The 72089-nt window shown below is 38.2% G+C and overlaps 3 protein-coding genes and 1 pseudogene across 3 annotated transcripts; 3 read left to right on the forward strand and 1 right to left on the reverse strand.

The window, feature by feature from the left end:
* Positions 1-8180: 8180 nt before the first annotated feature.
* LOC114273836 (UDP-glucosyltransferase 29-like) lies at positions 8181-16393 on the reverse strand (annotated as a pseudogene).
* On the forward strand, positions 10865-11965 carry LOC145791916 (uncharacterized). Its single transcript, XM_082872373.1, has 2 exons — positions 10865-11794; positions 11902-11965. The coding sequence occupies exons 1-2, from the start codon at positions 10996-10998 to the stop codon at positions 11928-11930; spliced, it is 828 nt and encodes a 275-aa protein (XP_082728499.1). The 5' UTR covers positions 10865-10995; the 3' UTR covers positions 11931-11965.
* A 13702-nt stretch (positions 16394-30095) lies between the features above and the next one.
* LOC145821263 (uncharacterized) lies at positions 30096-39016 on the forward strand. The gene is made up of 6 exons (XM_082917781.1): positions 30096-30613; positions 37211-37887; positions 37999-38095; positions 38181-38486; positions 38614-38701; positions 38807-39016. Exons 1-6 carry the CDS (start codon positions 30096-30098, stop codon positions 39014-39016), a joined length of 1896 nt encoding a protein of 631 aa, XP_082773907.1.
* A 5513-nt stretch (positions 39017-44529) lies between these two features.
* LOC114273847 (uncharacterized) lies at positions 44530-52757 on the forward strand. Its single transcript, XM_028215658.2, has 4 exons — positions 44530-44736; positions 45634-45780; positions 49632-49780; positions 52155-52757. The coding sequence occupies exons 1-4, from the start codon at positions 44530-44532 to the stop codon at positions 52645-52647; spliced, it is 996 nt and encodes a 331-aa protein (XP_028071459.2). The 3' UTR covers positions 52648-52757.
* Positions 52758-72089: the final 19332 nt, after the last annotated feature.

Consider the following 72089-nt stretch of genomic DNA (forward strand, 5'->3'; position numbering starts at 1 on the left):
ACAAGAAACATTGGCACACGTGCGGTGTGTAGGCCCGCACGTGCGGATAATAGGGGAGGTGCTGGGAGCATTCTGCATAAAAAGCACCTGGTGGCGCACATGTGGCACACGTGCGGAGAGGGTCCCGCATGTGCGGCCAAGGGGCTCCGCACGTATGGCTGTTTAGCAGCCTCGGTTTCACTTTTTTGCTTCGTTTACCCCACTCTCGAGCCTCTATTAGTGTGATTTACATCCGTAATTGGCATCCATTTGTACTGCATGAGCATTAAATAAGAATGAAAACCATTGAGACCATTCAATTCTGTCATAATGAAATTTAATTAGTGTGCTACGCTTATATCTGTCTATGTAGGTCAAACACCACGTTCCAGTCACCTGCATCACGAATCCAACTATGAGTAACACTATTATAAAGATATGTTTAATTTAAAGTACTTATTTTCAGCTTTAAAATTATGTTTTGCTCTGATATGTTTTCCTGCATTGAATGATGATTCTACTTCTGCCTACACTATTTATCGTGGCATCCTTCATCTGTGTATGTGATTACAGAGATCTCTGTTAGTTCCAATTCACGGAACTCCTGTTTACCATAGTGATGGCCATCACATATGATCTTCGGTCTTTGTGACTGCATGTTCAGTCTTTTAGATCGCTTGTATTTATTACTTTTGGATGTACCACGTATTACGTTATGCTTTCTATCTATAGTAAGAACTTGCTCAGTATGTAATTTGCTTTACATTATGATCATCATTCCGAACCCCTTTACACAGTTCTTATTTACTAGGCTTTAGCTCACGTTATATATATATATAGGTAATCCAGTTCAAGAGGGGACATAGCAATGATAATCTTGCCTCTGTTTTGGTCAAGGTACCTTTTGCGCCTCTCGTTGAGGTTTCCATTTGTCAGAGCACTGGCTGACACCCAGTGATTACCCGTTTGGCACTCCCACACATGTTATGGTCGGTTGTCATTGGTATTATAATTGTTGTTGATGGGAATGACTTATCTCTTTTGGTTGTGTTGTAATTATGAGAAACTTGTAATACCTAGGTGTACATGTGTATTTATATATAGCTATGTTTTTGTCTCATATAAGGTCACAGCTCGTTAGACGTCTTCCTTTCTCATGCATTAGCTTCCGCTAGCCCCGTTTTTTTGATTTGTTCAGTTAGGCCTTTGGTAATCGCCGATTACTGGCCGGTTACGATACTAAAACTTATAGGGGCGGGTGTGGGTCGTGACATTGCTAGTCGGCCACAGGTGTGGATGGCCGCATACATGAAAGATAGGATATCAAATAGTGATTCAATTATGGTATATGATACTACTTTATTGGACTTTTAATACGATTTATATTGGATGCTAATTATTGAATTCAAAACTGCAGACTTAGATGAATGAGCTAATGGAGCACATAGAGGGATCTTTTAATGACCCTGCTGCATTAAATATTTCACATAAGTTATGGCGCCGGAGCGACCTGGTCGTGTTCGGACTTTTAGATTGGGACCATCCCCCACTGATGTTTTTGGAAGTAGATATAGACAGTCACAAGAGCAGAATCGTATCTTCCAAACTCGAGTTCAAGAACAAGTTGAAGAGAAACTTCAATGGTACCAAATGTAGTTAGAGTTGAAGATGAATGACGTAATGGAGAAACATATTCGGACTATACGCTGTAACGCCCCCAAATTATTATGGTGAATCCAGTCCTTAAAGTAGAAGAATAATAGAAATAATATGCTTTTATTCATCATTGTTCTTTTATAAAAGTTAACACATGCGATATACATTCACAAATGTTCATCCTAAATCTACAGCATGTGTTTCAATACTAAGAGAATCAAAACTAAACATATAGTCATATGTCTTATAGGCTTACATCTTTCCAAGTCATTGCTTGGTTTTGCAAAAGTGAGCCTAGCTCAATACAATTTAAGCCCTTGGCTATACAAAAGAATATAACAAAATAAAGAAACTCTTACTCCCAAAAATCCTACCAAGCTATTGCCTTGGCGGAGGCATGTCATCAACACCTGAAAATGATTTTCCTAAGTAGGATGAGCCAAAGCCCAATAGGAACAATCTAACACAATATATGAAATTTAACAAAGATATAAGTACAATGTGCATATACAATGCTGGTAACAAAACATCCACATTTTTATATAACCGTAAAGTACCAAAGTTCATATTTCAATTCATTTCCTTCAATTCATTTCAAATTCATTTATTCTTCTCAATTCATGAGTTAATTTCATTATCTTTCAACAACTCAACTGAGACTACGACTCAGTGGTTTTCCAATTCAATACACTACCACACAAACACTTCAAATCTGCCATTTTACGGAAATTTCATCCACTGGATCGGCACCCATGTATACACGCAATTTCGGGACTTTCACATTGGACACTTCGGCCAACTTAATTTCAATGGAGTCCATCTCCCATCTCCTCCCAAACAATGGAGTACATCTCTTTTCTCCTTCCAAACATCATACATATACAATGTATTTAAAACATAGTCATATTCAATGACAACCAACCTTAGATTAGTTTCAATTTACCTAATCCTCATGTATTTTCTACAACAATCATAGCTATCATCCACTGATAGCCCAATACAGATATTTCTAAACAGATATACAATCTTCTCAATAGATAAATTATTCAAATTTCCATAGGCGAGAGACAAAATGTGTCCAACTTCGCCATTTATATCAATAATCCTCCAATTTCACATTACCAATATCAATTTTAGTTATTTATACAAAATAACAATTCAACTTGTTTAGGGCAAAACTCCATTTTCCCATATATCAACCAAAGTGTCAAAATTAACTATTTTAACACAACGTAATCTTATATTCAAACCCCATAGTCATTTATTTCACACTCAATTAGAAATCCCTCTTTTCATTCCACACCCAAACCCTAGGTTTGTTCAAACCACTCCAAAACCCCACCATTGTTACGTAACGACAAATAATTAAGCTAAAAACCATATGAAGGTGTAGAAAGTCCCTACCTTAAAGGGAGAAAATGAGCCAAGCAAGAGTGAAACTTCAAAGATATCGAAATCCAACTTTATTCAGATCAAAATGGAGATATTGAGATGATCTACCTTTTTATCAAAGGGATTAGGGTGAAGAGATCACTAGAACTAGGTGAAAATGTAGAGAGAGAGAGAGAGAGAGAGAGAGTATTTTAGAGAGAGAGGGTCTCAACTTTAGGTTTTAAGGAGAAAAGATTTGAAAAAGTGATGTAAAAAGTCATTTTTGCGATGTGATATATGCACAGTCCGCTCAAGCGCAACAGTTGACGCTCGAGCGTCAAACACAATAAGTTGTTTCGCTCGAGCGCAAGAAGTGGCGCTCAAGCGTCAAGACACAATGAAAAAGACGCTCACTGCTCGAGCGCAAGAAGTGACACTCGAGCGTAGAAAACACACATCCAGTAGTTTTGCAGACAACAGACTAACGCTCGAGCGCAAGAAAGGTCGCTCGAGCGCCCATCCGCTCGAGCGAAGGAAACACCGCTCGGGCATAGAAATCACTCTTCTAGTAGTTTTGCAAACCTACAAAAGTACTGAGAGTTTGCAAAACCCACACGAGCGCAGGAAGTGCCACTCGAGTGAAGGACCAAAATCCTGGGCCACACAAGGTTTGAAAAACAAGCGACCAACTTGCCCAAACACAACCACAATAACCCAAAAGCCAATTTCAAAGAGATAAAAGGGAAGCAAGAGGTAAACAACAATATGAAAGCATTAAACTCGAGTCCAGAATACCACAAAAGCCGGGTCAAAACCGGGATCGCTATATACGCTCAAATTTTCGGTCACGAATTGAGTTTTTGGAATCTCAATTGCAAACTGCGGGTGTGCCCGTTGCACTAGCTGTTGCACCCTCGAACCCATTACATAGGCAGCAGGTATTTTAATTATTTTTACTAGTTATTACTTTAAATTGCCCAGAGCTACTATACAATTTAAGCCTCTTATTGAAGGATGGGTTGTTGATTCACTTAATAGTCATCCTACTGTTTGGCCAATGCCATATCAACATCAATTTCATACATTTTCATCCCAAGAGGTGAGCAATTATTTAATTAAAGCCTTTTTTTACAATACAAGACTTTATTAATTAAAATACTTGTTCTTATTAAATGTAGGTTCACCTTTCAAACAAAGAGAAGAAGAAGAGCTAACAAGGTAAAAGTACCATTGGGGGAAAAAAAAAAACAAAAAAAGGACAATAAGGACAATTTATATCCAAGTTTGTGATCTAGGAATTTGATTGTTTTAACATTTGCTTCTTTTTAATTTTTAAATATTTTTTTCATAGTAGTTAAGAGACTTGTATCTCCATTGAAAAGGACAATTGAAAGTAGCCTTCATTAAATACCTAACAAGTTGTATATATCCAAGTTTGTGATCTAGGAACCTGGTTTGCTTTCACTCCCTCTGTAATGCCTTCAATTGTCAACAATAATAGGTATGGTTATAATGTTGGTGGTTGGTGACAGGGCTGCAATGATGGGGGAGTTGGTTGAGGATAGAAGATAAGGGGAGGACTTGTGAGGAAATCTATCAACACATAAAAAAAAAACTCAAAATTTATCATCTTGACCTTAGATCATATATTCTGAATAATTTTCTAATTTCTTTTTCTGTGTATCTATCTAGACACGCTCTTCACAACATCTTGATAATGTATGAATTTTTTATGTATTACCTCATTCATCGATGACACTGAATTTTAACACTCTTAGATGTTAATAAAATCTCAAAAATTAATTGCTACAATTATTATTTTGGTTGTCTTGAAATCTTGATTTTTACTTCTACAATGTTGGACGACTTGATTGTTGAACTATTCTATGTATATATTCATTACTGTGTTTATTTCAAAATTTGATTGTTTTAAATATTACAAGTGATGATTTCCCTTGGTTTGGTTTGCTTACCTCTAGATGATGTGTAACTGTGCAGGGATATACAATTTATACAAGAAATCATTTGAATTTTTTTTTTTTTTTTTTTTTTTTAGAGGGAAGCTGTGAGCTGCAAGTATAATGCTTTTTGGTTTATGCTCACAGGGATATTATTTTTTCCTTTGGTTTATGCTCTCAGATTTGGATTACCCTTATCATACTATGGATTTTTTGCATTGATTTTTTCTGTAGAATCTAGGTTGATGCATCTTGCATTAATTTTTCTTGCGGTCCTTGATATTTTCAGGATAGATATTGATGATCTGGGGTTCTACACGAGTCTTGCATACTCTAATTGGTAGGCACTCATGAAGGTTGTAATTGTTGAAATAGCTTATGAGGTTCTATGCAATTTTTTTTTTTGGCAAATCACCTCTTTTAAATGTTGTTCATCTCAAACCGATGAGAGCTACTCTTAAAGTTTAAGTAATTTGACTTCTTGACCATTTTGATTTCAACTGATGTATTTTAAGTCTGAACATGAATTGTTTCTATTCTTGGATATGCAATGCATTGTTTTTTATTTTTAATTTTGTTTGCACTTAGTTTATTTATTATTTTAATAAATATCAATTATTAGTTCTTAATAATTGTTTATGATAGGTATTTTTTTAATTCAACCATATAAAATTATCACAATTTAAAAAAGAAAAAATAAAAAAAAAACAAAAACAAAACAAAAGGCTATAACGGCATTTGTTAAACACCACTATATCTCAACGGCTAGATTTTTAAAATATACAAATGTCTATGACATCGTTTTCAAATATCGCTAAAATATCATGTGACGTCATCTTACTGTTATGTAAAACATTTATATAACGACGTTTCTAAAGCACCATACGGTTATTGCAATGGCCGCGTCTTCAACGTTTGGTGCTAAACGTCACAAAAGGAAATAGCGGCGTTTTTGAGACCTATAATGGCGTTTTTTAAACGCCTCTAAAACCCGCATTTCCAGCGGTGATACCCAACAAAATTGAGATGGATTGGGAGGCCATTGCTGGTGTGGTAATGAGGAGGAAGCTCAGGCAAGGATGGAGAGAGAGTACTTCTCAGTGATCCTCTTCTTGATGGATTTGAGATTGATTGGTGTAGAATAGAAATATATGTGGAATTTTTGGGTGAGAGTTTCTTGGCAAGCTCTAGGAAGGGAGTGATGTGACCATGGCCAAAAATGGTAGCATTAGAACATTCATTTTGCTCTGTTTTGAATCCATGATCCGTGTCTCTGTAGTGAGGCTTTTTGTTTTGGTGATGGGAGATCAAGACAAGAATATTGATGCACTCAATGATATATAAGACAAGAATGTTGATCCACTCAGTGATGTATACGCATTTATATAACACGATGTTGATGCAGGAAGAAACAGATCAAACATGACGCGTATAATATATTATAAACTCTACGGCCATGATTGTTTAACAGTTTTTGAGTGGTCGGATTAGACTATTATAGTTGTGGGTCCTACTCACAGTATGTTTGGTAGTGAAATGAGAGGGTAGATTGATAGTCTGAGAGGCTTAGTAATTTCTCTCAATAGAGGGATTAACTTGGCTAAATTTTTGGTAGGATTAGAAAAATAGTGAACAGAGAGTCTATTTTATATAATTTATTTATTTATTTATTAATTTTTAGTTAGTGCACCTGTTTATTTTAATAATTGTTTTTGTTTTTTTAATATAAAAATAATTTATTTATTTATTTTATATAAAAATAATTTAACAATCTCATCACTAACCATCTCTTATACTATCATTAAAACAAATATAAATTTGTTTAATCTCCTCACTAACAACCTCATCCAACCTAATCTACCAAACAAACGTGGCTTATGAGTAGAGAAAGAGAAGGCCTTGTGATGATGCAAGAACATTATAAATTTTCTATAAATCTGTTACATTATAAGATTATACAAAAAAATTCAGGATTTTTTTTTTATGAAATTATATTGTTCATATTGAAGAGTCATACTGTTCACATTAATAAAGATGAAACGTAAAATTTTCAAATCAAAAATTAATTGGAAAACAATTAAAATTAAAATGGGCAAATTATATATACCCCTCGAGATTTGGCTAAATTACAAATACCCCCTGAGGTTTGAGAAATTACAAATTTCTCCCTGAATGCTATATTTGCCTAACAAATTAGGGAGTAATTTGTTATGAAATTTAAACCTCAGGGACAAATTGTTATGAAAATATAAATCTTAGGGGACGGGATGTAATTTCTAAAATCTTAGGGGTATCTGTAATTTAGCCAAACCTCAAGGGAGGTATATGTAATTTGCCCAAATAAAATATATAATTCTTAAAAGTTCATCTGTATCACTGTAGTGTCAGTGCTTATATTTGAGTCTCAAAATTTAAAATATGAATAAAAAATACGAGTTATATAAAATAAAATATTTTTATATAATGTGATTGTCAATGAGTCATTTTCTATATAATTTTGGACACAAATTAATTTTTAGAATAAATTGAGAAAAATTTAAAAATCCAAAATGAAAAAAAAAAAAAAAATTAAGAGTCAAAGTAAAAAAATAACTAAAAATAAAAGAAGCAAAGTGTAATTTATCCTTTTTTCTTTTACAAATACGGTAAATCACACTCCCTTGGCTTTTGAACAAATACAACGAGATGTATAATTTTAATATAATTATATATCTATCTTTTTTAGTCAAATAAAAATACCAAAAGTAATATAGATAGTGTCTAACTATAAAAGATAAATAATATAAAAGAGATTACAATATTATTTTTTCACTTATATGGCTAAATAGTTTTTGATGAAAAGGACACTAAGTTATGTTAATTACAATTTTGATGCAGTCTAACATAATTATGTCAAATTTATAAGCTTATTATATATTTTTTAAAAATTTAAAGCGATGTCAATGTAGAAATTGTTTGAAACTCACAATGATATAGTACAATAACTATCATTTTTTGATTTGTTATCTAATCATATAACCTAACTCTCTTACCATATTATTATGAGTGAATTTGTATATAAAATTGTGAATTTCTAACATTTATCTTTTCTTTTCTTTTCTTTTCTTTGTTTATTAGAGTAATGCTTCACTTAACAATTTTTATACCATCAATACTACATTAAAGAGATGAAACAACTACACCAATGATAGTGAAGTGGTAAATGTGGATAAAAAAAGAGCAGCAATGCTAGGTGTCATGAAAAACCTTTCATGAAAATAATCATGAAAGCATTGTGACCCTTGGATTACACTTAGAATAAAGCACCACACACTAATCAAGGTAATCCAAGGATCATAAATCTTTCGTGATTATTTTCATGAAAATTTTTTCGTGATCCCTAACTTTTCTCAAAAAAGAGCAACCAAGTCCAATACAAGCACCATGAACGAAAACAATGTTAATTATGTGGATAAAAAAAGAGCAATCAGGTCCAATATAAGCACCACATGAACGAAAACAATATTTATTGATCTTCTACTCGTATACAACCGAATCAAGGATCAGTTGGTATACCATACGACAAAAAAAAAAAAAAAAAAAAAAAAAACTGCTTTTCAATCCACGTAAATATTTCAATAAAGTTCCACTACTAATTTTTGAGCAACTTCACATCCTTACAAAGCTGCAGCAACACTTCTAATGCCTCTTCTATCTCTTCATCTCCTTTCATTCTTATCTTCTCCCCAAAATTTTTTGCTTTAATCCTTATGTCCTCTCCACTTTTCTCCACCATAACCTTCCTTATTACCTGTGCTATCTCTTCTCTGTTGAGTCTTCCATTGATGTCTCTGTTGACCTCCACAGCCACACCAACCTCCTCCACCAGTTTAGCAGTCAATGGCTGCTCAAACTGCATGGGTATGGCTACAATTGGAACCCCAAACTTTAGGCTTTCCAATACTGAATTCCATCCACAGTGACTCAGAAATCCACCAGTGCTTGAATGGGTTAGAATTCTTGCCTGTGGAGCCCAACCCTCCACAACCAGTCCTCTCTCTCCTAGTCTGTCAACAAACCCCTTAGGAAGTGCTTCTTCAAGCTCAACTTTCTCTGCATTAGGAAACCTAACAACCCATATGAAATTAACCATGCTAAGCTCTAACCCATGAGCTATCTCTTCAATCTCTTCCTTAGACATAAAATACTCACTCCCAAAAGAAACAAACAAAGTGGAGTACTCACCCTTGTTGTCAAGCCATTGTATGATCTCAGAGTGCTCATTTTCATCATCAACAATGCCTTGAACAAGTGGACCAACAGGGACAACCTTCTCCTCACCTATAACCGTTAGATAATCGATGTATTTACGTTCAAGCTCTCTACAAGTGTTGTACAACATAAAGTTGCAAGATGGTTGATCATTATTTACAAGGGCAACTTGTTTGTCAAATATTGTATTCTTTTACAACAGTCTCAACAAAATGGGAAACTGCGTTTCATGGAATCCCGTAAGCTTAATTGCCGGAAACGGGAATGCAACACTGCCATGGTGCTTAATTATATGTTGGACAAAAGAAACCATCGTGGCTCCGGTAGTCATGAGCTGGACGCCAGGAATATTAAACGACAAGGCAGTGGATTGTGTGTTAGATAGTGTCTCAATGGGACCACATAATTAAATGTGGTGTTATCATTTATAAGAAGTCTACAATTTAAGTGATTCAATTTAGTTAATAGACTTAAGGGTATATGTGTTATGGACTTAATGTGTAGATACTAGTTGTATAATTTCTATTTCTATGAGGGGCAGAAATAGAAATTAAAACATATTGGTTAAAGTTGGTTTTCATTCCTTTTGAACTTCCACAACCTTTCAGTTTTGAAAACCAATTACAACCTTTAAAAGGTTATGGTCCCTATTCCTTCCCAAGTAAAAATAAGAACACTGCCATTTTTTTTTTCTAAATCCTCTCAAGGAGAAACATAAGGCACCAAAGGGGAAAGGATTAGAAGGCAATAACATAATCAATAACAAAGAGTTCGTTGATAATCACGCTTCCGTTTAACCGTTCATCAATGGATTCAGGTATGTCATTTTGCCTTGATTTCTTGATAATACACATGGTATATGATCCAAAGTGTAAGGTTTATGTTCTAAAATTTATGTTGACAATTGGTATCAGAGCATGCATATCATGTGTCTTATCAGAATTGATATGCTTTATTCATTCTATTTAGTTTCCTGGAATCAGATTCTGAATTTTCTTATGGATGTAAATTCTATTTTTTCCTGTTTTGTTCTGTGAAAATGGCAATCTGTTTTCTGGAATTGTAAAATGATTCGGTGGGCAGTTTTTTTTTTTTCTCTCAAATGGATGAACATCATGTATTTATATATATATAGATATATCTTGCGATTTGATCGGTTTAATTTTGAACATCATAAAAAAAAAACTATTTGTTTTTGGACCCGTCAATTCTATTTATATATGTATATATATAATTGGAATTGCTGCAGATTATATAACATATACGGGGTCACAAATTTAGAAATCTTTAAATTTAATGTAATTTCATACAACGTCTACAGAAATTTAATTTTCTAACATTCTCAATATAAGTCAATTCAAACAAGATGTCACAAAAGTGATCTCTCTTGTCTAGATTGTTTTATATGGAATGTTTTGAAGTTCATGTCTGTGAATCTCATGCGGGTATTTATCGGTCCAAAGACATGATTAAGACTTGGCAGAATTACACACACATTTTGTGGTGATAAACATGTGCCAATTGTTAAGAAAACCTAATGTGAATAATAAATCCATCAAAAGATAGATTTGTTATTTGACATAACTTATTGTCAATGTTTGATCATTACAACAAGAATACCACTTACAGTTAATATCACTATCCAAAGGCTTGGTATTAATGTTGTGCTAGGTATCTTGAGATGTTGTCATTAAATTAATTTATTTAGAGATTATCTGTTTGGTAACTTAATGTGAGCATAATTGTTTATTCCTTTTATTTTCTTTTCTATTCAGCTTTAATGTCGACTACTTCAATCTCTGCCAACATGAACAATGTTCCAATGTTAAATGGAACAAACTTTAAGGACTGGAAAGAGAACATATTGATTGTTCTCGGCTGCATGGACATAGACTTGGCATTAAGGATGCCAAAACCGAATGCTCTCACTGCACAAAGTACTCCTGAGGAAACTGTGTACTTTGAAAAGTGGGATCGTTCTAACAGGCTAAGTCTTATGATCATGAAGCGTGGGATTCTAGAAGTTTTTCGGGATGCAATAACAGAGGATGTTACCGTTGCCGGTGAATTTCTTTCAGAAATTCAAAAGCGTTTTGCTAAAAATGATAAGGCTGAAACAAGCACGCTTTTAGCAAGCTTGATTTCAATAAAGTATAAAGGCAAGGGTAACGTTCGCGAGTACATCATGGAAATGTCTCATCTTGCTTCAAAACTTAAGGCACTAAAGCTCGACCTATCTGATGATTTGCTCGTGCATTTAGTTCTCATCTCTCTTCCTGCACAATTTAACCAATTTAAGGTCAGTTATAACTGCCAGAAGGAGAAATGGACTCTCAATGAGCTCATTTCATTTTGTGTGCAAGAGGAAGAGAGATTGAAGCAAGAAAGGACTGAAAGTGCTCATCTGGCAAGCACCTCCAAGCATACGGGCAAAAGAAAGCATAAGGGAAAGGAAGTTGCTATTCCTCAGGGTCCGGAACCAAAGAAACAGAAAGTGCAGGATGGTTGTTTCTTTTGTGGCAAGCCCGGACACAGAAAGAAGGATTGTGCCAAATACGTCGCCTGGCGTGTAAAGAAAGGTACATTTCATGTTTTGGTCTGTTCTGAAATAAATTTAGCTTCAGTACCAAGAAACACTTGGTGGGTAGATTCTGGTGCTACTACTCACATATGTGTTTCTATGCAGGGTTGCCTGAACTACCGAAAGCCAACTGATGCTGAAAGAGACATCTTTGTGGGTGATGGCAAGCCAATAGAAGTCCAGGCAATAGCGCACTTTAGATTATTACTGAAAACTGGTTATTATTTGGATTTATTAGACACTTTTGTTGTACTGTCCTTTAGACGAAATTTAATTTCTATTTCTGTATTGGACAAATTGGGATATTATTGTTCTTTTGGAAATATGAAGTTTAGTATGTCTATTAATTCCAATGTTGTTGGTACTGGTTTACTTAATGTGTTTGATAATCTATATTTGCTCGAAACTATTGCATCTTATAATGCAACCTTGCACGTGGAATCACGAGGTACAAAGCGTAAATTAACTAAGGAAAATTCAGCCTCATTATGGCACAAACGCTTAGGTCACATCTCTAAATCTAGAGTTGAGCGCCTTGTGTCTGATGGAATTTTGGACTCTTTTGATTTTTCAGATTTTGATGTCTGTGTTGAGTGTATCAAGGGAAAACAGACAAAAATAAAGAAATATGGTGCCCATAGGACTACAGATGTCTTAGAATTAATTCATACGGACATTTGTGGCCCATTCCCTATGGCGTCTTGGAATGGTCAACAATATTTTATCACATTCATAGACGACTATTCCAGATATGGGTATCTATTTCTTATCCATGAGAAATCACAGTCTTTGGACATATTCAAAAAATTTAAGGCCGAAGTTGAGTTACAACTCAACAAACGGATTAAAAGTGTCAGGTCTGACCGTGGTGGTGAATACTATGGCAGATATGATGGATCAGGTGAACAACGTCCAGGATCGTTTGCAAAATACCTGGAGGGATGTGGAATCGTCCCACAATACACCATGCCCGGATCACCTTGCATGAATGGTGTATCTGAGAGACGAAACGGGACTCTTAAGGATATGGTAAGAAGTATGATCAGTTATTCTACTTTACCAGAGTCCCTCTGGGGTGAGGCTCTAAAGACAGCAACTTATATCTTAAATCGGGTGCCAACTAAAGCAGTTGTAAAAACACCTTATGAGCCTTGGGTTGGGCGAAAGCCTAGTCTAAAACATTTGCATGTGTGGGGGTGTCCTGCTGAGGCGAGGCCTTATAAACCTCATGAACGAAAATTGGACTCTAAAACCATTAGCAGCTACTTTATTGGCTATGTCGAACGATCACGGGGTTACAAGTTTTATGATCCCACAAATAGGTCAATATTTGAGACGGGAATTGCAACATTTTTTGAGGATGTTGAGTTTGGGGGGAGAAATCCAGTTAGAGACATTGTCTTTGAGGAGGAAGCAGGAGTAATCACACTTCCTACTACTACTTTTGACCAATCACAGGTTCCTATACCTGTCATTGCTCGAGAAGTAATTTCGGATCCTTAACCAGACAATGTTGTTCAAGATAATATAGTTCAAACCCCCATTCAAGATGAGGTAATTGTTCCTGAGGAACAAACTCTACAACCTCAATCTCAAGAATCTGTGCCATTAAGGCGATCCACCAGAGAAAGGAGATTTGCATTTTCAGATGATTATATTGTATATCTCCAGGAGCATGAGGTAGAAAATGGAATGTCGAAAGATGATCCAATCAACTTTCGTCAAGCCATGGAAAGTTCCAACTCTCATAAGTGGATAGAAGCCATGAATGAAGAATATAAGTCTATGCAAGACAATAAAGTTTGGGAACTTGTCTCATTACCAGTTGGTGCGAAGCCCGTAGGTTGTAAATGGATATTTAAAACCAAAAGGGATTCAAATGGTAATGTGGAGAGGTATAAGGCATGTCTTGTAGCCAAAGGCTTTACTCAAAAAGAAGGAATTGACTTTAAAGAAACATTCTCTCCAGTTTCTTCGAAAGATTCTTTTAGGACAATTATGGCGCTTGTTGCATATTTTGATCTTGAGTTGCATCAGATGGATGTCAAAACAGCTTTTCTTAATGGTGACATTAAAGAAACAATTTATATGGTGCAGCCAGAAAACTTTGTGTCAGGAGACCCAAAGAATATGGTTTGCAAATTGACTAAATCCATCTATGGACTCAAACAAGCTTCTCATCAATGGTACTTCAAATTTCATCAAATTCTCACTTCGTATGGTTTTGAAACTAATGTTGTTGATGAATGTGAGTATCACAAGTTCAGTGGGAGTAAACACATATTTTTGATTTTATATGTTGACGACATATTGCTTGCCACAAACGATATAAACTTGACACCAAGAGATTTCTATCTAAGAATTTTGAAATGAAAGATCTTGGAGATGCTTCTTTTGTATTAGGAATCGAAATACTCCGAGATCGTTCTCGGGGTATTCTGGGATTATCACAAAGGAGCTATATCGAAAAAGTACTCAATAGATTTGGCATGCAAAATTGTAAATCAGGTGAAACCCCGGTTGCTAAGGGAGACAAGTTTAGTCTCAGCCAATGCCCGAAGAACAGTCTTGAAATTCAAGAAATGCAGAAGATTCCTTATGCCTCGGCTGTAGGGAGTCTAATGTATGCTCAAGTATGTACGCGTCCGGATATTGCGTTTATAGTTGGTATGTTAGGCAGATATATAAGTAATCCTGGCATGGATCATTGGAAAGCAGTCAAGCGTGTTATGCGATATTTACAGAGAACAAAGGAATATATGCTCACATATAGGAGATCGGATAAGTTAGAGGCCATTGGATATTCCGACTCCGATTTTGCTGGATGCCAAGACAGTAGGAAATCCACATCAGGCTATATTTATCTGTTAACTGGCGGAGCAATTTCTTGGAGGTCTACAAAGCAGACGCTCATAGCTTCATCCACCATGGCCGCAAAATTTGTAGCATGTTATGAGGCATCAAACCAAGGGATATGGCTGCGGAATTTTGTCACTGGGTTGCGTATTTTGGAAGGCACTGCAAGACCACTTAAGTTATATTGTGACAATAAGTCTGCAGTTTTATGTTCCAATAACAACAGGAGCTCGACAAAATCAAAGCATATTGATATCAAGTTCCTAGTTGTAAAAGAAAGCGTGCAGAGTGGACAGATTTCCATAGAGCACATTGGGACAAACTCCATGATAGCGGATCCACTTACGAAGGGACTACCACCCAAGGTCTTTCATGAGCACACTGCTCAGATGGGTGTTGTTCTATTTGAGAACATTCTGGTTTAGTGGGAGTTTGTATTTATATTACTGCTTTATGTCAGCCTTGAGTTTTATCTATGTAATTAGATTAATTTCTGCAGAAATGAAATATTCAGTTTATTACGCTCTGTTACGTATTGTGAAGTATTGATCTCAATAAAGTTAAGTAGGACCAGTTAGAAATAGGCATGTATGGATCACATCACATGTACTTTCCATGCTACGCATCCATGATTGATCTATGTCATTTAGCTGTATTAGTATACGTGACCATTGGTGGGTCGAGTTACGATTGATGTAACGAAGACCGCTTTGATCCTATATTAATATAGTTAATGGACAAGATTGTTTGGATACCCTCAAGTTATGATAACAAATTTCTGAGCTCACTAAAGTTAAGCACATTTTTCAGGATACATATGTGGTCCAGTGGGAGATTGTTAGATAATGTCTCAATGGAACCACATAATTAAATGTGGTGTTATCATTTATAAGAAGCCTACAATTTAAGTGATTCAATTTAGTTAATAGGCTTAAGGGTATATGTGTTATGGACCTAATGTGTAGATACTAGTTGTATAATTTCTATTTCTATGAGGGGCAGAAATAGAAATTAAAACATATTGGTTAAAGTTGGTTTTCATTCATTTTGAACTTCCACAACCTTTCAGTTTTGAAAACCAATTACAACCTTTAAAAGGTTATGGTCCCTATTCCTTCCCAAGTAAAAATAAGAACACTGCCATTTTTTTTTCTAAATCCTCTCAAGGAGAAACATAAGGCACCAAAGGGGAAAGGATTAGAAGGCAACAACATAATCAATAACAAAGAGTTCATTGATAATCACGCTTCCGTTTAACCGTTCATCAATGGATTCAGGTATGTCATTTTGTCTTGATTTCTTGATAATACACATGGTAAATGATCCAAAGTGTAAGGTTTATGTTCTAAAATTTATGTTGACATTGTGCCCATGGGGGGCCGACGTCATAAATTACAAGATCTGGGCTTAGTGTGTTGAGGATGGTGGAGAAGCTTGTGCTTGCCATCTCAAAGGCTGTTCTGAGGGTGGAATTGAGATGGATTGGGAGGCTATTGGTGGCATGGTAGTGAGGACGGAGCTCAGGCAAGGATGGAATGTGGATTTCTACAAGTTCAATGGAGAGAGAGTACTTGTCTGTGATTCTTTTCTTGATGGATTTTAGATTGATTGGTGTTGAACACAGATATATGTGAAAGTTTCTCTCTAAAAGTTTCTTGGCTAGCTCTAGGAAGGGAGAGATATGACCATGGGCCAACCATGGTAACATTAGGACATTGGTTTTGCTCTGTTTTGTATCCATCATCTCTCTCTCTCTCTCTCTCTCTTTGTTATTGTGAATTGCTGATCAATACAATGATGTTGATGCACTCAATGGTATATATGCATTTATATAACATGCTGTATTTTGATTTTATGTAATTTTTATTGACAACGCATGTGCTGGAGAAAAAAAGGCTGCAGCTCGCAGGCTTCATTTGCGTAATTCTTTGACAGCTTCGTGTTGTGTTTGCCTAATTCTTTGACGGCGCTCTACCTCTGGTTGATATTTTGCGTATTTCGTGGTGGTTGTTACGTGCATCACAAATTTGTTGCTTCATAGTATGTATTTTATTAGGGTCTGGTATCCCTCCCATCCGAGATACTGTTAGATCGGTGGGGTCCTCAACGGGTCTCCTTTTAATAATCTAAATTGTTCAATGTGTAAAACTCATCGAGTAATATATGTCTATAAAAAATTATGTTGATTGGATATTGATAGCTACGTAATCAAATCAGTTTTGAATAAAAAAATAGACAGTGAAAAAATAAACGGTTGATAGAAATCTGATCCGATGAGATAGCTATCAATATCCGATTAATGTGATTTTTTACAGGAATATAGTACTCGACGAGTTTTACATATTGAACGGTTCGGATTATCAAAACGGGATTCGTGGTGAGCCCCATAAATTTAACAGTACTCTCCAGTCTAATCACATACTGGAGGGAAGCCTAGCCCTTTTATTATTATTAGAGGACATCAATGCTTCAAATGAGACCACACAATTTATGGACCGGAGGGCACTCTTCGAGCCTGTGACACTTAGCACAGGTCCTATTTTAATAATTTGAATAATTTATTATGTCGTTGACTTTGTATATTTTATCCACATGAAAAATTATGTCGATCTAGTAATCTTAACTTATTCAATTGTGTCGTTGACTTTTTTTTTTTTTTGCAAGTGAAATACACAAAGTATTCAATAAAATGAACAGTTTAGATCATTGAAATAAGACCCGTGATGAGTCTCACGAGTCCAATAGCGCTAAGCTACCTCTTTAAAATAATAGTTAAAAATGTAAAAATAAAAAGTTGGCATTCTTTTTTTAATTCAAATCTTAACTTTTTGAATTTGATCGTTATGTTCATGCGGTCGACTAAAGTAAAGCAAATAAATTTATTCGTTTTCTGTTTATAGACCATAAAACAATAAGCAAGAGGCTTTTTATTTCCAGCACCTTGTTCAAGGGCGGACCTAGGACTGGGCATAAGTAGCTGCAATTCAGCTCAAAATTTAAAAAATTTGTAGAAAATTTTTTTTCCCAACCCAGCCCAGGCTCCCAACCTCTTCCAGCCCAGCCCTTATTTCCCCCAAATAAGGGCTAATAGTGTTTTTGTTTATTTTTTAGATAAACAGCCTAATACTTACCCAAAAATAAAAATAAAAATAGATAGGTTTGTATTTAAAGAATAAATCTTCCAAAACAATCTTCACATCTTCCAATAGACAGGCACTGGCTCTCTCTGTCGTCTACAGTAGCTTGCAGCTGCTCCACTTTCCTAACATTTTTGGTAAGTGTAATTAACCAATTATTTTATTTCATTAGTTAAGAATGGATTTGATTAACAGTGGTTTTGAAATTTTGTCTTTAAACAACAAATATTATATTACTCTTATTTTTTTATGATGCTACCTTATTCAATGTTATATATTGCTCTTAGTTTTTGAACTTTGAAGGAGTTTTTTGGGACATATATAAAAATAAGGGGAAAGCACCAATAAATCCCAAATTTGGAAAGGTTAACCCATTTAGTCCCGAAGGTTTTTTGTTGGACTAATAGGTCCTATTTCCCAAGAAGCTTACTATAGGCCTTTTTATGATTTCCCTTCTTTTCAAACATCAAACATTATTCATTCAACATCAAACATTACCAATGCCAGGATTATTCATCAAACATCAACCATTAAACATTAAGATTATTCATCAAACATCAAACACAGATTCTGAACCATTAAACATTAAGATTATTCATCAAACATCAAATATTATCCATCAAACATCAGATTTATGAGTAACATTATCGAAACAACATCAAACATCATCATCAAAATAACATCAAACATCATCATAAAATAACATCAAAAATAACGATTAAATAATTTTTTAAATAACGATCAAACATCAAAATAAGGAGCAAAATGAGGCTTCCAATCTAGGATTCAGATCCAAATATCAATATCCCCTAGTTTCTGAATCAAACACAGATCAAACATCAAACATCATCATACATCATCATCTCTCTCTAACAATCACGGCGATGGTGGCGAGGAGACACTGCTCTTCTTCTCTGTGGTTCTTTCCTCTCTCCTCTCTCTTCCTCCCCAGTTCGATCATGGACCCCCTGATCAAAACCCCTTTTCAGCCGATTCGGATATACCTTCCAAACCCTCAACGAGTTCGTTTGAGTACTGGGACGAAGAAGAATTCGAAGGCCTCCCTGTACAACACCAACCTCTAGAAATCGTGAGCACTTGGAGAGTTAGATTTGAGGGGTTTGATCGGGTTAGAGAGTGGATTTCGATGGCGGAGGAGTTGGAATCGGAGTCGAATACGGCGAGGACGACGAATGGAGGGCATCGATGTATTTAGAGAGTGGGAGTCTGTGGACTTGGAGGGTCTCTGGTGTCTCGTTCACCGCCATGGCTAGGGTTTGTAAGGTTTTTGGACAGTGTTTGGAGTGTTCTGACGTTGATGTTCAATGTAGTTAATGCTTTTGATGATCAATGTAGTTAATGTCTTGGTGTTACATTATATTAATGAATCTGATGTTTGAATCTGATGTTTACCATTTTGGATTGGTGTTACATTATATTAATGAATTTGATGTTTGAAATCTGATGTTTAAATGAATCTGATTTTTGGTGTTTATGTTTAAATGAATCTGATGTTAATTTTTCACGATGTTTGTTACGATGTTGTTTTTGATGATGTTGTGATGTTTTAGGATGTTTTGATGATGTTTTACGATGTAGTTGATGTTTTTGTGATGTTTTTTAGTGATGTTGGTGATGTAGTTGATGTTTGTTGATGGTGATGATGTAGTTGATGTTCGGAAAGGAGGGAAATCATAAAAAGGACTAAATGGTTTAATAAAAAACATTCAAGACTAATTAGAGCAACATTTATCAAAATGGGATTTATGAGTAATTTCTCCTAAAAATAATGAAAGCTTAAATAAAAATTATTGAGGATGTATATAAAAGCCCTAATATTTAAAATTATTACGAATATACTCTGGTTTAATATTAAATATGGTTAATTTTTTTTAAAATTTTTTTTTAGGTTATAAATAATGGAACCTCTACACTTAAAAAAGGAAAAACCCTTTTCTCATTCTATCAATCAAAACAGAAGGCTAGTAGTACAACATCCAATGTTGTTAAAACCTCATTTTCTAATGTGCAACCGGCTTTCATACCTCAAGCAAATAAACCAAGTGAATTTGATTCAACTGTTATTGAATGAGATCCTGGCTTATGCTTACAAATTTGTGAATATCCGGTTAATCAACGGGATGAGGTTAGATGAGCTTATGTGAACTTGGGACCTTATCAACCTAAACGTGAGTATCCTAGGTCCTCATTTGGAAAGCAAAATCGCTGCTTTCAACATATTTGGTTTAAACAATTTTATTAGTTAGAGTATTCTCCTTTAAAGGATAAATCATATTGTTTTTCATGGTTTTTGAAAATGGATCTAGATTTTGTAATCGATGAATTCGAATTTTTAAAGACTTGTCGAGCACAACGCAGTTAGATTGTTTCTAATCAATAAATTTAGATATTAATCTAGATTATATTATTAAATTCTCTTTTTTCTTATGTGGTTATACTGAAAATATATTGTATAATTTTACCTTAATATTAGCCCACCCCATCGACGAATCCTAGGTCCACCCTTGATCTTGTTACACTGTTTGGTTCATAAATTTGAGTAGAAATTTTAAAATAAATAAATAAATATAATTGAAATATAATTACATTTCACACACCTTTCATTTTTTTCTTTCCAAATCCATCAATGTAACTTGGCCTTAGTGGCACTGGTTGAGAGAAGTAAACAAAGTTTTTGTGCTGCTTCTATTTACAACAAAAGTAACCTATGGTGACGAAAACTAGTGAAGAAAATAAAATTCGTCACTAAATAAAAATAATTCGTGAGGAATTTATAAATTTTGTCTATATAATTAAAAAAATAAAAATGATAGGTGACAAAATTTATTTTCGTCAATAAATACTTCATTTTAAGTGAGGAAAAATTAAGTTTCGTCACCAAAAATTTTCTCACTATTTTTTTTGGGTGGCGCCAAAATTTTGGGACTTTTGGTGAGAAAAAAATTTGTTACTAATTATAAAATTATTTGTGAGGAATATATTTTCGTCACCAAAACGTTTTACTCCCTCCGTCCCAAAATAATGGTCCCTTTTCGGGAATCCAACTTTTTTTGGTAGTACAATTATTGCATTTGAAAAAAGTTGATTTTCTAAAATTATCCTTTTGATAGTGAATATAAATGTCATAATTGTACTTTTTATGTTGTTTATTAATTTAAAAGAAGGACAAAATAGGAAATTTATATTATTTTTGTACTTGATTTTTGAAGAGAGACTAATATTTTGGGACAATGAAAAATGGAATAAGGGACTAATATTTTGGGACGGAGGGAGTAATATTTTTGATATCTTTTGGGAAGGAAATAATATTGTCACCATTTTTGGTGGGAAATTTTTGATATATTGAGAGGCAATAAAAAGAAAATAGGGTATTAATTTTTTTTACCCTTTTTCTGTTTGTCATCTCTCTCTCTCTCTCTCTCTCTCTCTCTCAAAAAAAAAAAAAAAAGAAGGTTATTAATTTGTCTTACCTCTTGCTCCTCCATCAGGCCGATCGCCATCGCCGCCACTAGTAGCCTTGCCGATCGTCGCCACCACTAGTTGCCTTGCCGGTAACCGCCACATATTTTTCTCTTGGTGATTTGGTACGTGATTTCTCTTTACTCTTTTTCTAGTGTCTCTTTCTCTTATTCTCTGTTTTGGTATGGTGACGAAAATTAGTGAAGAAAACAAATTTCGTCACTAAATAAGAATAATCCATGAGGAATTATAAATTTTGTCACGTATAACAAAAAAATAAAAATAATAGGTGACAGGATTTATTTTCGTCAATAAATACTTACTTTTAGGTGACCAAAAAAATAAGTTTCGTCACCTAAATTTTTCCCACTAATTTTTTTTGATGGTGCCAAAATTTGAAACTTTTGGTGAGAATTTTTTTTTTCAACAATTAAAAAGTTATTAATTAGGAATATATTTGCGTCACCAATAATCTAATTTTTTTTTTTGTTGAAAAACTTGATTTTAAATATTTTAAGACCATTTGGTGAGAAATATATTTTCGTCACTAATAATTTTTAATATTTGTAGGCCTTTTAGTGAGAAAATTATTTTGTCACTAATTTTGAAAGAAGAATTTTGACATATTAAGCGGTAATGAAAAAAATAGTCTACTATTTTTCCCTTTTTGTTTTTTTGGGATAAGTTTTCCTAGATTATTTTTCCCTCTTATATATATATATATATATTAGTTTTCTTGGATTATTTTTCCCTTCCTTTTTTTTTTGTTTTTGTTTTGGATCAGTCTTCGCATCAGTCTCTATCTCTATCTGTCTCTCCCTTTCAAAACAAAACACAACGAATCAGTTTTCCTATCAATCTCTATCTCTCCTCCTCTCCCTCTCCCTCTCAAAACACAAGTGCTGTGTGTTCTTCTCCAGTGCCCCTTCAGTGTGTTCTTCTCCAACGTCATTCATATTTTCCTCCTTCAGTGTCGCCACAGACGTCGTATCTCCTTTACTACTGTGTGTTCTCTCCGATCAGGTATGGGTCCTCTCTCTCTCTCTCTCTCTCTCTCTCTCACACTCAATTTCTCTATTTTTCTATCTCTGTTTTCCATAATTTTCAAAATTAATGTTTTCCCTAATTTTCAAAATTAATTTTCAGAATTAATGCTGTATTTTATTCTTTCCAGCAAGGTTTCTCTTCAATAAATTGTGAATGTGTAAATTGTAAACTTGGCCATCCTTAATGTCTTTTGCTTGTTTCTGCTATAAACTTGAGAATGAATGTCCTATTGATTATAATTAACAGTTTGAATTTAGTAGAAGCCCTTGACTAAATGTGAATATTTTATATGATTTGGATTGTTACCTATTGCAAGAACCCTTTCATCTTCGGCCAACACACACCTCCCAAGTAGTTAAATGATTTTTCTTCCCTTCTTAATAATAATAATAATAATAATAATAATTAAAAAAAAATAAAGAAAGACGGAAAAAAAAAAAACGTACACAGTAATAAAACCCTTCGAATTATTTCTTCTTCTTTCTGTTTCTTTTTGGTGGAATTTAAGTTAGTTCAGACTAGCACAAGGAGACTCAGCTCAAGTTTATACCTTCTACGAATATTGCAAGCAGTCATGAACACGGGAAGGACTTGCATTGATTTATTGGAGAAAATATAATCTGAAATGCGCAGTGCACAATGTGAAGAATGTGATACCATGCATGAATTGTTCTGTCTTCAGATTACTGTTGCAAGGATTAAGATTTAGTCAATAAATTATATTGAAAACAAATGAAATTATGAATTAGGTGGCTGTTTAAAAGTTTATCTGCGAACTTGATTAATTGAATTATAGTTGACGACAAGCAGATCAATGAAGATCTTCAATTTGGAACCCCCCTCTTGATTGAATAGTGCATTCAGTTTTGCATATCAGGCTTTGATTGCATATTTCATGTATTGTAGTAGTTGAGAGTAGTTCATTTCCACAACCGTTTGAAATACATTTTTGGAAGCAGTGGGACATGAGATTCTTTGACCGTCTATGAGTAACACTGATCCTTCCTTAGCCGTCTTGTTGACAAGTATGGTTTTAGGTATACCAAATATGAATAAGCATATTCTTGGTGTTTGATATAGATGGCGACTATCAAATATTTGATTTATGATTGTAATTATCAATTAAATATGTAGTCTTTTGAGTTTGTTAAGAATAAAAAATGCAAAAATGGTGTGGCAAGCGTGTACTGAAAAGCTTATGTTATGTCGGTTTTCATCCCAGTATGACTCATAAATAACTGTAGCACATGCACATGTATGGTGCCTGCCCAATAAACATAAATTTGGACTCTCTCTCTGTGATAATGTTTATAGGAGGAGAGGCAGGTTATTATCTTAGTATTCATTGTTGGCTTTTACCATTTCTGTGTTACTATTGTTACCATACTGGTTAGTATAATAAGCCTTACTAGTTTTTGGTGTTTGGTGTTACTCTTGTAAGTATTATGCATCAAGAACACCATAGCCTATTTAAAAGGGATTAAATTAAAATTAGAGGTGGAGCTTTATGCTAATCAATTTATTGAACAACCTATAGCTAGATCCATAAGTGGCTTGCTATGCTAGTGTTGTTGCTCTCTATGAAATTTGTTAACCTTTTATTTTTTTATTTTATTTTTATTTTATTTTTTATAACTAATATACTGAAGTGCCTCTGGGAAAGAGGTGGGAGTCCAAATTGGGTTCAATTTACCACTAAGTTACAAGTCTCATTTGTGAACAAGACTAGGAGACCTAATAAACAAGAGTATATTCCGTAATTATTATATACTATATGTTGAAAACCCACCCCAGCCCACCCCAATTACTAAAAGTCATGTTGGCTTGGTTTGACCTGGCTCCTGTTAGTCATTTTCCTTCAGATAAAAATAAAACTACATTTTCATAGAACTTAAAAAAAGAAAAAGAAAAATAAAAGAAGCATACTCTGCTGGACTTCCATGAAAGAAATGTCAAAAGGTTTTGTGGGCACAAGGGAGGGTGCAATCACAGCACCTGCTGTGACGGCCCGTTGAGATTTGTATCAATTTTATTTTAATGATCGAAATCGTTTGTATCGTAGGATTCTTCATGTATATCATTCATATAAAATATAAAATAAATCGGACATGCATAGTTCATGTTTGGATCATAATTATTTTTAAAAAAAATTATCAAAACTATACTAAACATTTATTTTTTCGAACATAAATGTAGACATGTTATAAGTTACAAATATCTAATTAACTTGATTTTTTTCATGGATGATCTAATTGACAAACTTTACAATATGAATAATTCGAATTATCAAAAAAACATTTGAAAAATACTCTCAAGGCCATGTAATGTTAGCACAATTTGAGCTCTTGTTATATATCATTAGAGAGTTGGTTGCAAATGTGGGATTCTAGCTTTAATTGTAGCAGAATTCTTCATTGGAAGCAGAATGTTAGCCCTTGTCATATAATCATTAGAGAGTTGGTGTTTAAGGTGAGGTCCAGGATGGGTTTGCTGAATCATAAATGCATTTCTACAAGCTGACATGATGAAGAAACTGTATGTACAAAGTCAAAGTATTGTGTTATCATGTCCAAGAAAGTATCAAACATTCTGGACCCAGATAATGGATTTCTTTATCATGAATCGGTTATCTTCTTGTGTCAGATTCTTCATCATGGCCCATTGACCGAGTCTTCAAAACCAGGGGTTAGTATGTTTGGTTTTACTATTATGTCAACTATTTCTTGTCTTTGAAATGTACCAGTAATTGGTCTGCTGTGCATGCTATTTATGATATGATAATTCATTGTCAAAGCCCAATGCCCAGTATTATCTGTATTGCTAAAGTCAAACTCATGTTTGTCAACTTGGTCATGGTTTGCCATCTACTCCCAAGTTTTCAAAGGGGTTGCGGCTAAAAGGAAGAAAGAGCATATTCCAAATTGTTTCTATTATTTATTCCATTCTGGCATACGTCGTAGTGCATACAATGATAAGGCCTTATCACGAGTAGCCAGGGTATCTTATTCTACTACCATTATGCCCTATCAAGGACTATAATTTCAATTAGATAAGATTTTATCGTTGTAGTTGAAGTTAAACCTATGTAGTATGTATTTGAAAACAATTATATTGAAGAATGGCTTCTGAAAATCGCCACAATGGCTAGTTGCCTAAAATAAGGGACTCAATTGAAGGTTGAAGGTGTAAATACTATTCTTTGTCAAATGAATTTCTCTATAGAATTTCAAATGGCTCTTTTGTATTTATCCTACAATTGTGTAATGTACAGAGTTGAAAAAATAGAAATAAAACGTGAGCTTGTGAGATGACTCACCTCTGCCTTCCTGATATAGCTTTCATCATGATTATCTAAATGTCAAATTGAGATCAGCTAAGTTTTGGAATATCAGCATGATTCTAAAAATTTCAAATATTTGACTTTTGTTTCTTGGGATATGTAATACTTTTTTTTTCCCATTTGTGTACTTGTTTTTCTTGCTATTGATCTCAGACCTAGTTAGTTTTTCATCTTTTACCAGCCTTATCCTTCTACTCCAAACTTGTAGTAGAGCTCAATTATGCTTCAAAATGTCATGTGATCATGCCTTCTATGAACCATGAAGTAAAACTGGTATCCTATATGTACCTGTAACACCCTCAAAATAATACATAAAACCCATAATTTTAGACATGCAATGATATAAGAGAAATCAACACCTTTCTATTCATCAGAGTAGTTCTTACAACAATATTACATGTTAACAACAAAAGCAAATGCCCTACGGGCTTACAGCTTTCCAAGTCAACACTTGGTTACAAAAAGAAGAGTACTAACTCTATACAAAATAAGCCCTTGGCTTGATATACATATAATACAAACAAAATAATCAAAAAGAGTCTTCAACTCCCATAACCATCCAAGCTATGTCCTTGGAGGTGGCATGCTACCTGTACCTGAAAATGATGTCCCATATAGGGTGAGCCAACGCCCAGTAGAGATACGCTAAACATAATATGGGCAGTGACTAAGACATTAGCAATTGATAAATGTTTAACTCACATAAACCAATTTATATACCACTTTCATTACATGACCACAGTGTCCATGTTTCATTTCATTTTTCATTTCTTATCAAATTCACAATTCACAACAACGGCTCAGAACCTGGCCAACAATTTACATGAGATAGTGACTCATATTAAACATTTCCCATTTCACATTAGATAAGCATACTAGCAATATCAACACTTTGATAGATAAGTATATAAGCTATATCAACATCTCAACAGATAAGCATACAAGCTGTATCCACACTTCCACAGATAAGCATACGAGCTATATCAACACTTCCATAGATAAGCATATCAGCTATATCAACACATTAACTGATAAGCATATGAGCTGTATCAACGGAGTCCATCCCCTATCTCCTCCCAAACAATATCTGATTTAGAGGTCCATCCCCTATCTTCCCTAAACCATGGAGTACATCCCCTATCTCCTTCCACACACACAACGTATATACACAAGGTCATATACATAATCAATCAATACATACAGTTAATGTATTCTGTCAACCGTCATACTCTATGACACATCCAATTGATTAGTTTTAGTTTGCCTAATCATCATGCATTGTCTACAACAATCATAACTACCCTCCACCGGTAGCCCAAAGCAATTATTTCTAAACAGATAATAAAAGCACCAACAGATAAAATATCCATATTTCCAAAAAAATGAGCGATTAATAAATCCAACTTCACTAATCCATCTCATAATGAGCCAATTTCATTATATTCAACTCAATTCCATATTTTCTCAACAAATGCCATTAATTACATTAGTGACCCAAATATACCCAAACATGGCATAATTTCCCTTATTCTCAATATTGACTCCAAGAATCCATATATTACCAACAACATCAATCTACTCATTTTGAAACCCAAATACATATTTATGGTCCAAAGTAAACAAAACCCTCTTTTCAAAATTATACATTTGAAACCCTAGTTTCCAAAACCCAAAACCATTTATACAAAATACTCAATATCTAGGTCAAAACCCATAAAAGTGAGTAGGAATCCCTACCTCAAATTCAGAGCCCAAGGGAAGAAGATGAAGAAATTGAAGATGCTCCAAATCCCAAAATTTTCGGATCAAAAGATAGCCCTCGACAATCAACACAACTTTTACAAAGGCCCAAGGTGAGGAAATAACTCCTGCTAGATCAAATCTAAGAGAGAAGGTGAGGTTTTAGAGAGAGGTGGTCTCCAATGGAGTTTTGGAAAAGTAAGAGAGAGAAAGAGTGTTGAAAAAGTGATCCAAAAAGTGAAATCCCGAAGTGATATACTAGTCGCCCCGCTCGAGCGTGGAAACCCCCGCTCGAGCGTCACTCACAGACTCCCGCTCGAGCGTTAACACTCCCGCTCGAGCGGTGGATACATACTTCCAGAACTTTGACAGACCAGGTCGCTGCTCGAGCGTCACACACAAACTCCCGCTCGAGCGTCCAAACGCCTGCTCGAGCGTCCAACACTACAGAGGAAATACTGGAAGATGGATTTTCCCACTCGAGCGCCAAAACCCCCGCTCGAGCGGAGAAGAAAAACAAAGGCCCGCTCGAGCGTGCAGGCCAAAATCTGGGCAACTACTGTTGGTTTCTAAGCTCAACCAACCTGTTTCAAACCTGCCCAACACAACCCAAGACTCAAATACAAGGAGTAAAGGATGTAAACAACATATACACAACAACCAACTCCATGGAACCTAAGTCCGGATACAACAATTTAAAGAAAGGGAAACCGGGATCACTATAGTACCTCAAGAGAAGATTATTGCCAATATGTCGCTATTACTATATCATCTACTGCATGTGATTTCCATTTTCCAATTAAATCCCCCCCGTAAAAAAATAAAATAAAATAAAAATAAAATAATAATAATAATAATAAAAAAAAAATTGGTCCACCTAAAACTCTCAAGGAATTCATCTTGACTCATTAACTTTGCTCCTGACATCCTATACCTTGTGTGAACAAGAAGAGCTTTTGTACTTCTTTTATAATGACTGATTCATATCTATAGATAGGAAATTAATGCTCAGATGTGTGCACTTAGAAAACAATTTTGAGAAGTCCCCTAGTAGGTCATAAATTAAGGAAGCACAATCACCTGGTGATTCATCCCAGTAGTCATTTCTCCAATTTATCTTTCATTTATGTTTCACTTTGATGCATTTCTCCATGGATTTTCTTATTGATGTATCTGTATATTGTACGCTCTCTTTGTATGCCTGCAATTTTCATCAAGAAACTTTTCTTTTGTTGATTTTTTTTTATTTAAAAAAAGTCAATATATTTATAAAATTTAGGGGAGTTTGAGTCTATATGTTTGGGATGATAGATTTTGGCTAAAATAGTCAATAAAAAAAAATTAAAATAATCAATAAGATAAAATATTATATATTACATATTAATTAATTATTTTTTCTCTCACAACTCTCGATTTAATGAAAATTGGAATATTACACCCTTAAATTAGCATATCTTGCTTTAACTTCTCTGGACTTCGTATATAATTGAGTAAAGAGAAAATCAAACAGAGTACTAACTGCAGTAACATGCCATAAGTACTAAATTATAGTCTTAGGGCATTCATTGGAATTGTCGCATGTGGCTATCAATTCTATTGGCATCGTTCATTTCTTATATGCATAGCTCCTTAAGTACATTATTAAGTTCCACTGCATAATTTTATCACATTTTGTTTACCGAGTGAAATGTGAGCCAGAATAGTTATTGTTTCCCAATGTATTATTTTTTCAATATCCCAATTTAGTTGATAGATGTGTCAATTCTGGTATTCGGGGCATATATATATTTTTCACGTGCAGTTCAATCATAACATTTTGCATTTGGATATTTGAGTACTTAAATTGACAACTTTAGAAACTCAATGTGGCATATTGTGGGTTTTCTTTCTGTGTCATGTTATCTGCTTTTTACTCTCAACTCAATGCTTTATTAGTTAAATTTTCTCTGAATTATGATATTTGTCTTCTTATTGATGGTTATTTTGCTGTGGTTTATGTTTTGGTTATGAATACTTCTTCTGTTTACGCTAAATTGCTTTGGCTATTTTCTCACGTGATTTATGTGTGGTTGTAATTTATATAACTCAGTATAATCATTGGACTTGAACTTTTTTTAATTAAAAAATATATATTTTTTTCTATATGAAATTTGCCCTATTCACCTAACTTTAATTAACTCGACATAGTCAGAGATGGACAAGAGTTAGATTGCATTAGGTAGCACAGTTGATAGAAGGATAAGTCGGGCATATAATGATGGGGTAATATCATTTCTTCGTTTTGCAATGGCGGTTATCGATCGAGATGGTAAAATTTTGTGCCCTTGTCAAAAGTGTGTGAATGTCGTTCGTCAAAATTTTCAAATTGTTCAAATTCATTTGCTGCAACATGGGATTATTCCAATTTACACTATCTGGCACGTGCATGGGGAACCCCGTGAATCAATGAGGCTTATCATCATGATATACCCGTTGAGGGCAATGAGGTTTTGGGAGGTATTGATGCCTTAGTGGAAGATCGAATAAGAGGGGAATCAACTAATACAACTCAAGAGGAGGAGGTTCACACTTTTGATAAATTATTGAATGATGCCAAATGTGAGGTGTACCCAGGTTGCACAAATTACACTTTGTTAAAATTTGTCATCGAGATACTTAATGTGAAGGTAACAAACCATTGGAGTAATAAGTCAGTTGACATGATGCTAGAGTTTTTAACAAAACTTTTACTGAAGGATAATTTGGTTCCAAAGTCAACTTATGAAGCTAAAAAAATACTACGTGAATTGGGTTTGTCATACGAGCTCATTGATGCTTGTGTAAACTATTGTGTGCTCTTTTGGAAGGGGAATGCAACACTAGATAAATGTCCAAATTGTAAGGCTTCTAGATACAAGACAAATCATGGTAGAGGTAAGAAGATCTCTCATAAGGTTCTTCGATACTTTCTGTTAACACCGAGATTGAAAAGGTTGTACATGTCCAGGAAGAGAGCCGAGGATATGAAATGGTTCAAGGAAAAACGTCTAGATGACGATGTATTGAGGCATCCTGCAGATAGTGATGAGTGGAAGGAATTCGATACACAACATCCTAAATTTGCCTTGGAGCCTCGGAATGTGAGGCTAGGGTTGGCTACTGATGGTTTCAACCCTTTCAGAAATATGAATAACTCATATAGTTTATGGCCTGTTGTACTCATTCCATACAACTTGCTGTAACAAGCCCGCGGGGGACCTCGCTACAGCTCGGACTCGACTTTGTGTCAGTCACGGTTCTAAGTCTGAACCAAAGAGTCCAAATCCGGCAAATCGTTTTGAGAAAATAGATTTTTGAAAGAAGTGCCAAACATGGATTGCTTTGCCAGATACAGAGTCGCCACCTAAATATTTTATTTTGGGAAATTTAGGAAACCCCGACTCGGTGCCAAAAGGCCATGTGTCCGTCATCACCAAAGTTGCCTCGGCTCGGGAACTTGGGTACGATTGGGGAAGGTCACTTCGTGAGCACCCCCGCTCGCCCGGTCATAGACCGGCCTCTACTAACCATGATATCAATTTTTGAAAACATTGTGAGTCCTTATTCCGGTTTATTAGCCTAGGTTTACTATATGATGCGCACAGCATACAAGTATAGACCGGGTCGCCTGAATTGGAACAAAACATTTCATGTTTGTTTTTTTTGAAAGATGGTTTGCTACTCGCAAGTAGGCTTAAAATGCAAATTTTGCCACCCGCAGGTGGGCTTGGAAAAGATGGTTTTGCCACTATCTAATGGGCTTAAAACAAATAGTTGATGATTTATTCCAATTCAAATAACCCACCCTTCACCCACAGGCATTCAGGCAGTTATATCATATAAGCACATAGCCTCATGGTAAACATGCTATTCATGGCATTCACTCACACGCATGCAAGGATGTTGAAGCATAAAGCTTACCAAGTACTCCAAGCCAAAATAGAAACTACATTAGAAATCATGCATGATCCTAAGTATACCAAAATGCCTAATGCAACACATTCAAAATGCAACTATAGCAGGCTCGGCTATTCTAAGATGGCATATGAAATGCTACAACTATCATGTATTCAACTTTGGAATTGAAAATACAATGCAGTTAGTATGATGCGCCGAGCCCGGTGCATGCAATACAGATGAATGAATGCAAACATGCTGTCATACTGTATGCTAATTTAAATATGCCCTAATCTAACCATCATAAGCGGATAAATAAAAGGGAGAAAGACGTGGGGTTGGAAGACATACATCACACTCACACACACTTATTACAGTTGTGCCCTCGCAGAGAGGGTCCGAATAAATATACAGTCCAAAATATTACAAAATTTTAATTAATGAATTAACTAAGAAAGCAAGTAAAGCTGGCGTGCAAGCCAGGGACTGCCTTGCTTCTGATGGATGATGCATGTCCGGGTCGTCTTGCGCGGAAATCCACCGGAATGACCCAATTAGCCTCTGTTTACACCTGTCCTTGAAATGCGTGCCAATTCCCAAAAAGTTACTGATTCCTGATTTTGCTGCAACAGGGAGCAGGAAAGGGGCATAGCAATGTATTTGCACAGATATATGCATGTCTCGATCCTCGTGCCACCAATCACGCATACCGAGGCATGATGGCCGAGGAGTCGAAATGCACAACTCAATATAGGATGAATGCACACGAAACTACAGCTAAAACCTAACTCCATCATGGATAATCCGGAGTGTTGGTGACTGGGGAATTGAGGCACATTCCGTCACTCGGGGTACGAAATGTACCTCGTTTCCCGTGCCCGAGCTAACTCCTATCCCGAACATAATGCAATATGCATGATATGCATGAAATGCAACTAAGATGCAATTCTAACATGCACAGAATGCTATGAAAATGATCTGCCTCGAAATGCGTGCACTCGGGCACGCAAACCGAGGCGACGGTATGCGCAATGCAAATGAGATGCCTCGAAATGCGTGCACACGGGCACGCAAACCGAGGCGATGGTAAAATGCAATGAAATGAGATGCCTCGAAGTGCGTGCACACGGGCACGCAAACCGAGGCGATGTCAAAATACAATGAAAAGAGATGCCTCGAAGTACGTACACACGGGCACGTAAACCGAGGCGATGTCAAAATGTAATGAAATAAGATGCCTCGAAGTGCGTGAGACGGGTACGAAAACCGAGGCGATGACAGAATACAATGAAAAGAGATGCCTCGAAGTACGTGCACACGGGCACGCAAACCGAGGCGATGACAGAATGCGATGAAAATGAGGTGCCTCGAAGTGCATGCACACGGGCACGCAAACCGAGGCGATGATAAAATGACAATGAAAATGAGCTGCCTCGAAGTGCATGCACACGGGCAAGCAAACCGAGGCGATGATAAAATGACAATGAAAATGAGGTGCCTCGAAGTGCGTGCACACGGGCACGCAAACCGAGGCGATGGCAGAATGTGATGTAAATGGAAAATGGGCTTATACCAACATGAGTGAGCCTTAGCCACACTCACATCGGAAGCCGGCGGATAAAAATAGAGTGCCTCGAAATGCGTGCACACGGGCACGCAAACCGAGGCAATGGCAAAATGTGATGAAATGACATGGAAATGACAAATGGGCTTATACCAACATGAGTGAGCCTCAGCCACACTCACATAGGATGCCGGCGGATAAAAAATGGAGTGCCTCGAAATGCGTGCACACGGGCACGCAAACCGAGGCGGTGGCAAGATGTGATGAAATGACATGGAAATGACAAATGAGCTTATACCAACATGAGTGAGCCTCAGCCACACTCACATCGGATGCCGGCGGATAAAAATAGAGTGCCTCGAAATGCGTGCACACGGGCACGCAAACCGAGGCAATGGCAAAATGTGATGAAATGACATGGAAATGACAAACGGGCTTATACCAACATGAGTGAGCCTCAGCCACACTCACATAGGATGCCGGCGGATAAAAAATGGAGTGCCTCGAAATGCGTGCACACGGCCACGCAAACCGAGGCGGTGGCAAGATGTGATGAAATGACATGGAAATGACAAATGGGCTTATACCAACATGAGTGAGCCTCAGCCACACTCACATAGGATGCCGGCGGATAAAAAATGGAGTGCCTCGAAATGCGTGCACACGGGCACGCAAACCGAGGCGGTGGCAAGATGTGATGAAATGACATGGAAATGACAAATGGGCTTATACCAACATGAGTGAGCCTCAGCCACACTCACATCGGATGCCGACGGATAAAAATAGAGTGCCTCAAAATGCGTGCACACGGGCACGCAAACCGAGGCAATGGCAAAATGTGATGAAATGACATGGAAATGACAAACGGGCTTATACCAACATGAGTGAGCCTCAGCCACACTCACATCGGATGCCGGCGGATAAAAATAGAGTGCCTCGAAATGCGTGCACACGGGCACGCAAACCGAGGCAGTGATGAAATGTGATGTAATGACATGGAAATGACAAATGGGCTTATACCAACATGAGTGAGCCTCAGCCACACTCACATAGGATGCCGTCGGATAAAAATGAAGTGCCTCGAAATGCGTGCACACGGGCACGCAAACCGAGGCAATGGCAAAATGCGATGAAATGACATGGAAATGACAAATGGGCTTATACCAACATGAGTGAGCCTCAGCCACACTCACATAGGATGCCGGTGGCAGAAAATGAGGTGCCTCGAAATGCGTGCACACGGGCACACAAACCGAGGCGATGCAAAAGCGATGCAAATGACATGAAAATGCAAAGCAATCATTCTAATGGAATTTCAGCACTAAAATATGGGGGAAAACAGCCCCGAAATGAGGCGAAAACACACCCGATGCATGAAAAAGTCCCGAAACACGGATTTAGGCACCCGAAATGGCCTATAGCTATGCCAAACATGCACAATATGGACATGTAATGCAAATACAGAAGCTGGGCAGTCCCAAAAAAGGCACTTTCACAGTTATAAATATGGCCAAACAGCAACCATAGGTATGGCAAAAATGGCATGCAAGAATAGGGGCCAAGAGAGGGGTAATGAAGCAAGTGATATAAGCAAAATCCAAACTGAAAAATTTCCTTCTACAACATTGAAGAGAGACCAAAAATATGAATGTTTACAGTATATGGAAAGCCTCGAATCAATATACAAACATGCTAAAAAAAAGGCACAAGATTGAGGCTCAAAAGGTGCTATAACATGAAGTATACAAAATAATCATCAAACAGAAAAAAAATGTTAATGAAACATGAAGTATAGGCCAAAATAAGGCCACTTTCAGTTCGGACCAAGGTCCAAAAGCAGAAGCAAAGGGGGTTGCCAATTTATGCAAAAATGGAGCCAAATAAGGGATATAACTACAAGTGACACATGGAGGCACCAAATGGTGAGGGGCCCTTCAACAATGTTGAAGAGGAGCCCAAAATAAGCACATTCACAGATTACATCATGCTCAAAAACAGATTACTCATGGGCCAAAAATAGCATGCAAGATTATGACATATAAGAGGATCAATGAAGCAAGTGCATCATGGAGGGCTCAAACAGGGTTGACCCCTTAATGAAAAGTGAAAATGAGCTCAAAAGAGGGCCACTTTAAGTTAGGGCCGGAGCTTGAATTAATAAGCATGTATGGCTTAGAGATGGTGCAAAAATGAGCTAGAAAAGAGGGAAATTGGATTTACCTTTGAAGACCAACACTTTTGTTGCTTCTTGGACCAGATTTGGTGACTCTAAGCTGCTGGAATTCTTCCCCTTGCTGCTGGAATGGAAGGGTGGTGGTAGAGCTTGAAGATGATGAAGAAATGGAACCCAAAACTTGAAGGAAATGGGGTGCTATCTATGTATCTCCTCCAAGCAAGCCTTGTAACCCCTTTTCTTGAGTTGGGAGGCCAGCAAAATTCAAGAGAGAGAGAGAGAAGAGCCTCTCCAAAGGTGTAGAGAAAAATGAGCCTCTTTCTTCTTTCAAAAGGGTCCCCGGATGTAGATATTTTTTGGGGGAAAACCAAGGCACAGCTGGAATGCACTCAACCTGAAGAAGCAGGCCGGCCAGGTACTTTTGCTGCAGGTGGCCGGCCGGCCACTTAACATAGCCGGCCGGCTAGGTCAAAGAAAAAAACGGCCGGCCGGCCAGAAAAAGTGGCCGGCCACCCCCTAGGATGAAGCCCCAGAAGTTAGCTTTCCAATGGCGCAAACCTTGCATTAAAATTCCTCCTGTAGAAAAAGTTATGCCCTTTTCCGTGAAGCCGCGCAGATTCAGTCCAAGCGGACTTCAACCAACCACATCTCTCCCCCCCGGACTTGGACTTGGGAGATTCTTGAGTGCAAAATGAAGTCCCGGAAGTAAGCTTTCCAATGGTGGTGGCCTCATATCTTAATTCCTCTTGTGCAAAGAGTTACGCCCGTTTCGGTGAAGCCGCGCAGATTTTTCTCCTTCCCGGATTCATGCTGAACCACTTTTGACCAAAAAGAAGTTGGCTTTTCAGCAAAATTACTAGCCTCCCACCAACTTTTGGTGTCCTCTCATGTGTGTAGATCACATATATGTGGTTGAAAGTTGGCAATACAGGCTCCAGGGTGTTCAACATTGCATGTGAAGAAAGGGGTAAAAAAGTAATTTTACAATTACTGGCCGGCCATGGGTTTTTAGGGGCCTCCCAGGTGTGTAGATCACAGATATGTGGTCGAAAGTTGGCAACACTAACTCCAAGGTGTTCAACATTGGCCCGGAAGAGGAGGGGCAAAAATGGAAAGAAAAATTAATGGCCGGCCATAAACTTTTAGGAGCCTCCCAAGTGTGTAGATCACAGATATGTGGTCGAAAGTTGGCAACACTAACTCCAAGGTGTTCAACATTGGCCCGGAAGTTGGAAAAACGGGCGCCGGGGGAATCCGGAGGAGAGATAACTGGTTGCTGTAACAATTACTAGCCTCCCACCCTTCAGTGACCTTCCTGGTGATAAAACAGAGGTACCTGCCAAAAATGAGCAAAAACCGATGCAAAACGAATGCTCGGGGGCCAAAACACGCAGTTCGGAGTCCCGAAAATGGGCTGTTAAGCACCGAAAATGGCAATCGGCCACGAAGTGGGTTTCTCAGACCCCAGTGTCCCTCAAAAGGGAGCAAATAAGAATTATGCCGAAAATCAGAGCAAACGGAGGTGGTTAGGCGGTCCCGAACCGAGGCACACGGCCTGACGGCTCCGAAAACCGAGAACCGGGCTCCGAAATGGGCAAAATGGCCTACGGCCACCAAATGTAGCTCACGGCCATTGAGAGATGGTCTACGGGACCTCTCCCTCCCCTCAGGAAAAGAAACAGAGAAAACCGAGTCTGGTTCGCAAACCGAGGCAAGGCACAGAAGAGGGTTCGGAAGCCCGGAGGCAGGGCTCGCAGCCGCGACTCTGAGACTTCTGAACAAGCACAACATGCAATATCACCGAGTGCTCAACTGGTGATGTCTGAGTCTTAAGGTCGGTCAAAAATGGGGTGTCTACACTTGCCACCATGGTTGGCTATGAAGGACCCATTTTTTCATACTGTCATTACTTATTCCTGGTGAATCACAACCAGGAATTGATATTGATGTTTACATGAGACCTTTAGTGGAAGAATTGAATGAATTATGGAAAAATGGTAAATTAACCTATGTTGCCTTGATTGGTGAGACTTTCTGCATGCGTGCAGCTTTGCTGTGGACGATACATGATTGGCCTCATTTGGTGACATTTTTGGATGGAGAACAAAGGGTCATTACTCTTGTTACACTTGCAATGATGAACCATATTTTGAATCTTTAAGAAGTAAGACTGCGTACAGTAACCATCGATGCTACTTGCCTGATGACCACCCAGAAAGGCGAAAGAGTAGAGCATATAATGACAAGCATGAAAAACGGAAGAGATCTTTGGTGATACCGATAGCAAAGATTGAAGAACAATTAGGCAGCGTGACGGGTGTCACATATGGAAAACATCCAAGCAACAGGAAAAGACCTCGTCAGAACCCAAATTGGACAAAGGTAAGCATCTTGTATGGGCTACCGTATTGGAAGAAAAGGAGGCTTCAACACAACATTGATGTCATGCATGTGGAGAAGAATTTTAGTGAAAATGTTTTTGAAACGATGTTAGAAATTGATGGGAAGAACAAAGATATAGATAAGGCACGAATGGATTTAGAAGATATGAATATAAGGAAAGAATTGTGGCTGACAACAAATCCCGATGGATCATATGTGAAACCTCGAGCTAGTTTCTCACTAACCTCTAAAGAGAGAGAGGGTTTCTTTGAATTCTTGAAATCAGTCAAGTATCCAGATGGGTACACGGCAAACATTTCGAGATCAGTGAATGCAAAAAATGGTAGGTTAACAGGATTGAAAAGCCACGACTGCCATGTACTTATACAACGGATTCTTCCTATTGGGATGCGTGGTTACGTAGATAAAGAGATCAGTACGGCACTTTTTGAGTTAGGTAGCTTCTTCCAAGATCTATGCTCAAGGACACTGAAATGAAGTGAAATGGAGAAATTAGAGGAACGTATAGTACTCATACTATGTAAGTTTGAAAAGATCTTTCCTCTAGCCTTCTTCGATGTGATCGTTCATTTGGCCATTCACTTGCCACGTGAGACTATTCTCAGAGGACCTGTGCAATATCGGTGGATGTATCCTATTGAAAGGTAATTTCTAAAATGGTACTTTCAAATGAAAGGTATAGATTATGTTGTGTGCCTAACCATACTCGTAATTGGTTATCTCTTCAAGGTTTCTCGGAGCTTTGAAAAAGTTTGTCACCAATCGAGCTCGACCAGAAGGTTCTATTGCAGAGGCTTACATTGTCAAGGAGTGCATTACTTTTTGCTCAATGTATCTTGAAGGGATTGAAACCGTGCATAATCGAGATGCACAAAATGAAGATTATGGAGTCCGTCGTGAAGGTTTGATAATATTCACCGAAACTGCTCGTTCTATTGGCCAAATCAGAAAGCATGTTAAGATGTCACATGAACTTCGTGATATTGCTCATTGGTTCTTATTATACAATAGCCCTGAGATAGAGAAGTATCTTCAGTACGTGTTTCTTATAATTATATATATATATATATATATATATATATATATATATTTTAACAATTTTCATGTTATTAGTCATTCATAATAGTGGTATTTCACTCATTAACCAAAACTATTTGAGTAGGGAACACAAGAATTTGTTACAAATTCCCACTGGACAAGATATAACTCAGATACAACAGAAGGAATTTCCGAAGTGGTTCAAAGAATATGTAAGTCATTTTTAATATTCACAATTGCCCAAACAATATAGGGCTTGCATAAAATACAAACATTACTAACATAATTCAAGTGTTGCACATTGCATGTGGATGTAGATAAATAGATTGAGAGTTGATGAGGCACCAGAAGCAACCGAAGAATTGTGGTCATTAGCGAATGGTCCTAATTTGCTAGTGAAAGAGTACTCGGGTTATATAATCAATGGTGTAAGATTCCATATGAAGGAATTAGACAATCGTCGTAAGAGTCAAAACAGTGGTGTGCTTACCAAAGGGGACTACAAGGGAGAGATGCACGAATTCTAAGGTCACTTGTGCAATATTTGGGAATTTGGGTACATGTGTCAAAATAAAGTTTTGTTTCAATGTGAATGGTACAACACCGGTAACACTGGTAGAAGTAGAACAGTACGAGCTGACACATATTGTACAAGCATCGATGTCACAAGCCGATGGTATCAATTTGACCCTTTTATCTTGCCTAGTCAAGTTAAACTAGTGTTCTACCTGAATGACACGAAATGGGGGCAACCTTGGCAAGTCGTGCAACAGGTCCAACATAGTTTGATGTGCCAGAGGTTGGTGATGGAGAACCACCAGATCAACCAGAATTTAATGATGCATTCCAACAAGAAAACATTAACTCAGTTGTCCCGATCAACATTGAAGATTGTAGACACCCCATTTTTGACCGACCTTAAGACTCAGACGTCACCGATTGAGCGCTTGGTGATGTCGCATATTGTGCTCGTTCTGAGGTTGCGGAGTCTCGGCTGCGAGCCTTGCCTCTGGACTTCCGGACTCTTTTGTACCTTGCCTCGGTTTGTGAACCAGGTCCCATTTTCTCTATTTTCTCTTCCCAAAGGGAGGAAGAGGTCTCGTAGATCATCTCTCAGTGGCCGTAGGCTACGTTTTGTGGTCGTAGGCCATTTTTCCCATTTGGAGCCCGATTTCTAGTTTTTCGGAGCCGTCGGCCATGTGCCTCGGTTCGGGACCGCTTAACCACCACCGTTTGCTCCGGTTTTTGGCATACACCTTATTTCCTCCCTTTTGAGGGACACTGTGGTCCGAGAGACCAACTTCGTGGTCGAACACCACTTCCGGTGCCTAACAGCCTGTTTTCGGGGCCCTGAACTGCGTGTTTCGGCCCCCGAACCTCCGTTTTGCATCCGTCTTGGTTCATTTTTGGTGGAGACCTTATTTTCATTGTTAGAAAGGTTTTAGGAGAGTGGGAGGCTAGCAATTTTTCTGAAAAATCAGCTTTTTTTGGTCAAAAGTGATTCAGCATGAATCCGGGAAGGAGGAAAACATCTGCGCGGCTTCACCAAAATGGGCATAACTCTTTGCACAGGAGGAATTAAGATATGGGGCCACCACCGTTGGAAAGATTACTTCCGGGGATTCATTTTACACTCAAGAATATCCTAAGGAAAAGTCCGAACGGGGGAGATATGGTTGGTTGAAGTAGGGTATCAATCCGGTTGGACCGAATCTGCACGGCTTCACGGAAACTGGCATAACTTTTTCCACAGGAGGAATTTTAATGCAAGGTTTGCAGCATTGGAAAGCTAACTTCAAGGGCTACATGGCCGACCAGTTTAGGGCTTGAACCTTTTGACCCCTGGTCGGCCGTCCACATAGACTGGTCGGTCTACCACCTTGCCTGGTCGGTTGACCACTTTGGCCCTTTTGAGCTGGCCAGCCATTCTTGCCCCTGTGAGTGTATTCCAGCTGTGCCAGCTATTCTGCATTTGACCCACTGTCCGAGGGGCTTCCCTTTTTGGGGAAAATTTGAATTGTTTTTCCCCCCCTTTTCCCTTGGCCTCTCTCCCTCTATAAAACCAACACTTGAGCTTCATTTCTAGGGGTTAGAGATTTTTGCTAAGGCACACAACCATCTTCCTCCATAGCTCTCCCTTCCAAGCTCTAAAGTCCATTATCCTTGGCCATTTACACACCAACTCATATCCTACCACCTCCCTCATCCATTCCAGCCCCTTGAAGCTGATTTTCAGAGGTTGAGAGCTCACATTCTTGGACCAAAAGCTGCTGGAGGTTGGCTCTACAAGGGTAAATCACTATCTCCCTCTTTTGGCCTTATCTTGTATCATATCTTAGTCTTATTTGCAGGCATTTTTGGGCTCCGACCTGAACTGTAAATAGTCATATTTTGAGCTCCTCTTCATATTTGATCAAGGACTTTTTGCTGTTTGAGGCCTTCTCCTCACCCTTTGTGTTTAATCTCTCTTTTAGGCCTATTTTTGCATGGTATTTTAGCCTTATTTTTGAGCTGTTTTGGACTTGGTCATAAACTGTAAAATGTCTTTTTTTGAGCCCCTCTTCAACTTTGTTGAATGGCTCTCCTCTGTTTGAGGCCAGCTGCTACCACTTGTCTCTTTATCCCTCTCTTAGGCCATTTTCTTGCATGTTGTTTTAGCCTCACTTGTGTTTATTTTAGAGACTTGATATAAACTGTAAAGTGCCTTTTTTTGAGCCCCTATTAAACTTTGTTGAAGGGCTCTTTGCTATTTGGGGCCAGCTTCTGTCCCTTGTCTCTAATCTCTCTTTTAGGGCCATTTTTGCATAATAGATTAGCCCTATTTGTGTTCACTTTTGAGATTTTATACAAACTGGAAAAAGTCTCATTTTGACATCATCTTCATGTTTTATTAAGGTCATTTTCTTGTTTGAGGTCATATGCTTCCTTGTATGCTTGATTGTCCCTTATTTTGAGCCTTACACCTAAGCTCTTGTTGCATGCTTGGTTTGGCATTCTAGCCACTAAAATCCAGTAGATTTTCAGTGGCTAGAACACTACTTTGAGCCTCCAAATCAGAGGGGGGTGACCCCCTCTCACCTTGACTTGTTTGGTGGTCATTTTGGCCTTCCAAAGAGGCCCTATCTTGCATGCTTTGTTGATTGATTTCAGGGACAATTTGGTGAGTTTTAGGGCTACCATATTTTATTTCCAGAGTTTTTTATGCCATGCTAAGTGTCCACCTTGTATGTGCTTAATAACCCCTTGTATGCCCTTCCAAAGGAGCCCCTCGTTTGTGCATGTGTTGGCTACATTTCCATGGTTATTTGGGCATATTTTCACATGTTTTATTCACTGATTTTTTCTGGTTTGATAAAATTCCATGTGCATCCTATACTTGCCATATAACTCATGTTTGCTAGCCAATCCTGCATGCTATTTTAGTCCATCTTGCTAGCACTTTTTGGCCATGCTTTGAACTAGAAATGTTCATGTTTTGGGACTGCCTTGGCTCTGTCTTTATACTTCATAATCAAATAATGCATTCTTTGTATAGCTATAAGTCATTCCATGTGCCTAGTTTTGAGTTTCGGGGTTCATCTCATGCATCGGGTGCCATTTTTCCATGTTTCGGGGCTGTTTAGCATCATATTTCAGTGCCGGAATTTATGAGTTTGTATGCCATCTTGCATCCCTTGCCATGCCTTGTTAGAGTTGCATGTTATGCCTAGGATCGGTCCTCGGTTTGCGTGCATGTGTGCACGCATTTCGATAGTCTCATTCTCACCTAATGGCTACTGATGTGAGTGTGGCTGAGGTCCACTCATATTGGTGTAAGTCCATTGTGCATTGTGTATGTCATTTCATTTCGTACGCTGGGTTGTATGTTAGAGCATTGTGTATGCCTCGTTACATCGTGCATTGTGTATGCCATTTCATAGCATTGTGTATGCTAGGTTGCATGTTAGGAATGCATTCATGCATGTCATGCATATTGCATAGTGCTTGGGATAGGAGTTAGCCCAAGCACGGGAAACGAGGTACGTTTCGTACTCCGAGTGACGGAACGTGTCTCAATTCCTGGTCGCCGACACTCCGGATTATCCATGATGGAGTCTAGGTCTTGTTGTGTTTATATGTGCATTCATTTCATATTGAGTCGTGCAATTCGACTCCTCGGCCATCATGCATTGAGATGCGTGATTGGTGGCACGAGGATCGAGGACTACACTCCCTAAAGAGTAGTCATGCATACATATGTGAAAATACTTTGCCATGCCTCTTTGTTGCTCTCTGTTGCAGCAAATCAGAAATCAGCAGCCTTTCGGAGCTTGGCACGCATTCCAAGAACAATTGCAAACAGAGGCAAACCGGGGCATCACAAGAGATTTTCCGACAAATGCAACCCGAGCATGCATCATTCATCATTCGGAACAAAGCTGAGGCGGTCCACAGATTTACGTGCCAATTTATTGCTTTCCTAGTTTAATTTGTTAATTAATTAGGGTTTTGTAATTATTTGGACTGTAATTATTCATTTGGGACTGTATATTATTTATTCGGACCCTCCGAGCGAGGGCACAACTGTAATAAGTGTGCGTGTATATGATGTATGTCTTCCAACCTAACGTTTTTCTCCCTTTTATTTACCAGCTTATGATGGTTAGATTAGGGCATGTTTCAATTAGCATACAGTATGATAGCATGTTTGCATTCATTCATCTGTTTTGCATGCACCGGGCTCGGCGCATCATACTAACTGCATTGTATTTCAATTCCGAGTTGAATACTTGTTGGTTGTAGCATTTCGCATGCCATCTTTAGAATAGCCAAGCCTATCTTAGTTGCATCTTGCATGTGTTGCATTAGGTATTTCTGAATAGTTAGGATCATGCATGGATTTCTAATTAGCTTCTGTTTTGGCTTGGAGTACTCGGTAAGTTTTATGCTTTAGCATCCTTGCATGCGTGTGAGTGACTGCCATGATAGCATGCTTACCATGAGGCTATAGGCTTATGTGATATAACTGCCTGAATGCCTGTGGGTGAAGGTTGGGTTATTTGAGTTGGAGCAATTCGTTAAAATGTGTGTTTTAAGCCCACTAGATGGTGGCAAAATCATGTTTTTTTTCTAAGCCCACCCGAGGGTGGCAAATCCATGTCTTAGCCTACTTGCGAGTAGCACCATCAAACCATTTTCAAATAAACAAACATGAAATGTTTTGTTCCAATTCAGGCGACCCAGTCTATACTTGTATGTTGTGCACATCACATAGTAAATCTAGGCTAATAACCGGAATAAGAACACATAATGTTTTCAAAACTAGATATCATGGTTAGTAGAGGCCGATCTTTGATCGGGCGAGCGGGGGTGCTCACGAAGTGACCTTTCCCAATCGTACCCAAGTTCCCGAGCCGAGGCAACTTTGGTGATCACGGACACGTGGCCTTAGGCAACGAGTCAGGGTTTCCTAAATTTCCCTAAAATAAAACATTTAGGTGGCGACTCTGTATCTGGCAAAGTAGTCCATGTTTGGCACTTCTTTACAAAAAATCTGTTTTCAAAAACGATTTGCCAGATTTGGACTCTTTGGTTCAGATTGAGAACCGTGACAATTTGAGAGTCTGAACTGTAGTGAGCCCAAAACGAACAGAACGGGACTCATCCTCCCGGGGCGTTCGGGGACGTCTACAAAGATATTATTCGATTTCATAGGGATGATATTGAAGCTGAGGTTATTCCAAATAAAACAAAGAGAGATAGTAGAGATGACGAAGAAGATGAAGAACTTGGCATACTTGATAATGATATGGATCTTGATATGGAACCTGATATGGATTATGATATGTAGTTTTTGTTTTTTTTTAGATTTCTATATGGACATATGTTTTAATGCATTACATGGTTATGCTATATTTTGTTGCGTCTCTTCAAGTAAAATTATGCTTTATATTTTATGTTTTATATCAATTTATGCTTTTTAGTTACCAAAATGGCCAAAGGGGAGAAACAATGGATCAAACCAAGTTTTCTAGCGAAACAGAAGTGAACAGAGTACGAAATGGAAAGATATAAGACAATCAAGAAGAATAATAAGAAAATGGATGCTCTACAATTGAAGCGTATAGCAGCTTCTTTGATGGGTTCTACTCAGCCAAATTGTGTTAATCAGAAGGGAAAGAACATTAGGGTAGATGATGATGACTACATACCGTTAGATCATGAGGATGACACTGATGCTGAGTCCTTTGAAAGTGTTGACGATGAGGTGCTATATGTATGGCCATTGATTTTTTTTATTATGTCATCGATAGCTATATATTTGTTAATGATGCTTTGTTAATACTATCTTTATATTTCCGTATACTTTATTGGAAGAATAAGTCATAAAATAAAACTGGAAAATATACATCCTACATACAACAATATGCATGCCAAAACAAATCGTAGGAGTAAGTTAGCTGGAACACAAATGTATAATGAAATAAGACATAATTTGACCATGTTAGAAACACCAATACTAGCATTAGCGCATGTGTGCAGCCTGACCCTCATAATATCAGTAATACACATGCCAAACTGATTGATCACCAACTTCACCACAGCATGAACTACCTGCCAGAGGGATTCAGCAAGTCTAGGACTGTTGCTGGAACTGGCGCGAGATGCAGCCTGGTCTACTAGACAACCTCCATAACATCAACTTCAGTGTTCAAACTAGGACTATCCAATAGGGAATTCCATGGAGAATGGCCCCTAGCTGTAGCCAGATTCTCCAGGTTGCCTCCAGGTTGCCTCTCCCTCAAACTATTTATATGCTCACAGATACTCAACCCACTTTCCATAAGAAGAGGCCAGATTGACAACTTGCAAAGCACATAATTAGGAAAAACCAATTAAAAGATTAGAATTACTGGTAGCTCACAACCACTCAACCGCTCAACCACTCAACTTGCCTACAGATTTTTGAGTGACAACACCCTTTACCTGACCATTTTAAAAATATTCAAAGCAACCACTTGTCAGGACCAGTCTTGGGAAGAAAAGGAGTGGACTGGATCAGATTACAAATATCAACAGTGGCCTTGGTGAGTTTCCATATACATATCTTTACTTATCCATTTTTATGTATTTATTGTTTATGCTTTTATATTATGTTTTTTAGGGCTTACCAATGCCACCAAAACGATTGACGCAGTCATCTCTTCAACCTTCGCACGAGGCAATTGTTGTTCCAAATGGGGATTTACATGACAATGTGGATACCAAACACTCACAGCCACTTGATGTCGATATGGAGGCACCGAGGGAGGTAGCCCCCCAATCTAGTGTCGGTAAGATACTGAATTTTACTAAGCTAAAGAAATCCTCTGTTTTAATATAATTCTATGGTGCAAAAAATTTCAAGCAATTTGTTTCATGGGGTTTGATTTTTTATTTTTATTTTTAGCTGTAAAAAGTGCTGGGGTATACCCTAGTTTAACTCTTGTAAGTTTTGTTTTGTTCATACATACATACATACATACATATTACCTTCTGTCAAAATGTCTACTTATTCACTTGTGCTACAGTTCATGATTAACAATTATTTAATTTTTTAAACTATCAAGACTGTTCAATTTTAAACTAAAATATCATTTCTAGGTTCTTATATAGTTGCTTTTAAAGATGTTTTGACATTATTTTGGATGGCATCTCACATTTGTTTTGACAGCCTTTTAAATTTGAATTGTAAACATTTTTTCAAGATTGTCTGATTTGAAAAATTTCAGAGACTTCATGGTTGTGCTTTTCCTTTCTCACGTTGTTTTCTCGTTCTCACAGTTATATTTGTTCTTCCGTTTTCTTGTTTCTTTAATCTTTCCTACCCCTATACTTAGCCTTTTTGAGCTTCCAAAACTAAAAATTTGAAAAAGTGAAAACCAAACACCTATACTTTTTCAAAATACAACTTCTTAAGCACTTGAATTTAAATTTTAAGCTAAATAAATGCAAATAAGTAAAAACAAGGTTAGTTTTCAAGCATTCCTAGTTCTTTGAACAAAAACAATGAATAAGGAAAAATTATTGAATACAATAAGGGTATGCCCAACATTGTCACGTGGTAGTACTCTTCACCAATTATTAATTGCCACAGTGGACACACTAATGAGTGTATTAGTGTTAGATGCCAAAAATTAGCTAATTATGATTAGTGTTAGTGATACTGTTAAGAACAAATTTTGATGTCAAATGTTACAAGACTTGTTAACTATGGCGAGGCCACTAACAAATGAGAGAGGGAGAGAGAAAAAGAGGGGAATAGCAGAGGAGCACACTTTTTATATTATATTATTTATTTATTTTATCTATTATATATATATATATATATATATATATCCTTAACACATCCATTGCACCATCATTCACTATCTAAATTAACAACACACATGTTTTGGTCTCACTTTTAATTTTTTGTCATATAACACACAAAGTTAACATCTCTATTGGAGATGCTCTTAGTTTTCAAGCATTCCTAGTTCTTTGAACAAAAACATTGAAGAAAGAGAAATTATTGGGTATAGAAAAGGGTATAGCATGACATTGTTATGTGATAGTACTCGTCACCAATCATTAATTGCCACCTTTCATGCTATTAGACAAACCATTAATGTAAATGGGATAAGCGATAAGCCCTATCCTGTAAACCAAACTTAATCAAAGAAGGCACCATGTGACAATACTTTGGTACCCAATAATTGCACGTGAGAAAAATCAAAGAATTGACGTGGTAGATGAAACTCTCTCTTACCCTATGTGATACCCAGATTTGAGTATTATGACTAAGCTGGGTAGTTGCTTCTTTCTCTATTTGGTTCCTACAAATTTGAAAAAACAACAAAAACAAAAATAAAAACAAAAACAAAAAAAATAACAGTGGTAGAGGATTGAAAGCAACAGATTATGGCTAGGAGTGGTAGAAGTCCTTCCGGACGTTCTAGAAACTCAAAGTAGGTTGTGATAAAGATGTGGCATCTGATCCATTGCCATTGTTGTTGCCATTGCAGGTTATGTTTAATGAAATAGATTGTCATCTACTTTTGCTGAAAGTGCAAGAATTTGTTGAACTAGGGAAAAATAAAATGATAAAAACACTTCATATTTGCTTCAAGTGTTGTTATGGGGAGGCTGACATTTTGGAGTTTCTGTTTTCTCACACAAACAAAAGCTTTACGTGGTTTCATGTTAAACATGATTTAATTAGAATTATGTCAATAAAAAGAAAATGATTTAATCAGAATTTGTGGGTAAAGGCCAGTAGTGATGAAGTGTTTTTTTTTTTTAATTATTATTAAGGATTTTCTTTGTTTGGTAGCTGAGAAAATGTGAGAAAGAGGGGAAATAGAAAAGAAATAAAATGTTGTCCTTTTGTGCCATCTTGCTACTGCAGTTTCTAAGAGAGTGAAAACCTTTCCAATAGTTTCCATTGTGCTTAATTGGATGAAAATATCTGTCTGCTTCTGTCTATGAAGTTGTGGAATTAGTTATTGAAGAATCTGAAGACCAAAATTTTGATTTCATTTCTTTGCTCATATTGAATTTTTTTCAGGAGAAATTGTTGGGCTTTTTACGTGAATTGCTTGTTGGGTTGCTTCGTTTGTGATGAGGATTTACTGGGTGGTAATGACTTAATGCACTTGAGGATTTTGCTAACTGAAGAACTGGACCTCGAAATTTTCCGGACTTTAATCTTTAATTGTTGCCTTGCCTTTGTTGTACTACACTATAATACATTTTTCCAAGTTGTAGTTTTTGTTTAAATGCTTAAATTTAGAACACTATTGTGATATGCTCAAATTTCATATTTGCTATGTTGGATCCCAGATGGGAGTAGGCTTGTAAAATATGGGTTATGTGAAATCTTAGGTTAAATTGTGTAGCCAAGCTTGCGATATTGGTTTAACAGCATAAAGGCTAGGGTATACCCCAGCATAAAGGTCCTCACTAGGGTAATCACAGCCAACCTTGAGCCCAAAAAATTATGCAATTTGTGGGTAAAGAACACTTCATCACCACTGATGGAAGCACCCAAGGTACTGAAATTGTGGTGAGAGTAGCTGAACTACTTACCAAAACAGAGAAGGATACTAGTGCTCTATATGAGAAACAGAGAAGGAGACTAGTGAATAGAAAGCAATAGCAGTACAGAAAAGAATCAGCACCTGCAGCAACTGCAGAACAAAACAGCAGCTATATAGGAGAGACTGAATAGAAACAAAGAGTAGGGAAGAAATTGGCAGTAACAGAGAAGAACGAAAAAGCTGCAGATGTAGGAAAGAGTGAAGAAACAAGAAAATGGAATAGCAAATATAACTGTGAAAAAGAGAAAACAACTTGAGAAATGAAAAGCATCAACTTGAGAGTAGGGAAGAAAGCTGCAACTGTACCTGTGTGGCTGCTGCTAGTGCTGTTTGTGTAGGGCTTTTCTTGGGTTTATTTTCTAGTTTTGCTTGCTTTTTCTCTCTTGAGGGTTGTGCAAGTGTATTTTGTGTTGTTTTTGGCTAGTCTATTGAATGTTCATAGCCTTTTTTTCCTCATGTGGCAAATGAACATTCTTTTGTGTGGTGTATTTTAGGATGATTCTCTTTATAGTTTATTTAGTTTAGTTTATCTGTTTGGTTTTGTTTCTCTTTTATAGCTCTAGTTTTTTTTGTTTGGTGTTGTAAGGCCTGGGGAATGCCCCTTGTATGTCTCTATATGTTACCATTTTATTTTATGACTTACTAAAAAAAAAAAAGTTACTTATATTGCTTTTATGATTTCGCTTTAATTAATTACTAACCAGTCAATGTTATGTCTTTAAAACAGTGCCTAGTAGACACCCTCGTGGCTTGGCATGTGGGTTGAAGGTTCAAGCAATGGTTCAAAAAGATGGAAAGCTCAAAGTTCCCATACCACAGGAGTATCGTGCGCCAGTGGGGGATCATGCCTCTTAATTAATCTCCAAAATTGGTGTTGAGGTCCGAACACACTTGCCAGATTTTAGCATTCGCAGGTGGAAACATGTCAACGAAGAAGTTACGGCACCTATGTTTCAGCGTCTAACTGTAAAAGTTTTACATAAGTGATTGAAGTAATGTAATATAATTAATTATGACTTACAAGATTTGTGGTTGTTGCTAGGATCAATTTGACATGGAAGGCGACTCCACAAATGTTAGCAAAGCGATGGCAACAAAGTGTGGACGGAGCTTGAGCAGCCACAACTACAGACTACGAAAAAAATACCTGAACCTTAAAAGTGCTAAGGGAGAGGAGTATGCTAGAAGCCAGCCACCGCCTGAATGTGACCTCGAGAAATGGAAAAACTTGATTGACAAGAAGTGGAATGATACCAATTGGCTGGCAAACTTTTCTTATGTTTATTTATTGTTGACAATTACCTTGTCTTCCTAATATATATATTTTTCTATTGGAACTTACTCCTTGTAGAAGCACTCAAATGCTAACATTGACAATAGAAATCAATTGAAGACGAAGCATAGGTGTGCGTCAAAATCTCTCCCAGTTAGGGTACACGAGGCGGTGGGTCTTCTTTAATTTTTTTTTCCGTTTTTTGTTTTTTTTTTTTAAAGATGATTCTACTACCATCCTTCTTATTTAACTTACTAGTTGAACAAAAAAAATTAGACAATTGCAAATTGGGGCCAACTATCAGAGTTGCCATGTGTTTACAAATCTACACACTTTAATGATGTCACAAAGTAGTGGATTTCTCCGAAATGCGAAGAGAATTATGTATGTATATTTACCTTTTGTATTAGGATGATTGCAATTTTAATTGTATCTTTATTCATTTTTCTATTTTTTTTAAATGACAGGATAATATGATAAAGATCCAAATTGAACATTGCTCCCAACCTGGTGTGGTTCCAATTACTCCGGAGGAGCTATCTGTGAAGGTGCTGAAGCCAAGGTCGGGATATGTTAAAGGACTTGGGTTGAGGTGTTCCTTCTCTGTCAGGACTACCAGTGCTTCGACTAACAGTGACTATGTGAGGCGTCTAGAGATGGAAATACAAGAGCAAAAGGAGGAAATTCAGTCACAAAAAGAGAAAATTACAGCACAAAAACATGAAATTCAAGTACAAAAAGAGGAAATTCAAGCACACAATAAAGAGATAGGGAAGATGAATGGGTCGATTGACGAGCATTTTGAGATCACATCAAGCATCATGGAGTTTCTTAAGAAGCAAGGTTTCAAAGGACAATTTAGAGGAGGAGGTATCCCATGAACTCCTACATCGCCTTTTTGGTAAGTCTCACTTGTTTTATCATTTTATTTTTCTCATGTTGGTTAGTATATACTAGTTAAAGTACAGCAGTTTGACTACTTATTAACTAAGATTTAACAAGTTTGAAGATGTATTTAATGAAAATAGATTCATTATCAAAATTCTTACTTAGCATGACCCTAGTTAATACACACTAACCAAAGTAGAGACAAAACTATGTGTTTACTTTTTTGCGTATTTTTGCTAGGCAGTGTTGGGAGTTGCTCTAAGTTAGTGATGTGATTAATAATGGGTGTGTCTTTGATTGAGTTTTTCATAGTAGAAGAAATGAATGAACATTTATTGAGTCTCAGACAGTGGGTTAGTCAGGTTTGTATATCACTTTATGATTGCTGCTGTTTTTTATTTGCTTTAATTTTTCTTTTGGATTGTATTGCTTTTTTGAACACCATGAAACAGCACTTGAACTTATTAAAAACACGTAACCAGATGTACTCTTTCTATATTCAATATCTCCGGCATAGTCGCTATCTGTAAACGCCAACAACTCACCATCTCCTCCTTTCTTATAATGAATTCCATAGTTCACAGTCCCTTTTAATTATCAAAGTGCTCTCTTAGCTTCCTATAGATGAATTTCCATTGGTTTTGCCATATATCTACTTATGAGACAAGTAACAAACATCATGTCCGGTCTCGTGGTAGTGAGATACATTAAACTACCCACCAGCTGCTTGTAATACGTCTCATCAACTAAGTCTCCATTTCCGTCTGCTTATTTTGAAACCTGGAACTATTGGACTGCCCACCGAATTACTTTCCATCATACCAAACCTTCTCAAAACCTCCAATGCGTATTTCCTTTGGTGTATATAAATACCATCCGAATTTTGTAGCACCTCGATCCCAAGAAAAAACCGCATCTTCCCCAAGTCAGACATATCAAACTCTCTTAACATAGAGCTTTTAAATTTAGACATCATAACTTCATCATTACGAGTAAAAATTAAATCATCAACATAAACACTTATAATGATAATTTTTCCTTCTCTGCTTCTCTTTGTGAATAATGTCTGCTCACTATCGCACCTCCGAAACCCTTCACCAATGAAATGTGCTTCGATTCGACTAAAACAAGCTCGTGTAGCTTGTCTTAATCCATACAGGGCTTTGTGTAACTTGTAAACTAGATGCTCACTGCCCTTTTTTTTTCATATCCTCTTGGCTACTCCACATAAACATCTTCACTCAACTCACCATGGAGAAAAGCCGACTTGACATCCAGTTGAAAAATCGTCCAATTCTTCTGTGCAGCTAGAGCAATAATCATCCTTACTGTATCTATCCTTGCCACTGGTGCAAAAACTTCTGTATGGTCCACTCCATACTTCTGAGAGTACCCTTTATCAAGGGAAAAAATTCGACAAAAATTGGAAGAAGACAAGGCAGAAAGAAGACGGAAGCTTGGATTGCCACCAGAAGATCTTGATACTGCAATGCTTTCTGCACCTGTTGTGGAGGAAAAGAAGAGCTCATTGCCAGTCAGGCCTGCCACAAAGGCAGAACAAATGAGAGAGTGTCTACGATCTCTCAAGAAGAACCATAAGGATGACGAGGCCAAAGTAAAGACGACATTTAATACGCTTTTAACTTATGTGAAGAATGTTGCGACAAATCCCAATGAGGACAAATTCCGTAAAATTAGACTCACTAATGCCACCATTCAAGGTAGAGTTGGTGCACTGCAACGTGGAATTGAGTTTATTGAGCTGTGTGGGTTTGAGAAAATTGAAGGAGGTGAGTTCTTGTTTCTACCCAGAGATAAAGTTGATAGAGCAGTGCTGAACTCAGCTGGGACCGAGTTGAATAATGCGATAAGTAATCCTTTCTTTGGGGTTCTCTAATCCCAACTTTTTGTTGAAAATGCATACACTGTAAACATGAGGTTTGTTTTTCATATTTCATATAAGTTTTAGTTGAAATACATCCATCATTGTCAACTTTGTTGTGCTGACTAGGACTGAGGGGTTTGTTTTACTTTATACATGGATGCAAATTAGCATAAATAAGAAGGCATTGAGGGGGCTTCAATGGTACAACCCAAAAGTCTTACAAGGTTCTTGTGTTGAATTCCACCGATCAAATTTACCTCATTGAAAAAGTCATCGGCCCATTGTCGTGAATCAAATGTACCTTAATGCTACGTTATATTTTGGAGGTATTATATATATTCTGCCATTAGTGATAGTGATATATGGTATTCTTGAGATCTTTTGTCATCTTATGTTATCCGTGTTGCTTTATCATCAAGGATCACGTCAAATCTTTGAAGTTTTGAATTGTTAAATGCATTTCTACTAAATTGGTTTATAAAATAAAATTATTTATATATGAGTTTAGATGTAATTGATAATATATTAATGTTTGCCTTGTTTATTTTTTTTGCAGATTGGTTTTGATGACGTTCGGAAGCATACTTGCAAATAAAGATCAACTGTTGAATTTTTTTTCCTAAATTGATGCTTAGTTGTAGTTGCAAATCAAGATTGAGTGTTGATTTATTTATTTATTTTTTTTTGTGGACTCCATGTTAGTTCATTTTGAAATTTGTTTTGATGGTTTTTTTTTTGTGATACTTAATGGATTATTATTAAAGTTGTTTGATGGATATATTTTGATTTATAATATAAATTGTTTAGTGAATTTTTTTGTGGAGTGATGTAGAATGGCTAGTGGATTTCTTAGTACAATTAAAAGGCTATTGGAATATGAGTAGGGATATTTGTGAAATAATAATTTAAATTGAATATAAAATATGGAACAAGTTTAGTGACGAATTTGTTTCGTCATTTGTATTTGTTATTATGACAAAGTGATTATTCGTCACTAATAAACTTTTTTTGTGACAAAATTTACTGCAGTTTATATACGAAAGTTTTTATTTATTTTGTTGTTTGGTGACTAAAAATTTCGTCATGTATATATACATATTTGCGACGAAATATATTTTGTCACCCATGTATGACTTTTGAAGACGAAAAAGTTCGTCACCTTTATATCTTATTGTGACGAAATTATTTCCTCATCAATGATCAACATGCATGACAAATTTATTCGTCAACTAAAGTTATAAATATGGTACTGAATAACTATTTGGTGACGAAAATGAGAATTTTTGGCAACAAAATGTTGTTTTATTGGTGACAAAAAATTATGACTTTTGAAGACGAAAAATTTCGTCACCTTTACATCTTATTGTGACGAAATTATTTCCTCATCAATGATCAACATGCGTGAAAAATTTATTCGTCAACTAAAGTTATAAATATGGTACCGAATAACTATTTAGTGACGAAAATGAGAATTTTTGGCGACAAAATATTGTTTTATTGGTGACAAAAAATTTCGTCACTGAAGTAATTTCATTAGTGACAAAATTATTTTCGTTACGGTGGTTTTTAGTGACAAATATTCAATGACGAAACTGGTGACAAAAATATTTCCTTACAAATATCTATAGTGACGAAATTAGCTCTTTGGAGACAAAAAAATTTTGTCATTCAAGACCCAAAGTTTTTGTGCTGCTTCTATTTGCCTTGAATCCTTGATATAAACTCTTTCCGTCCAAATTTGTTAGTCTCTTTTAGAGATTCTAACTTTTTTAAGGGACTTGCAATCATTACATTTAAATTTAAATTTCAAAATATTTTTTCATTATTGCCCCTATCTTTTCAATTTTTTAATATATTTATAATTACTCAATAAAATAGTAGACCAACAAAATGGGACAAGGGAAATACTATATATATATTAGTATATATGAGGCCCGTGCAAGGCACGGGCAACTTGCACTTATATATATATATATATTTTTTTTTTTTTCATTTTGTTTTTTGATTTTAAGGTTTTTTTTAATGGTAGTGTGTAGACACCCCATTTTTGACCGACCTTAAGACTCAAACGTCATCGATTGAGCGCTCAGTGATGGTGCATGTTGCGCTCGTTCTGAGGTTTTGGAGTTTTGGCTGAGAGCCTTGCCTCCGGGCCTCTGAACTCTTTTGTGCTTTGGCTCGGTTTGCGAACCAAGTCTTGTTTTCCCTTCCCGGAGGGAGGGAGTGGTCTTGTAGACCATCTCTCTGTGGTCGTAGACTACTTTTCGTGGTCGTAGGCCACTTTTCCCGTTTGGAGACTAGTTTACAGTTTTTGGAGCCTTTGGCCGCACGCCTTGTCTCGGGACCGCTTAACATTCTCCGTTTGGCGTGGTTTTTGAACCACACCTTGTTGCTTCTGCCTAGAGGAACACTGTGATCTGGGAGACCACTTTTGTGGTTGCATACCACTTTTGATGCTCGTCAGCTAGTTTTCAGGGCTTTTGGCCACGTGTTTCACCTCTCGATTTCTCGTCTTGCATCCGCTTTGGTTTGTTTTTGGTACAAACCTTACTTTCCTTGTTTGGAAGGTGGTACAAGAGTGGGAGACTAGTATTTCTCCTTGGAGACCACTTTTCCTTTTTCCAGCTAGTTTTCTTATCAGATAACTGGCTTTCTTGGTTTTTGGACCATCTTTTTTGGTCGGCCACCATACCACCACCTTGCATTTAGTGTGTTGACCTCTCCCACCTATGGCCGACCAGTTTTTGCTCTGGTTGACCACCTAAAGTGGTCGGCCGACCACTTAAACTAGCAGGCCGACCACTTCAAGTGGTCAGCTGCTTTTTGGCACATTTTTGGAGATATTTTAGGATAGCTGGCTCAGCTGGAGAGCATTTGAGCCATCCTCCATAGTTTCTCCAAGAAGCTTTGGCTTTCCTCTTCTATAAGAGGGAGGCTCCTCCTCGCTCCTCCAGGTTCGGAAAATTGCCATTAGAAGGATAGATATAGCATTGTCTCTATATTGCCTTGTTTCTCCATTTTTGTGCATCAAAAGTGTAGTATTGTCTTGGTTTAACACACAAACACACAGTCAAACACCATCCTTTTGCTACTGACATGCTTAGGAGCTGATTTTGGTGTTCTTGGGTTGTCTTGAGTTCAAAAAGGCTACTGGAGTTGCAGTTATAAAGAGGATCTTCAAGGGTGAGCTTTTGACCTTTAAATCCTCTTTTCTTGCTTAAGCTTTTAGCCTATCTTGCATACTGTTTTAAGCTTAACTTATAACTAATAAAAGTTTTATTTTTACATGATTTTGATCTTTGTTTAAGATCACTTTTGTGTTTGGGGTTGTTTACCCCCTCTTAGGCCTTGTTTGGCCTTGCTTTTGAGCCTTTTTTGTGAGCTTTGGGACCACCTTGTATTGGCCTTCTCACCACTAAAATCCAAAGGGATTTTAGTGGTGGGGATGGTGTTTTAAGGTCCTAAGAAGGGGAGGGCCATCCCCTTCCCTTGCATCTTCAATACATGCCTTAATAAGCCTCATGTTTGAGCATCTTTACTAAGTGTTTGTTGGCCATATCTTAGCTTGTATTTGTGGTTATTTTGCTGTGGCATACCACTATTTTTGCTTAGTTTGGTCACTCCATGCATGGTTAATACACTTGTAGTGTAAATCACACAATTTAGTCTTGTATGCCTCATGTTTGAGCATGTGTTTCTAGCTTGTTTTGGGGCCATATCAGTAGGTTTTTAATGTTGTTTTAGCATTCCTTAGATCTATTTTGGGTTGGTTTGGTTGGCTTTTGCATGCCTAATACACTTGTAGTGTAAATCACACACACTAGCTTTGTATGCTTCATGAAGTAGCATGTCATTCTAGCCTATGTTGTGTCCCTTTCAGCATGTTTTGGGCTTTTTTTACCATGTCATACCTCTATTTAGGTTTGGTTTGGTTAGCCTTTGCATGCTCCTTACACTTGTAGTGCAATCCCATGAAATAGCCTAACATGCATCATGTTGTAACATGTCATTTTAGCATGCTTTTGGCTTAGCTCTGAAAAGAATTTGTTCATGTTTTATCATGTTTATGGTCTAATTTTGGTTGTTTTGGTCATCCATGACTTGCTTTGTATAGCCTTAGTTCAATCTAGCTTGTTAGCTTTGTGTATTGAGTCCACTAGCATGCATTGCTTGGCCTATTTCAATGATTTGGCATCACTTGTTATGTGATTTCAGTCCATGTTTCATGGCCATACACTCACATTTGTTACTTATTCAATGCGTTGGAGGGTTTGCCCCTTTATGTCCTAACATGAACCATTGCATATGCCTTCATGCCTTTGCTTGCAAGCCACCATTTTAGTGTTTATTTGGGGTTATTATGCCATGACATGACTCTGATTTTAGTGTTTATTTGGGGTTATTATGCCATGACATGACTCTGATTATTGTAGTGTAACCCACCTTATTTGCCTTGTATGAACCATGCTTCATGCCCTTCATGCTAGCATGTTTTGGCTTCTTTCCATGCATGTTTTAGACTTATTTTAACATGTTCTAAGACAGTTTTGGGTTGCCTTGGTCACATGCTTCATGATTTGTATACTTGTAGTACAAATGCTCTTGCTTGCCCCCAAGCTTTGGGCACCATTGCATGCTTCATTTGTGTTGTGTACATGATTTGGCATCACTTAACATGACATTTTAGAGCATTTAGCATTGCCATGTTCCTACTTCATTCATGCTTTGAATGCCTTTGAGTATTGTCCATGTTTGCCTAGCTTATGGCTTAGCTCGTATGCTTGCATGCCTAGGCGTTTGGGCCCTTATCTCAACATGTTTTGGTCCTTGTTTAGACCTAATTAAGCTCTATCCATGCTTAGTTCATGCATTTGTGTCATGTATAGCATGCCTCATTTGTGTTGCTCTTTGCTAGCTTTCATACCTTAGGACCCTAGCATGCTTTACTTATGTTGTTTGAATGATTTGGCATCATTTCTTGCTTCATTTCAGTGCACTTAGTGTTGTTACACTTGCACATTTGTCACTCATTGAGCACCCTTGAGAGTTGTGCTCTTTGGCCTCTTTGATGGCCAATGCATCGTGCATGCATACCTTGCTTTATGTGCCTTCATTTCATCACCAATGGCCACTGATTTGGGCATGATTGAGGTCTACCCTTTTGGTTTAAGTCCATTGAGTATATCATGTATATTGCATTGAGCATGCCATGATCGGTATATTACATAAGTTGCCCTTGTTGCATTGCATTGTGCATGCATGCATTACACTATGCTTAGAACCTTATGAATGCCTTATATTGAGCAGGCCATCTAGTTCTTAGCACTTAGCATTGTCTATGCTAGTTGTTACATGCTTTAGCATCATGCATGTCATTAGCCTTGTTAGGTTGTTCATATTGCATTGCATGTTTGCATGCTTAAATCATATTGCATACTTGTATGCTTGAGTCGCATTGTGTATGCCATGCTTGTGTTGCATTGTGTTTGGAATATGTGTTAGTCCAAACACGGGAAACGAGGGACGTTTCATACTCATAGTGATGAATCGTGCCTTAATTCCCAGTCGTCGACGCTCTTGATCATACATGATAGAGTTCTAGGCTTTATGTGTTTACTTGTGCATTCATTTTTATATTGAATTGTGCAACTTCGCCTCTTGGCCATCACGCATGAAAATGCGCGATTGGTGGCCCGAGGGTCGAGAACCACATCCCCCTTGAGCTCATGACATGATAGGGAGGGTGGTTGTGCACACATATCTTGCAAATACATTGCCATGCCCTTTCTTGCTCTCTGTTGCAGCAAATTGCAGTTCAGCAGCAACAACTTGTCGGCCAGCCAGAAAAAGTAGCTGGCCGACCACTTTTCTTGATTTTCAACAACAAAAAGTGGTCGGCAGGGGTCTGGAGAGACCAAAAGTGGTCGGCCACCCTCCCACAAGATTCCCAAGGTGGATTTTTAGCTTTCTGGAGCTTGGTGCAAGTTTCTGAGAACAAATGAAAACAGAGGCAAATCGGGGCATCGCACTAGATTTCCGAACGAGGCGACCGGACATGCATGCATTCCTCTACCTCTGAGGCTCCTGATTTACTGCTTTCCTTAGCTGCCATGTTTAGATAGCTAGGTTTTGCTTTGGTCTGTACCTTTAATAGTTAATGGGTTAGCTATTCAATTCGTTTTGTAATAATTAGTTTAATTAGCTTAGATTAGCTAGTTAGCTCCTTATTCGGTCCCTACTTTGAGAGGGCCAGCTGTCGTAATAAGCGTGCGTGTGTGTGATGCATGTCTTCCAACCCCCATTTTTTTTTCTCCCTTTTACTTAACCGCTTACGATGGTTAGTTTTAGGGCATGTTTCGTTTAGCATACCTTATGCTTCGCATGCGTGCATTCATTCATCTGTATTGCATGCACCGGGCTCGGCGCATCATACTAACTGCATTTGTATTTTCAATACACTTACTTGAATACATGTTTAACAACATGTTATCAAGTTGCATTTCACATGACACTCTTAGGATAGCCGAGCCTATCTTACTTGCATTTCGCATGTGTTGCATTAGCCATCTTAACATGAACTAGGATCATGCATGATTTCTAACTAGTTCTTTGTTTTGGCTCGGAGTACACTGTGAGTGTTTTCGCTTTAGCATACTGCATGTGTGTTATCGATTGCCATGACAACATGTTTGCCATGAGGCTAATTTCTTATTTGCTATAACTGCCTGAATGCCTGTGGGTGAAGGTTGGATTACTGGAATTGGAACAACTCATTAAAATCCGCATTTTAGCCTACTTGCGAGTAGCAAACTTCAAACCATTTTCCAAACAAATGGATATGCGATGCTTTGTTCCAAATTAGGCGATCTAGTCTATACTTGTGTGTTGTGCGCATCACATAGTAAGATTAGCTAATTGACCGGAATAAGAACACATGTGTTTTCAAAAACAAAATATCATGTTTAGTATAGGCCGATCTTTGATCGAGCGAGCGGGGGTGCTCATAGATGACCTTCCCCAATCGTACCCAAGTTCCCAAGCCGAGGCAACTTTGGTGTGACGGACACGTGGCCTTAGGCATGAGTCAGGGTTTCCTAAATTTCTCCAAAATAAAATATTTAGGTGGCGACTCTGTATCTGGCAAAGCAGTCCATGTTTGGCACTTCTTTATACAAATCAATTTTTCAAAACGATTTGCCGGATTTGGACTCTTTGGTAATTTATCGGTCTTACATCGCACATTGTAAGATTAGATTCAGAACCGTGACATTTGAGTTCGAACTGTAGTAGCTCAGAGAACAAAACGAGATTTTCTCGAGGAGTTCTCCGGGGAGTGCGTCTACATAGTGAAATATAATGGAATGATTATTTGGAGAAATCCTCAACATTTAAATATACTTTTTTTTATAATATATATATATATATATAATATTATGAATTAATACTATAATAACATATAAAAAAATTCTATAATACACATCTCATTTTGGGATGTGTGATATTCGTGGACAAATTAAAATGCGTACCCTGCCCCAATTATAATGTTTGTGATTTTGTGTTATAACCTATTATGCTATTAATTACGACTTGATTATGTTGTGAGGTTAGTTATAACTTATTGTAATTATAATTTTGGTAATAATAATAAAAAAATCTTTAGATAATCTTCCAAATTGTTACAAAACAAACCCTTAGTTATGATGTTTTTTTGATTATTTTAATTTTGACTAAAAAATATTTAATTATAACATTTGTGATAATTAACACCATAAATATCATAATTTGTATCAAATGACCTATAAGATATCATTTCATATTTATCAGTGTGGCTCGACTTTTCCGCGCCCCCTGGAGAGCTTGAATTGGTCCTACAGTTCGGACTCCTGTCACGGTTCTGAATCTAATCTCACAAAGTGCAATGTGAAACTGATAAACACCAAAGAGTCTAATCCGGCAAATCGTTTTCGAAAATTAGATTTTAAATCAAATAATGCCAAAATTGGACTGCTTCGCTAGATTACAGAGTCGCCACCTAAATATTTTATTTTGAAAAATTTAGGAAACCTTGACCCGTGCCAAAGGCCACATGTCCGTCATCATCAAAGTTGCCTCAGCTCGGGAAGAAATGAGCAACCCCGCTCGCCCGATCAAAGATCGGCCTCTACTAATCATGATATGTTCTTTTATAAACATTATGTGTTCTTGTTCCGGTTATTAGCTAACATTACTATGTGGCGTGCACAAGCAAGTATAGACTATGTCGCAAGAATTGGAACAAATTCAATTCATGTTTGTTTTCGAAAATTGTTTGAATTTGCCACCCTCAAGTGGGCTTAAAATGCGGATTTTCCATCAAACATGATGGGCTTAAAACATGATTTGATACTTCGTAAAGTGGGCTTAAAACTCACATTCATTGAATTGTTCAAATTCAAACAACAAAGCCTTCATCAACAGGCATTCATGCAGTTAATCATTTAAGCACATAGCCTCATGGTAAGCATGCTAAACATGGCAATATGGCAGTTACACTCATGCAAGTATGCTAAAGCATAAAAGCTTATCGAGTACTCCAAGGCAAAACAAAAAAAAAAAAAAAACTAGTTAGAAACAATGCATGATTCTAACTATACAGAATGCCTAATGCAACACATGCAATAATGCAATCAATAGGTTGGCTACTAATCATGGTATCTACAACACTTTGATAGAATGCTTTGAAACACGTATTCAAAGAAGTATTGAAATTGACATTACAGTTTGAATGATGCACCGAGCCTCGGTGCATGCAATACGAATGAATGATGTAAATATGCAAGCATAAGGTATGCTAATCAAAAATGCCCCTAATCTAACCATAAAAAAACGATTAAATAAAAGGGAGAAAGACGTGGGGTTGGAAGACATGCACACACACACACACACACACACACACACACACTTATTACAACATTATGCCCTCGTGAAGGAGGGTCCAAATGAATAAGAGCTAAGCTAATCAAACTAATCTAATTAAACTAATTAGACTAATTATTACAAATCAATCGAATAACTAGCAAACTAATTATTAATTATTACAACACTTTAACTAATTAGCAAACTAGTTAATTACAACAACATGCACACTAAATGTAGAACACTGAACTACACTGCCTCAGCTCTGCTTTGGGAAGTAGAGGATGCATGCACTCGGTTTTCGCTCCGAAAAGCCCTCCGGTTTGCTCTTGAGAGACTCTGTTTGTAGGGTTGACTACATTCTAGAACCTTTCTGCTCCAACTTACCAAATCAATGCTGAGGATTGCACCAGTGGCTTGCCGGCCATGAATGCTTGCTGCCGGCCACCTGTCGGCCAATAGTGAGCCACTGCCGGCCACCAATGAGCCACTGTCAGCCACTAGTGCTTTGAGTCACCACACTACAACAAAGCACAAACAGAGGAAAATGAAGGGTTTTCCAAGGATATTTTTGTACTGTGCCCCTCCATATCATCTCAAAACATCAAAAGAGTGGCACTCTTGGATCCAAAACCACTAACCAAGCATCTTAGCTGCATGATGGTCAAAGAACCAAGGTGTATAATTTCAATAAATGCACAAAATAAGACTCTAGACCACTACCTTGTCATGAATGATCAAAGGCAATGGAGACAAAGGAGATTGGCTCATTTCATCACTGAGTATGAAATGCTCCAATCTTCCTTGAGCTCAATATAACGTCTGATTGAACACGTGCAATGCAACACGAAAGATGCTTAACTTGCTCAAGTTTTACTTGTCATGTTTTATTTACTCATTTTAATTACCGATCCATTCTTTAACCGGTTAAGTCCAAGGTAAGAGTCCTCTAAGGGAAAGAGGGCTTAAGCCACAAGTACCTTGAGCATGAAAGAGGCCTCATGCTGTTGGTAATGAACTCCCGAAGGAATTAAACCCTTAGGCATAAGGGTCTCAATTCCACACTCAAGCCAACAAGAGGCTCAAAGCCACTTTCAAAACAAAAGGAAGAGTGAAGAATAGAGGGAGATTGTAGAGATTTTAGTGCTGAAATGGCATGCAAAATGATACTACAACATGCAAGCAACTCATGCAAAACATGTTTAAAAGCCAAAAACACCAAACTAGTGAAGATTACAACACTATAGGCATGCAATACAAAGCTCAAAAGGTAGAAACACTTCGAAAATTTCCAAAAATAGCCTAAAAGGAGTTCTAAAACATCCTTAAAGTAAGCTAAAAATAGCTAGGATAGGAGGCCAACACATAGCACAAGTTAGACTATTAAGCATAATTGTACTACAAGCAAACAAAGCAAGCCTCAAGTGACCAAACCAGCTCAAAACAAAGCTAAAACTAGCCAAAAAAAGTAGCAAAAACATTCTAAGATTAAGGAACAAAATGCTAGAAAATCATGCTCACATGTTAAGCTATCTAGGCTTACAAACAGGACACAAGAAGGGGAGGCTACCCCCTCCCATTTTGGACCTCAAAACATGGTTTTTACCACTAAAAATCCTCTAAAATTTAGTGGTTAAAAGGGCCAAAAAGGTTGATTTAAAAGCTTTGAAAGACGGCACAACAACTTAATAATCAAACAACAAGAAGGGTAGACTACCCTTAACTCCAATCAAACCTCAAACCACCATTTTAGATCATGAAAATAGAGATTTTTAGAGGTCAAAAATAGCCTCAAAACAGTATGTAAAGATTGCAAAATAGTATTTAAATTAAGCTTAAAACACAAGTATTCTACCTCTTGGAGACAAGATGCAATTTAGGCACCAAAATCAAGCCAAACCAAGCCAAAGTCCTCTTCTAGAGCTCAAATAGGACCTCAAGCAACCTCAACTCAATGGTGATCAAGTTTGATCAAGGGCTTATATGCAAGAGTGTAGCGAATTTAGGCTATAAGACACAAAATATTTAGAGAGAGGATTCTAGAGAGAGAGAAATTTTTTCTCTTCAAAAATTTCTAACCCTTGCACATGCAAGAGGGGGCCTCTATATATAGAAAATGTAAAATCCCCTCAAAGAGATCCAGCAATACACATGCAAGAAGATGGCTCAATTTGTGCAAACAGCTGGCACAAAATATCAGAAAATATCTACTGATACACTGGTGGCCGGCTGGCCATCAGTGATGGCCGGCAGGGGCTCATTGATGGCCGACAGGGCACATCAATGGCCGGTAGGCCAAAATCCATGCCCGACGGTGCCCAAACATGGTCGGCAGTGCATCAACAACATCATGTTGAAAGGACCTAAACATGGTCAAAAAATGAGACAGAATTGATGCAGGGTTTGGAAAGCTCAAACCTGTGGCATTCCGCCGCAAATTTCTAGCGCTCGACGAGCAATCAAACTCATCACTGGATATACCTGCAAGAACATCCAAGTCTTGAGGATGATAAAAAATGGGGTGTCTACAATCAGTAACAACAAATTACTCCTTTCATCTCACATTCATCATAAAATATCCCTTATTTATATTAAATAGATAAGTACATGGATAAATTACAATCACACTCTTTGAGATTTGTTTAAAAAATCAATGGCTTATTGTGGTTTTAAAAATTACATTTTGTCCTTTCAATTTCTAATCGCATAACAAATAATTCATTTTATTTAAAATCGTCAAGTCAATTAAAACTTTTAATAATCTCATAAATATATTTCAATTAACAATTTTAATAATTTTATTATTACATAGAAGACAATAATTTAAAATTCTGAGAAAATAATTATTTAAAATTTCTAGAATTGTAACAATCCAGGAAATAATTCATATTTTAAACATATCGTAAGGGTATATTTATAATTTGTTCTAAATACATCAGCTAGAGATAGAAGACATTTGACAACAGTTTTCTTCAGACAAATGGGGGACAGTTTGGGCACAGAAGAACAAAACAGCAAGCCTTGGCAAACCAAAGCATCATAGATAGATATATACCGCAAGTATAATTCTCCTGTTAAAAAAGCAGCTATCAACTCTTCTACATACCACAAAGTATTAACAAAGATATTTGTCACCATAGCACAAATTAAGTACTTACCCAAAAAAAAAAAAATAATAAAATAAAACTTTTTGTCATCACCAGACTTTCTCAAGCCAGCACATCTATCTATCAAGAAACAAAATACCAAAAAATACCCAGAATATGAAATCCAAGGCCAAGAATCATTCATGGCCTGGCCTCACAAGGAGAGCAAACGTCCACCTTGTATGTGAAATTTGAGAAAATTTGTCTAGGTGGACAGACTTTTTGTTCTCGAACAATTGTACTTCTGTCTAGTTGTATTTCGCAAAACAGCCAATTCAAAAGGACAAAAAGGAGCAACAAAGTCCAGTACCAGCCCCATAAAGAAAAATAATATTGTATTGATCTTTTAACTCCTCACCGTATACAACTGAACCAAGGCTTAGTTTGAATACATATGAAAATAAGAACTAATACAACAAGAAACAATTCACAAAAGGATATCTTCTAATCACCCAAATATTTTAATAAAGTTGTTATACTAATTTTGAAGCAACCTGCTATCCTTACTGAGAGGGAGATTTGCGTCGAACAATGGGCCGAGCTACACCAATACGGAATATGGTGTTGGGCCTCAAAAGGAGAGCTTGGGGTGCTGTAAAGCCAAATTAGATCCGCATTGAATATGGTAGAATGCTGGGTTAGGATTGTCCGAGATGTATTTGGCCGAGCTGAGACAGAACACGATGTCAAGCCGAGTGGAACCACGCGGATTATGATGTTGGGCTAGACTTGACCGAACAGGCTTATAACGGAGCCGAGTTGTAGACGGTTTGGACTGCGGTTGTGAAGACAGACGATCCACGATGTCGCGGTGCAAGGCCGAGATGCCGAGCGGTGCGCCCTGCATCTACTCGGTTTTGGCGGACCGGTTTGGTTTTGCTCGGCAGTGGCTATCCATCATAATGTTCATGTCTCACCAATTAATAGCTTGGTTCAATATGCCATATGGTCCAGTGGTAAAAAGAGGAAAATCCACTCCTAGTATGCGTCAATACTGTTTGGCGGTTCGACAAACACTATTTGGAGGTTTTGGTCTCTACACGTGTAAGAAATGTAGAAGGGAGCACGGCTGCCTGTCCAGAGAAGGATGGCAGAGGTAGTGCACCCACAATCTCTGAGGCTGCATGGTTAGCCTTGAAAAGGAGGAGCATGCAACCGTTAGAGGCAAGCTATTTTTGATATACTCGCTCTCTAGAAAGTACTCTGCCTTCTCTCTTCTTCTCCAAGTATGCTGACTTGATCGTTAGAGGGTTTATTCGACAGCACATCACTGGGAAACTCACCATCTTTCTATTCTCAAGTTAAGTGACGCTACGTGAGGCTTCGACTCAAGGAGTACGGAGAGCGACGAATATTTCCTCCCCGTATAATTAGCACCGTTTGTGGGAATAGTTGATAGGCAAACCTTGCTCTCCAAGCTTTTTCAACCGTTTTTCATGGCTAACAATGATGAAGCACTGCTGTCCATCGTTGACGACATCACACCAGAGTCGGTCCAGCAGAGAGATGGCCATCTCACCATTCCATCCATGGCTCGCCTGGAGACCTCCTCTAGAGGGCAGCCCAAGGATGCACGAGATAAACTTACGAGGAGCACTGACCATTCAAAGAGTTCTAAGGGTTGCCGACGGCGAGTAGAATCGCATGCTCAGTGCCTGGAGAACAAACTCAGAGACCAAGGCGCCCTCATTTGAAAGATGTCGGCTGAAATACAGACGTTGAAGCGACAAATCAAAGGGAAGGGTGTTGCTAGAGTGGGCGACCACAGTGATTTCACCAAAACCCCATCATTCTGACAGTCATCACCAACGGGGGAGACCCTCACTCTCCATCACCAGAGCCTACGGAGTTGGCGACTCCAATGCACCGATAGAGAGGTCCTACACGCAGGACAGCAGCTACCATCCCTCACGTCCGTTGATGACATCAAGATACTCTTACTCCGCCCATTCGCAAGATCTGAGGGATGTGCTGGAGGATCAAGCTCGCCGCAGAAAGGCCTAGAGAGTGCCAGCGTTGCGAAGCCTGAACTCCCAAAGTTGTTGTAGTGAGGAGGTGCCCATGTCGGCGCCTAGAATGGTGGCTCCAGCACCGATGGATAGAGAGCTGGCAAGACTTACTGCTACCCCACTGTCTCCAGAGATCGAGAGCACACCGCTCCCTGCCAGGTTCCACTAACCTAAGTTCACGTTGTACGACGGCAAGACGGATTCGTATATACACGTTAGTCATTACCGACAAGTAATGGCTAGCCACGGTGCAATGACGCCATGATGTGTCTCATATTCCCGGGAAGTTTGGGGGAATTGAGCTTGAAGTGGTTTGAAAGACTCTTGGAGGGGAGTATCGAGGGGTGACAACAACTAGCGGAGGCCTTTGTCACCAGATTTAAGACCAATACTCAAACACCGAAGGAGGTCGACCACCTCCTGAGTATCAAGATGAAGTCGGGTGGTTCTTTGAAGGCATACAATGCCAAGTATTGGGAGACCTACAATGAGATCCTCGATCGCCCCACCAATTTGCCGATCGCCCAATACAAGCGAGGTTTTACCAGTCGAGCATAGGCTGCGAGACTCACTCACGATGCATCAGCCCACAACCTTGGAGTCCTTGATACAACGGATCAGCGAGCACATTCGAGTTGAGAATAATGCCGCCACAGCGACCGAGAAGGTAAATCCGGTTGCGACAAACAAACGTGTCGCAAGGAAGGTCCACTCAATGAGACAGGAGGATAACCGCCCTAATAACCGAGCTAGAGAGCAACATCGCGGTGTTAGCGGCAACGACAGAAACAAAGGCCGTGGGAATGACCGAGCTAATGCTCCTTGCAATGAAGAGGAAGATGCCATGAGAAAGTTAAAAGCACAAACTAGCATCGCCACAGTCTTTAAGATCCTAATTTATCGTATCCTCAGTGAAATCCGAGGTGAGCCATACATTCGTTGGCCGGCAAAATTGGGAGATACACAGAGAGGCTTCAACTCAAGGTACCACTGCACCTTCCATGAAGAAAGGGGGCACCGAACGGAGGACTACGTGCTGTTGAAACAACACTTGGAAGAGCTGGTTGCGGCTGGGCACTTGGATCAGTACATTTATGGAGGCATAAGGGCCGCTCTGCAAGGACAAGCCGAACCAAATGGCCTTGCCATGTTGGACGCGGCACCCCAAGGAGTCATCAATGTTATTCATGGTATCATCGAGCCAGCGCGGGTTTGCGAGCTCAGGGGAATGATCAAGAGGGCCGAGCACATAAGGGAAGTGCTCTCTGTTTAACCCGCCATAAAGAAAGGAAAGATCGAGATAAAAGGCATCTTGACCTTTTGAAGCAAGGACTTGGAGAGAATTCAAACCCCACATAACGATGCCTTGGTAGTAACGCTTCATGTCAAGGATTTTGACATCAAGCTAATTTTGATCGACCAAGGCAGTTTGGTCGAGATCATGTACTACGATGCATTCAAGCAAATGAAGTTGGAGAACAAAGACCTGGCTCCAGCGACGTCTCCTTTGGTCGGCTTCAACTCTTCACCAAAATAGATGATCGAAAAGATCATATTGCCGGTCAAGGCTGGGTTAGTCACAAAGCAAGTGGAGTTTTGGGTGCTGAAGGTCCCATCGACCTATAACCTGATCTTGGGGAGGGGCTGGTTGCACACCATACAAGCAGTAGCGTCGACTTATCACTAGGTCATGTGCTTTCCTGCTCCAGCTGGGCAAATCGAAGAGGTTTGGGAGGACCAAGTGATGGCAAAGCAATGCTTCGTCGCAGTAAATGGCACCTGGGCTGCCAAAGGTTTTCTCCAAATGATAGAAAGGCAAAAAAAAAAAAAAAGGAAGTCCTGGAAGATGTGGGAAAAAAAGCCAAAGTGAAATCAGTTGAAGACATGGTGGAGGTTCGGATTGATGAGAATAATTTAAGCAAATTCTTTTTCTTGGGCTCATCATTGTCCAGCACCAAGCGGATGCACTATGTCAACTTCCTGGTCTCCAACATTAAAGTCTTTGCGTGGACACCTTACGATATGCCTGACGTCGACCCTAGCTTCATCTGCTACCAGTTGAATGTCTTTCCAAACACACGACCAGTCATATAGAGGACACGGCATTCGACCCTGCACCATATCGAGGTGGTGGCCGAGGAGGTCAAAAACTTACTGGAAACTGGAGCAATAGAAGAAGTGCAATACACTAGATGAATCTCTAATATGGTGGTAGCGCCGAAGAAAAATGGGAAGTAGCGGGTATGCGTCGATTACAAAACGGTCAACCATGCCTACCCGAATGATAGCTTTCCACTCCCAAGGATCGACCAGCTGGTGGACCTTACTGCCGGTCACCAAAGGTTCAGCTTTTTAGATGCATAGCGCGGCTACCACCAAATAGCCATGTACGAGTCGGACAGGGAGATCACTTTTGTGGGGAAGTGGTTTGGAAATACTCTTTTGATCCACTGGGACGCTCGAGATCCTCAGCTAACAACCTGAAAAGGAATAAACACTTTGGTCGGGGGTACCAGAATTAGCACTCCGACGGTTAAGTCAGTGTATACTCTCTTAGTTACTTGTATCTTAAGTTAAGCATAATAATTCTCACATACCTCTCTCTGGATGATGTTCTTCTATTTATATCTTTTCTTTCTTGGGCTTCAGGGCTGGGCCCACCTTCAATTCGTCGTATAACTATTTACTCGGCTCCTTTTGTTGCAAGCCACTCTTCACTCAGCCCCTTACTCAGCTGGTTATTTGACCGAATAGGGTATCTCTGGATTTGTGTATAAGACGGGGCTGAATGCGATATATGAATTTTGACACTCCCAGCCCAACTATTCAGCCTCTTTACATCTCCCGATATTCGGCCCCCATAATTGCCCCCCAAACACTCCACTAACGACAGTTAGCTGGTGTGTTTGATTTCGAACTCGAAAAGTCAGAGTCGAAATTCGGCGATTAACCTCATTCCAACGCGGATGTCAGAGCACACACCTTTCGGTCATCATTTCAACTTCCCGCCCCGTCGTACGCTTCCATTTATTGTGATTTAAAATTTTGTCGTCTTTTTAAATACATACACATTGTTGGATGCTTGAAGTTTTTGGACTGCCTTCCGACTCACCTCTGCAACTTCCTTTTATCCTTCATTGTCCTCTCCGTCTCTTGTAAGTTCTCTTCCTCTCTGCTTTGAATCCCTTTTCCTGGTTTGTTTTTAGTTTAGCATACTCCTATAGGCTGACGAAAATGGCAAAGCATTTGAAAGACCTCCTTTCTGCGGATCGAGTCTCTGGCTTTCGACGTCATTTTTCTATCCCTGATGACGTCCCTTGATATGGAGAGGGTTGATAAAAGCACAATCGTCTTCCCTCTCTTATCAATTGCGGAGGGCAGAGTCCGTTTCCCGCTTCACCCACTCTTTAGGGCTGTCCTTCGCCATTGGGGTCTAATCCTTTCCCAACCCAATGTCAACTTTTTTAGAATCGTAATGGGGATTATAGAGTTAAACCGTCGCCTTAGGATTAACCTCGGCATACCTGCTATTCAGCACTGTTATGCCTTGGCCAAGTCTTCTGGCCGGCATGGACGCTATTTCCTTAGGGCCAAGGACACCGACCATCGATTAGTGGCTATGCTTTCCAGCTCTGGGAAGCGAGTCAATGATGTCATGGTCGTTGTCCGAGGTAACTAGGAATTCGGCGAAGGCGAGGACTGCCTAGATCCTATTCCTAGACGGAGGGGCGAATTAGGTGGCCATATAGCTCCTTGCGTTTGTTTTTCCTATATTTACAAGGCTTTATTTTTGCGGTCTCATGGTTTTGCTTGCGCAGGAAACGATTTGAAGAAAGTTTTGACTTCAACCGACGATGCCGTTCTTACGGAAATTAAAGTCCCGCTCAAATACTTCGGCCGTCCAAACCTTCAGAAACAAGGGAGGGCGGTCCACATTCTCCTTCGATACGAGCCAACGTATATGACATTTTTGGCGGCAGAAAACATCCCGATTCCGAGGGGTGAAGAGTTTCTTACGGCTCTTGTTTTAACCAACTTCAAAAACTTGCGGCAAGTTGGTTTAAACAGATCCGACTCGGAGCGGGCGGAAGTAGCTGAAGAGGTCACTGAAGAGTCAGACCAGCCCGAAGCTGAAGTAGACGAGGCTTTGAAGTTGGCCTTTGAGGAAGCCGGTCTCAATTCAGCCAACCCTCTATCCACTTCGGGCTGAGGGGACCTTCCATTCGATGACTTTTTTACTGGTTTAGAAGACCTTCCCAGCGCGTACCCTGAAGACATGGCCGGGTTGTCACTCACACAACTTGCCAAAAAGAAAAATGCGGAAAGAATGGCCGTGCGGCAGAGAGCAGAGGCCATTCGATCTGAAGTGCCACCTACCGCCGAAGCTGAGACCTCCCTGCCTGTTATCGAGGAGGAGACGGCTCAAACCCAAAATACCGAGTCGGAGATGGTTGTGCAGGCAAATCAGGAGGCTGAGCGAAGGGTGGAGAAACGTCCTACCATGGTAGAGGCCAGCTCTGAACAAAACCCTATTGACAAACGGCCGCACTTAGAGGAGTCGGATGTGGTTTTACCCTTTGTCGTTCAACCAAAGATAAAAAAACATGTCGATCTCCTCTAACGTGTCGGCTATGAAAGACCCAGCCGTGGCGTTGAGCATGGCTTCGTCACACATTGCCGGCTGACAAGGCAGCTTTCCGGGCAGAGCCGGATCTGTTGGCAATAGCATTAGCCGCTCAATCGGCTCTGCTGGTATATGCTTTGATCTTGTCTTTTCCTTTTATGCATATATTGTTTTGGTTTTAATTTCCTATTTTATAGACAGTTGGAAAGATAACCGAGATAGGCCGTCAGCAGCATGACGCCATCGAACAAATTGGCCGTTTACAATCAGAAGTTGAAGGCCAGAGGAGCAGGGCCGAGTTCAAAGCAGCCGGGGCGAAGATGGAAGGTGCGAGGGCCGAGGCTGAGATAGAAAGGGTGAGGAATTCAGACCAGCTCAGATTGGCCACCGAGGAGAGGGAAAACGCGAGCGAAAATACGCTCAAGTTAGACCGAGAGGCGATTGCCAAACTGGAGGCTGGCTTGGAATAATCGAAGAAGGCGAAAGAAGTAGCTGACTTCGAGGCTTCCAAGGCGTACGAGGCTGAGCAAAGCGCTGCCCTCGCAAATTATGTGGAAGAAGTCCCCAAATTTAAAAATCGGGGATTCAAACACGGCTGGCTCAAAGCCCTTGTTGCTGCTAATATGACATTGGCTATGCCGATTCCATACGAGCAAGTGGATGTTGAGCCGCTGGAGTCTGACTCTGAGGATTGATTAGAGCGACATTTTAGTTGTTTTTGTTTAAGGATTTTGAATGTATTGTTTCAGTTTTTTGTTTAGTAGTTTTTATGTGTAAAAT

Source organism: Camellia sinensis, chromosome 1 (assembly GCF_055761805.1).
Source record: "Camellia sinensis isolate YWXY chromosome 1, ASM5576180v1, whole genome shotgun sequence".
In the NCBI taxonomy this organism is placed as follows: domain Eukaryota; kingdom Viridiplantae; phylum Streptophyta; class Magnoliopsida; order Ericales; family Theaceae; genus Camellia; species Camellia sinensis.

Coding starts and splice junctions, on each gene's coding strand:
- LOC145821263 (XM_082917781.1), top strand. CDS start 30,096: ATGATGCTAGAGTTTTTAACAAAACTTTTACTGAAGGATAATTTGGTT. Junction 37,888..37,998: donor TACGGCACTTTTTGAGTTAG/GTAGCTTCTTCC, acceptor TCTTTCCTCTAG/CCTTCTTCGATGTGATCGTT. Junction 38,487..38,613: donor GAGATAGAGAAGTATCTTCA/GTACGTGTTTCT, acceptor CTATTTGAGTAG/GGAACACAAGAATTTGTTAC.
- LOC114273847 (XM_028215658.2), top strand. CDS start 44,530: ATGGAAAGATATAAGACAATCAAGAAGAATAATAAGAAAATGGATGCT. Junction 44,737..45,633: donor TTGAAAGTGTTGACGATGAG/GTGCTATATGTA, acceptor TATGTTTTTTAG/GGCTTACCAATGCCACCAAA. Junction 49,781..52,154: donor GAGGAGTATGCTAGAAGCCA/GCCACCGCCTGA, acceptor CCCTTTATCAAG/GGAAAAAATTCGACAAAAAT.
- LOC145791916 (XM_082872373.1), top strand. CDS start 10,996: ATGTCGACTACTTCAATCTCTGCCAACATGAACAATGTTCCAATGTTA. Junction 11,795..11,901: donor CGCCTGGCGTGTAAAGAAAG/GTACATTTCATG, acceptor GTTTCTATGCAG/GGTTGCCTGAACTACCGAAA.